Source organism: Carassius gibelio, chromosome A20, assembly GCF_023724105.1.
Source record: "Carassius gibelio isolate Cgi1373 ecotype wild population from Czech Republic chromosome A20, carGib1.2-hapl.c, whole genome shotgun sequence".
NCBI classification, from domain to species: Eukaryota; Metazoa; Chordata; class Actinopteri; order Cypriniformes; family Cyprinidae; genus Carassius; species Carassius gibelio.
Window position 1 is genome coordinate 20940624 of NC_068390.1, and position 52184 is coordinate 20992807.

At 34.6% G+C, this 52184-nt stretch overlaps 2 protein-coding genes and 1 long non-coding RNA gene across 3 annotated transcripts; 1 reads left to right on the forward strand and 2 right to left on the reverse strand.

The window, feature by feature from the left end:
- Positions 1–233: 233 nt before the first annotated feature.
- LOC127938169 (uncharacterized) lies at positions 234–2080 on the forward strand. Its single transcript, XR_008148643.1, has 4 exons — positions 234–588; positions 677–742; positions 1418–1554; positions 1670–2080. It is a non-coding gene; the product is annotated as an uncharacterized LOC127938169 (long non-coding RNA).
- Positions 2081–13685: 11605 nt separating this feature from the next.
- Positions 13686–33549, reverse strand: LOC127938240 (adhesion G protein-coupled receptor F4-like). The gene is made up of 12 exons (XM_052534699.1): positions 33537–33549; positions 30189–30347; positions 25331–25477; positions 25030–25176; positions 23805–23951; positions 18914–19089; positions 18653–18823; positions 15110–16444; positions 14885–14926; positions 14422–14481; positions 13938–14001; positions 13686–13774 (listed from the first exon to the last, which is right to left on the reverse strand). Exons 1-12 carry the CDS (start codon positions 33547–33549, stop codon positions 13686–13688), a joined length of 2550 nt encoding a protein of 849 aa, XP_052390659.1.
- A 3238-nt stretch (positions 33550–36787) lies between these two features.
- On the reverse strand, positions 36788–45152 carry LOC127938101 (adhesion G-protein coupled receptor F1-like). Its single transcript, XM_052534511.1, has 13 exons — positions 44779–45152; positions 44365–44432; positions 44091–44227; positions 41619–41813; positions 40708–40908; positions 40444–40593; positions 39976–40151; positions 39719–39889; positions 38019–39362; positions 37800–37841; positions 37541–37600; positions 37369–37429; positions 36788–37246 (listed from the first exon to the last, which is right to left on the reverse strand). The coding sequence occupies exons 1-13, from the start codon at positions 44896–44898 to the stop codon at positions 37167–37169; spliced, it is 2805 nt and encodes a 934-aa protein (XP_052390471.1). The 5' UTR covers positions 44899–45152; the 3' UTR covers positions 36788–37166.
- Between the last annotated feature and the right edge of the window lie 7032 nt (positions 45153–52184).

A 52184-nucleotide genomic window follows, 5' to 3' on the forward strand; every position in this document is an offset into this window, starting at 1 on the left:
CAAAGAACTCCCCGCTCAAGCTCGCCGTCTCTGCAAGATTAACGATGGCAGTTTGCAAGCACAGCTACTAGAAGATTTACATCTGGCAGACAGGTTGCTCACGTCGTCAAGCTTCGTTTGAGTCTGCGCGTCAGAAACGGAAGTGCTAAAAAACGCTAAAACTGGGCTTCATTTGTCTCAATTGAGTTCCAATGGGGTCGCTGTGTCCATTTCTTTTACTGTCTATGGTAATAACGCTATTCCGTTGATTGCTTGAGGTGAGTAAAAGTGGTTGTGTAAATATCTTATAATATGAAATGCGATGTTCGATCATTTATTTATCCATGGTACGTTCAATTTGAATAATTATTTTTAATAATTGTTATAAATTGCTCATTTTATTGTTCTTTGTGGATTGTAACAGTACACTCTGTACATGGCTTTAGTTCATAGGTTCGATTTTGCAGAGGTATGGCATCACATTTGTCAAGTTATTTGAACAGACATGCATGATTTTTGTGTGTATATTATTATTATTATTATTTTTCAGGATGACATGATCAGGTGGTGGTGGTGTTCTGTTCTTCTGGACAGCTTTACTCCGCAAATGTATGTAGCTGTTTGAATGTTGCTACATGAAACATTACTGTGTACTATATCTAGCAATATACCTACCTCTTGACATTTGTTCTTTTAGAGCTCAACCACTGAGGGGAGGAACTTCACCATTCACCATGTCTTCAGGCAGAGTCCAGCAAAGCAGGTTATTACATTCATTAAGAACTAATAATTACATATGTGTGTACATGCAGAGGTATTTTAGTTATTACAGCTACATAGTTGTTCAGATATGAAATTGGTATTATGTACAAGTACTATATTGGTCAGCACTGTGGATTATTTCATATATAGCTATCAGTTAACATCAGCATCAAAGACATTTAAAAACATTTCAGCTTAATTCATTTTCAGCAAGTTTTTTAAATAACTTCTGTTTGCGATCTAATGTGGATTTTGTTCACCATATAAGACAGAAATATTTATATTCAATGTAAAAGATCTTCATGTGGATCATGCATACAAATATATACAAATATCTCACTGGATTATTACAATTAATGGCAAAATGAATGTGTGGAAATGTAAACTAATATATCCTACTGACACACAACAGCAAAAGATATAAATAATTGTCTTAAAACAGTTTTTTTTCAATGTGAAAATACTAACTTGCCTAATACTTCTGCACAGTACTGTATATATTAACATTTGATTAGTGTTATTATAAAAGAATGAGTATGCAGTTGTGACAACAATCTATAGAGTTTTTAATGAGAGTTTGTTTAAAGCAAGGTTGTCTGTATTCAGTGTTTATATAATGTTTAATAACTTTTATATACATGTATAAATAAACCTATGTATGTTTTTGATTCAACAGCTTCCACTGGAAATCCTCAGGGAAGTTATTTTGTCAGCGGGTGACTCTGCATATTTGACACTTTCTCTGGTTTGCAGATGGTTTAGGGATGTGCTCCAAAGTTTTTCGGAAAGCGGCACAGTTTGCCTGGCTAGACAGTAAGATTTCCCAGTTTAATGCTCATTCTCCAATTGAATTTTGTAGTAGAAGGCTGTTAAACTTTTTTTGTATTATTATTATTATCTTTCATGTATTTTGTCTTTACACTATAAGTTGTGGCCAACTGGAAGAATTGTCCTCCTGTCTCCTGACCGGAACGAGTTCAGACGGATGTACAGCATCAGGGAACGCTTGCAGTGCAGAGCCCTTTTCAAGTTTAACCCACCAGGGTACAGGGAAAAGGCCGGAGTGGTGATCTTCTGGGCTTTTGTTTACACAGGATTTTTTTTTTTTTTTTTTTTTTTGCGGCATGAAACACATTTGTGTGTTTAATTCATTGAAGGGAAATAGAGAATGGACTGAGATCAACTGGTTTTGATGTATTAATTGATGTCATTTAAAGTTAAACTTTGCAGTGTATAATGTTTTAATAAAAAAGCTATGGAAAACACGTGCATGACAACAGGTTTCAGTCATTTACATCAGTCTATCATACTTTAAGGTTTCTCATATTTGATGATAACATCATTTGCTATGCATTGCTCATAATGGATTCTTAATTTAGTTGTGACAGGATTGTGAGGATTAATGAGGTTTTCAGTAGTGCAGTTCAGAAAACAAATAACAGAAAGTAACAAGTGTTTTTGGGCAAGTTCTTTAGAACCTGTATAGTTCCTTCCTTGCAAAAAGTAACCATGGATTTATTGTAGTAAAAATATTTGTTGGCATATTAATTACTATGAGCTGCAATTATAAAAACACCATAGTTTTACTATAGTTACTGTAGCAGAACCATGGTAAATTTTCGTAGGGGCCAAGGGAATGTTCAGAATATTATTGGTGACGTTCAGAGACTGGTGACAATTTGTTACACACACACAGATATATATATATATATATATATATATATATATATATATATATACACACACACACACACACACACACACACACATATATATATATATATATATATATATATATATGTATGTATATATAATTTGAATATATAAATCAAGGTACTCCATGACTATCTACATAACCATACTTCGCATAATATTGCCGTGTCATTTTCAAACCAGCGAGTAATGCCGAGGTAGCGTCTACACTACAGCCATTGAGGGAGTAGACCATTTATTTCTATTCTGTTCGTCGTAATCCAAAACTATTTGTATTTATACGGGAAGTTGTGGAAATGCAACAATAAATGCAAAAACACAACATTTATATTCACTTTTTAGTTTGTATTAAAAGTTTATTCATCTGAGTGTCTACTTCCGCATTCCAATCCTGCTAATAGCGTCATAATTCTTTATACCAATAAGCTGTAAAATCATCACTCATCTGTACACCAATAAGCTCATCTTAATCATAAACCAATAACCGCTGAGGTGGGCGGGGCGACACGTGTCGCTCCGCCCCAACGTGTCGCCCCGCCCCATCGTCCAGACTGCACTCTGGGATACTTGCAGAGACCTGGACCATTTTCCTCCATGCACACATATGGACATTGGGAATTATATATTTTTTTGGTTTAAGTTACTACACAATGCAGGAGTTTAAAAGTCACAAGTCTTTGGAAAGTTACGAGGCTTTCTGCTGTGGCTGGGTCCATCTACAGCAGGTGATGAAAACAGTGTTGTACTGGCCAAAGTAAGTTTATTCACATGCGTTTTAGCGTATTGTAATTACATTGCATTTAGAATGCACTTCTTGACCAAAATGACAAAGTAATTAACTGCGAATGAACACTAGATTGTAAGGAGATGTTCAATGTATACGAACGTTTCCAACATATTTTGATGTAGGCTAAAGCTGTATATGTTTAGTTATAATTTGATTTTAACCCAATGACACATACTGTACCAGGTTTTTTTTGTTGGGGGCTGCAAAGTGGACAAACCAGTTCTGGGTTAGCTAGGGTAGTTAAATCTGTGATTGCTAGATGTAAATGTCCGGGTTAGATTAAGCCATTAACAGCGTGAATGCAATGTGACTTACATTGTAAACAATATAATTCCCAATGTCCATATGTGTGCACTGAGGTATATGGTTCAGGTCTCTGTGCCGCTGCAGGGAGCTGCCCGAGAGCTTCTCCAAACATCGCTGTTTTGCGCTTGGTGTGAGCTTGTTCCTGTAAGGTCCCCTTTCTTTCGCCTTATGTTTTTGCATTGCTTTACTTTCTTCCTTTTCTTTCGCGTATTCGTAGATCCGTCTCGATCTGTTCCGCCGACAAAATAAATGCGCAAAAATGAAAGCGCTCTGAAATGTTTAGTCGCGCCTCTGTGAAGTTCTGAAGGCATTGCCCCTGGCAACAGATAGCGTATCCTTCCATCAGGGCCGACCGGCTCAGACCCCTCCCATATCAACCCAAATCGGCACGTGACTTCTCATTCTCAATAGCAACAACGAGCACCACGAAACCATTTAAAGAGGCGCATTCAGCGGTCTCCTTGACAGAAAACATTCAGCAAAGTAAAATGATCTCAAACGTATGGCGCGCTCTCTTCATTTTATCAAACGATCATAATCACATTTATTCATTTTACAGTCCAGCTACTAGAATTTTATTAATACTAAAACCCCTTTAATTCAGGTGAGAAAGCTTTTTTTCCAAGTGGCTTTTGCACATAATAATAATACCGCTGCAGACGCATTTTGCAGCATTAAGGTTATTACTTGATCGTTAATTTAAACGACGATCGATCATGGAAATTATCAAATATTGACATCCCTAAATACAAATCAGTTGGATGGAAAACTGGTTATTGGCTGCATCAAACCATGCTTCCGAACACATGTGAGTCACTGCTCTGGGCAGCTCCAGGACGTCTGTCTCTCAGAGCGCGGTGCTGTCTGTGAGCGGGGCGGAGTAACGGAGCCCTCAATCACGCTGCAGTGTTTGTAAGAGCTGACAACTTCTCCACCCCATTTACAGAGTGAAATTCTCTGACTACCTTTATCTCGCATGTCTGTTGTTGAATCTTCCAAAAGTTTTGGCTTGGAGTGCTTCACATGCAGTGGCTGCAGCAGCACTTTCCACCGCACCAATAACACGGGGCTGCCCACCGACGTGCCTGACTTTAAATAGGCGCTACTAAACACAGATATCGGCCGATGCCGATATATAAAAAAAGACAAATATCGGCCTGATATATCGGCCGAGCGATATATCGGTCGACCTCTAGCCTGAAAGCACTGTAAGTCGTGTCTGCTAAATGCATAAATAAATGCAGGTCTTTTGAACTTTGTATTCATCTGTGAATCCTGAAAAATAAAATGCATCACGGTTTCCACAAAAAAATTGAAGCAGCACAACTGTTTCAACGCTGATAATAAGTTTCTTGAGCAGCAAATCAGCATTTCTGAGGGATCCATGTGACACTGAAGACTGGAGGAATGAATGAATCTAGGAACAAAACAAGCTATTTGACACAGAGCCAACAATATTTAGTCCGATATATGTTGTGAAAAAAATGCATATTAGGTTACTTAACCTTTTCAGCGCTTCCTAGATCTCCGTCAGCAGCTCCCTTCAGAAATATTGAAATCTTGGACCAGGGCCGTCGCCAGAACAAACCAAATGGGGGGGCATTTAATTTTCATAGGGGGGCACACTTTTTTTAATGATCTGAGACAGACCATAACATAAACCCATATTAGGCTATAACTAAAATAGACCACAATAGTCTTGTTTTGTTCAATTATTCAAATAAAATACTTCACCGTTTGATCTCAACGTCTCTGTTTATTGTCTCTTAACATTTCCAAAACCGCCAAAAATTTATTCTGAGATCGCATGCAATGCAACGCGCAGCTCATCTGCGCAAAGGAATTGCGTATAAACCATACAATACTGTATGCTTAACTAAATGAATTGCATGATTTATATATACATATACATATACTTACACACAAACTGCATATTGTAATTTGAATTAATAAAACTACTAACACAAAAATAACATATTGAAAGGTCTGCTGCTGGAGACTTGCCATTGGCTGTTGTATTTGAATAATTAATGAGGTAGGTCTTTGCAAGGTTTGGGTGCTGTTTTGGGATGTTTTAACAGTCATTTATGAATATAATTATATTTAAAATTATGTTTTGTGTAATAATGCGTTGAATAATGAATCGTCTGAATAATTTCTGAAGGTAATGTGTTATGCATTTCTAGTGTTACCGTTGTAGTGATTACTGTTCCTGTGAGCCAAGTTCTGCTGAAACAATGTTATTAATGCAATGATTCAAATCATTAACGATCAATGTCGAATGTCTTATTGCGCGTTCATACCGGCGGCGTCGAGAGCATCAAACATCTCTCTTGTCGATCTGCTCATGACGCTGCAGAAAAATTCGTGAGCGCTCAGATGCTCTTAATACGTAGACCGAATGCTTGTTTTGTATTTAAAGTGGAAGCAAAGCAAACAGACTTGTTGATCTTATGCAGACTAACCACAAGGAGGTTAACGTTATAAGTTGATCTCATTAAATGTTGTTGTGGACGAAATATTAAGATCCTTTACTTAAAATGAACGATCTCAGACACCTTGGTCCACGAATCACTTTTAATTATTTTTTTATGTCCCTGTACGCAAACAGGGACACATCATAGATTACTGCAAACGCGAAACAGCAATAATCAACCTGTCCTCTATTTTGCTTGGGAACTAATGTGATCGGAGCTGCGTCCTCTGGAATCCTCTCAAGCGGTTGACTTCTACGTTCCGATTGGTTGCTGCCCAACCGCGTCATAGCTCATTACCATAAAGTTGCCTTGATTAAATTCTGCTCGACGCTCTCAAAGGCCAAGTCGCGCCGCGCCGCTCCTCGCAGCTGGTTTACATTGAAAATGAATGACTTCCGGCCACTTTGACGCTGGCGGTGTGAATGCACAGTAATGCAAGTTTGGTTAATTGTTCTGTGCGTTACGTTTAGGGGGGCACAAAAAGTCATTTGGGGGGGCACTGCCCCCCGATGCCCCCCCTTGACGACGGGCCTGTCTTGGACACTCCCTTCTGTTGCAGAAGGTTTATTGTGTCACTCTTGAAATCGCAGAACAGTTTTATGTTTACAATAAAAGATCAAAACAATTTTAGTTTTCTGCCAATTTTCGCGCTCCTTGATAACTTGACGTCATCGATAAACAGAAAATGTTAAGGTTAAATAAATTAAGCAATTTCCAATCATCCATTGAAAGATTGCCAACAAAACAGTCAAAAGCTATCTACAGATGAAGATTTGATTAAAAGCCCAAACTTTCATAAATAAGAGCACAATAAAGTTATCATACCTGACGGTAAGTCGCCTTAAAACGGTAGAAATAACGGACTTTTTCGAAGACATTAAACCATTCCTATAAAGTAAATAAACAACAGAAGCGAATCAAATACAAGTAAGAGAAGTGTCAACAACCGTTATAAGTAATATTTGTGTAATTTTATGGACTTAACTCACCTGAAAACAGTGAAATCCGCGAGAAACGGGGTGTTTCCTCGTGACATGTGCAGTGTTGCGCTCCGTTTCCATGGCAACTCCATCCGGTCCGCGCGCACGCCCATGAAAGCACGTCACGAATTTAAAGTCACACGCTTACGTTACATAAATAAACATATGAATAAACATATGCCCCTTATTTTTTTCTGTAAGAGGGGGCGCGGCCATTTGTAAATTTAATGTGTCTGGCTTTCGGTGTCATTCCAGCTATATTAGCTGTACAAACAGCTTGTTTTGCTGTTTACTGTTGCAAACTGCTGTATCTTATGTTATTTTTAATGTATTGTCTTAATTATGAACGTACTGGTTTGTAGTGCAAACAGTTTTACCGTTTACTGCACTTTGTTCTTCTTGTTATGTCTCTATAACAATGACCATAAGTCTCACACATTCACATACAATTGTTTGGTGGATAGAATTAGAACACTACATAATTCAAAATGTCTTTCAATTATGATATTGCTAATTTAAAATTCATTTTGTAGTTCTATAGCCCAGTGCAAAATGCCAGGCCTGCACATAATATAGGGACAAAGTGGCACTTTTATATTTTAAGATTTTGTATTGTTGCTATTACGAACACTCATATATGTATGTGTGTGTGTGTGTGTGTGTATAAGGTGCATCTTGAAGAAATGTGAATATCATGAAAAAAGTTCATTTTTTGTAACTTTTTTTATTAAAAAGTGAAATTTTCATATATTCTAAAGATTCATATTTTTTTATGATTAGAGCTTAATTTAATGAATGTAATTATTGCATTTAAAAGTATAAAAAAGGAGTTAAACAAATATTATTTAATTATTTAAAATTATTTTTAAAGAAACTTTGTCCTGTGGTGTGACAGTACAGGTGTCACAATGGAGGACTTTTCAGCCTTTTCTGTCAATTAATGACCTTGCTATTCCAAGCTAATCTGTCATTAGTGGCAAGCAGGACACATTTGCAAAATTATAATTTAGGGGTGTCATATTAATGCACAACAAAGCATAAAAAATTTGTAGTGGTTCCGAAAAAATTCAAAGCACATGGTGTCACACCAGAGGACATAGTACAAAAATGTAAAAAATTCAAATAACATTGCAGCTTCATAACAGGTCCGTGTAGGTCAAATAAATGTGTGTATGTATTTATATTAAGTGTCCTGAAATATTATGGGCGTCCAGTACTCAAAATAGTTTTAGAACCACTGACTGGTAAAGTAAGGTGATCTGCCAGGACGTGTCTTCAGAAAATGGCACATCTGGTCACCTGGTATAGGCCATAAATGGCCCACATACAACAAGCCAGAACTCACCCTAAAACCGGTTTGTCACACACGAGCTGGATCTGGCCCACAAACAGCAAGCCACGACTCAAATTAAAGCCAGTTTGTCACACACGGGCCAGATCTGGCCCACACACAGCAAGCCACGACTCAAATTAAAGCCGGTTTGTCACACACGGGCCAGATCTGGCCCACACACAGCAAGCCACGACTCAAACTAAAGCCGGTTTGTTGCACACGGGCCAGATCTGGCCCATAAACAGCATGCCACAACTCAAACTAAAACCGGCTTGATGTGTGTGGGCCAGAGATGGCCCATATAACCTCTGCCGCTGCCAGAACTGAGCCAGATGTGCCATAGTTGGCCCAGATGAGGCCCGGATATGTATGCTATCTGGGTATGGTTACACTAATCTTTTTCAACAGAGCGACGAATCGACTTGACGTATATATATATATACAGTGCTTTAAGTGGGCCGGTACGCACCAGTACTCAGTACTGCCACTTCCAAATATAGCTCTTGAGCGTACGGCCACCTCTCCGTGCGCCCAGAACGTGCTTTTAGCGTACCGGTACGCTCATTTGGACATCTGTTTTAATAGAGGTTTTAATCTTTTACCTGCACTGCCAATTTTCAGAGCACCCTTTACAATGCAAGCTTCCTAATTCATCCCACCGAGAGCAGAAACTACAGTACCCATTCACCCTTAAGTTATACAAGTGAATAGCGCATCTGTAGCTTTTCCCACTGCAACTGTCAACAACTCAACGTGGCCGGAGAAGGTGAGTGAAAGTCGTTATGAGTGTACACTCGGTTCGGTTCAAAATCAAATAGGGGAGCGCGGGGCACAAAGTAACGCGGGTTAAAAAGTAACACAGACATTTTAGATAGTTGCAAAGGGTTAACTATGACCTTCTTCCGGGCTTTTCACCACACTGTTGGCAGACGTCTTCCTGCCAAATTTCGAGAAAGTTTGTCACATATTGGATGAGAACTGAGGTGAAACTCTTTCGTCAGCATGTAAGTATTGTTTTTTTATAATAGTTGTTTTTTCGATTTTTAAATTATGTATGAAAGTATGTTACCTACAGTTAACAGCATTTGATATGTTCTCTTGGCTTCAGACTCTGAATACTGAAAGAACAAGATCAGAATCAGATGATTCGCTGACTGACACCTCACCAAGTCTGAATGATATCACTGCAGGTCAGACTCAAGCTAATGAAGTAATGCAGCTCTTTCAGGTAGGATGACCAAACGTCCAGAAAAATTCGGGACAGTCTCGAAAATCTAAACTGTTGTCCCGACTCCCGAATCTAATTGTCCCGAAAAAAAAAGCGCGAAAAACGGGACCTTTAACATTTTGCTAACATGTCACTAGCATGATTAGCATGCTGCTAGCATGTTGCTAGCATGATTAGCATGAGACTAGCATGTTGCTAGCATGTTTCTTGCATGTTTCTAGCATATTAGTCAGATGCTGAACTAACAAATACAAATCGCAATTTGAACAAACACAAAGATGTGAAGGAGCCCAATTCAGTACCCGCGGTGTTCTGGTGTTCAGGGCTCACGCAGAGAGAGGCGTCTCAAAATGCTTTAACACCGAATTTGCTTCTTTTTGCTCTTGTGCCGACAAATACATAAAAAATATATTAAAATATCCGCCTTGGAAAGTATGCACGAAAAAAAATGTCAGTTATTTCTTAAGTGAAAGTAAACAGTTGAGGAAAAAAATGGGATGTGTATTATATTGGATGTGTTCATCGTCTCTTAAAGTGACCGCGGCAAAAAACTAACTGACTGTAAAAACTAACTGTAAAAGTCTATCTATCTATCTATCTATCTATCTATTGAAAAATTGAGATAAAAAAAATATTCAGCACCTTATAAAGCACCATGTATTGCTTAAGGTTTTTTTTTTTCTTGGTAATTGGTCAACAAAGTATTGATAATTGTGCAAATATTGTCATAATAACAGTTGTCTGTAGTTTTGGTTGATTGTAATCCAATAAATCTCAAAGTTATTACATTACCAAGACAAATTTGTTCTGACACAGTTTTAACTCTAAGTTCTTTGCATATTTTCTAACCATTTTTACAAGCGATAGCATATAAATTGTAATAATGTGAGAAATGTTGAAGGTGTCTGGATAAATGTAGGTTTGATTGTACATTTCATTTGTACATTGAAGACTATCCAGTTTCTGTACCTTGACATACAAACTTGAAAAAAAATGCATAAATACAAATGAACGAACATACAAATGAAACAATTTCACAGGGCCCACTGGTACAAACTTCACCGGGGCCCTGCTGACCCCAGCTACAGCCTTCCACCCACTATAAACTAGTGAGAAAAATGTAATGCAAAAATTGCATTTATATATTTACTCATAATTGCTTTTTATTATAATTAATAAAAATGTATAGCTATAACGTTATTATAAAAATGGTCAAATATATACTTTATACAAGGGTTCCCTGTATAGTTCAGTTTAGAAAAAATTAGAAAAAATAGTGTAGTTACCAGTCAAAAACTTTTTAAAGGTCCCGTTTTACGCACTTTTTTGTAGCTTTGATTGTGTTTACAATGTGCAATATAACGTGTTCATGTTTCACGTGTAAAAAAACACAGTATTTTTCACACAGTTCACCTATCTGTATACTGCTGTTTTCACTGTCACAAAAACGGGCTGATGACTTCCTTGGTCTATGAAGCCTCTCCTTCAGAAATACGTAACGAGTTCTGATTGGGCCAGTGGTACCTGTGTTGTGATTCGACAGCAGCTGAGAGCAGGCTGCCCTCCTGGTAAAGTGATTGGGCTAGAACACACGTGCTGGAGATGTATTTATAGTCACAGGAGCGTTTTTACTGACGAGATGCGCATGAAAACCGCATTTGCTTTTTTGCACAGCCCTAACATCTAGTTAACAAAGCTAAACAGCGTTGCCCTTTGTGTAATAAGTTACAGAAACTGTTAAACGCACCAACTTAAATAATAAAATACACTTACCAGTTGTGGTCCATAAACAACGCCTTCTCTGGGGGAACTGCTCCATCTTTCAAGAATAATCTTTGTGCAAATCCAGCATTAAACTGATTGAGATTGAGAAAGTTGTCCTCAGCAAGCTGTCCTCAGCAAAATGAGCTGCACAAAGTTTTACATGTGCATTATAATTTTCGGGAACCGAGTTAAACATAAATTGTAACCATTAATCTCAAAGTACAGCGTTCCTGGGAAGCCCAAACAAAAGTGATTGGAAACAGCGTTTCAACGACATGGCGACAAAAGGGATGCTTCCGTAATGTATAATGTATGTATACGTAATGTATTCCATAATAATTACTTTTTTTAAGCAGCAAATCTGAATATTAGCATGATTTCTGAAGGATCATGTGATTGGAGTAATGAAGCTAAAAATTCAGTTTTGAAATCACAGGAATAAATATATTTTTTAATATATTTAAATCGAAAGCAGTTTTTTAAAATAGTTAAAATATTTTCACAATATTACTGCTTTTGCTGTATTTTGGATCAAATAAATACAGGCTTGGTGAGCAGAAGAGAATTCTTAAAAAATAAAAATAAAATAAAAACATTAAAGGTCCCCTTCTTCGTGATTCCATGTTTTAAACTTTAGTTAGTGTGTAATGTTGTTGTTAGAGTATAAATAATATCTGTAAAATTCTAAAGCTCAAAGTTCAATGCCAAGTGAGATATTTTTTATTTAAAACCGTTTTTTGACTAACCTCCGCCCACATGAATACACAAAAAAGGGGACGTGGTCTTGTTGCGCTCGCACGGAGGAAGAGTTGCGTTTGAAGAGTGCTTTTGTCGCCATGTTGTTACAAACTAAGGTAGTGCTAAACGTAAAACAAAGTGCGAGATGAGGATTTGAAACAAATAAGGAGTTTACTGATGAAGAAGGGGAATACAGACAATATACAAGATTACGTTCAGCATATACACATTTAGGTTGGGTTACAAACATCTACATTCGAAGATACAAACAATCACAGGTTCCCGAAAATTATAATCCACATGTAAAACTATGTGCAGCACATTTTGCTGAGGACAGCGAGTTTCCTCAATCTCAATCAGTTTAATACCGGATTCGCACAAATATTATTCTTGAAAGATGGAGTAGGCCCCCTCTTTGTCTGGAGAATGTGTTGTTTATTGACCACAACCTATTTTTCCTGTCTCGTGTCAGTAATAGTACAACCGAAAGAGCAAATAAAATGCTTATTGTTACAATTAATAAAATAAATAAAATTTTATTGTTACCATTGTTGTGTTTGGTGTGACTGTGTATATACCATGTGAAAATGGTTGCCTTCAAGATATTGACACAAATACTAAAAGATGATATACAACCCAAATAAAAACTTCACAAGGTGTTTATGAAAAACAATGAAATTGTAGAAAGATTGTTAATCAACATGAAACATACAGCTAATGTTTTAAATATAAGTTTGGTTATCTTATAAAAGTAATCAATTTATTACTTCCCTTCCTTTGAAACCAAATAACTATGAATTCATAATGTATTGTTGCATCAGCAGAAAGAGAATTATAATGATATAACTAAGTAAAGATAACTAATTATATCCAAATAATGTAAACTATTGGATTTTACAGTATATTTATTATATATTTCTGAAAAAAAAGAAACATTTGCAATCATGCAGATACAAAACTGCTGCTTTACATATTGCTGAAGTACCATATCATGTAATATAAAACAAGAACACCTAAATGAGCACTTTGTTTTCCACAGCTTGACATTTCTACCTCTGACTGATGGCCAGTATGTATATATTAACATATACTTCATTTATAATGTTAAAATCACATTATATGAATGATAAGAACCCAGTGCAAATGCTTCTATGTTGATGAATGAAAATGCATTTGTCATTGCAAAAATAGTTCTAGAAATTAACCAACCAGGCCTATTCTAAAAAAGGTCAAATGATCGAGCAATGGCTGCAGAAAGACCCTTTTGTAATGTTTTTGCATATGTGTTCATATAGTTCATAGTTTACCTGCCGCACATATAGAACATTAAGGCAGTACTATTACGGTTTAAAAAAAACAATATATATATATATATATATATATATATATATATATATATATATATATATATATATATATATATATATATACACAACGATACTAATGTAACTCTAGACCATATTAATACAAAAAATAAAGAATCTTTTTAAACAACCTGTGTAAAAGCCGTGCACATACAATTATTCTAATTCTTACAATATTTAACATTTTGTGGGAGGCTGTACAGTAAAAGAACTAACATGTAGCTTGTTGTAGTAAAAGAAACACTTTTGGTGCTCTAAGTGTCCATAACAGCGTATGAGCCATTGGAGCTGTCTGAAGATGTAACTGCCGAGGAAGGGTTGGTTTCAGATACGTTGAGCACATCTGAAAAAATTAGTTACATGTTACTCACTGAACTGTCTACAGTATTTGCATAAACTCATTTAGGAGTCACATTTATTCAAATGAGAAATACTGTGTAACAACATTAGAGATTAACTAAAAATATATTGTCAAATATTAGCTTTCAGATATGTCATCTACTCACGTCTCCGTCCGTTCCTTTGCAAGAAAGGCAGTCTAGATGCAGATGATGATCCAGCACTGGTGCTCTGTAGGGAGATGTCATTCAAAATTAATTACAGTCTCAATGTAAAAAAATATTTAAGCATGGGGTAAAAGCTGAACATTTACGGAGCCCTGCACATGACATGCAAGAAAAAATAAATAAATTGTGCGCACAATTAACTTATTTGTTCCCTCAATGTACTAAAACGTGCACACGATTTAGCAAATCAAGGGGAACAACTTAGTAAATCGTGCACACAATTTATAAATCGAGTGAGCGCAATAGTAAATCGAGGGAACGCAACATTAATGGTGTGCACGTTATAGTACATTGTGGGAACGAATTAGTAAATCGTGCACATGATTTAGCCTACTATTTTTTCCCTGCATATCATGTGCGGGGCTCCGTAGAACATTAGTAAAAGAGTTCATATAACTATGTGTTTTTATAGAATGGCATTTACCTTGGTACGACTGGAACTGAGTTTCTGTAGCAACTGTTTTCCTGGTAGAGACTCACGAACCTGCAATCATAGATCTCTAGTTAACTTCTAGAAATTTCTTAAAAGGATCTTAAATGTCTACGTATTACACAGCTCAGTTTGTCACTTGTACTTTCATTGGTCAGATATTTTCTAATTTTCATTGTTGTTCATGTAATTTGTAGTGGCCTACTGTTTTTTTTTTTCTTAAAGATAAAATTATTAAATACTTTCAACTTATATGAGGTCGGTATTCACATCATAAGCAGGATAATAATTCAAGTAAAAGCCTAAACGAACCCCACCCGGCTAATATATTTGTCAAATTTAGAATGCATGGTTTATATATAACATCATGGCAGATTATCAGATCTCTAGTTTAAATTCAATATTACAAAGTTAAATGGCTTTTCGTAAGCTCTGTGCAATAGAAGTAAACTCATACCTTACTGTCTAGAAGCGTTCCAAACACCAAAATAAAGAATCCCTAATAGAAGGAAGTGTTAAAAATACATGAAGGTATCAGTTGCAATATGGTTTCACTTAAAAACAACAACAACAATAAAAAATCTTAAATAATAATTTAATGTGCAGCATTAGTGGATATCATATATTTGAATAGGTGCACAAAATGTAATCTTGCTATAAAATTGACATTATAAAGTGATACCTGCAGTGAATTGAGGAGTGCAAACACCACATGAATGCCTAAATCCTGTGACACCATGGTTCCAATTCCAAATCCCCATGTTAGACCAAAGATAGGAGTCAAAATGGCCACACATCTGGCAATGACCACCAGGGCATGTTTCTCATCTGGTTGAGTTGTGCCACCAACTCCTCTCCTCAACATCTTGTACAGAACCACAATCAAAACCACAAGGTTTATGGCTACAATAGTGAGAGCTGGAATCACAAATGCCAGCAGTGCCTTTGATTCATACCAGTTCAGCCAGCATGCATTTTGTTTGGAAATATAATTTTGAGGTCCAGCTGTTGATGCTACAGTAATAACCGCTATGAGCAAAGGTGCACCATAACCGGCTATGAAGGCAATGACCATCATTTTGGCCCTTGACATTTGAGACAAGACCATAACTGTACGATAAAAGAGCAACAGTGCTGACATTAACATCCAGAAGAAAAGAGCCAAGTAAAAAAAGTGCATGAAGAAAACCACTGGACTGCAGCGACCCACTGAGGTTGGCTTTTCTTGTTCTGCGATCGCAGCTCCAATGATAAAACAGATGTTTGCGATCAGCAGGGACACGGCAATGTTGACTATGGAGACGTGCCGCATGTAGGACGTGTCATTTCTTCTTACTGACTTCCATACAATAGCCTCAATAATCAGACAAATAATCAAGCTGGCCATCGAAATAGCTACGCCAATGTAAGTTATATAGGCTAAGGCTATGTTATCAATGGAAAACGGTGACATTAGGATTGAAAAGGAGGTTGTGTGGTTACATTCACATGTAATGTTACCAGTGCTGTTCCGCTTTACTTCACATCCAGTGGAATCCCATGTGTTGAGTTTAAAGTTCCAAAAGACACACTGAGGATTTCCCAAAGACTGATTAGTAATGTCAAATGTCAAAGAAATATTGTTGAGAGTCTCATTAACCTTAACAACAACCACATCTCCATTGATGCGCACATCTGATTTCCTGCTGTCATTAGTACCTTGAGAAGGTAGGACTTTGTCAAGAGTTGTGAAGATTATGATGGTAATGGTAGTCTCATGAGGAACCAGTGGTAATACAATCTCTGTTGTTGAGTTTGGCAGTGCTGAGGTTAAAGTGAATGAGTTGTTAAATGTAGTTCTATTCAGCTGAATGGATGTTTCATAGATATTAAACTCATCTCTGAGACGGTCACTTATATTCTCAATAGCACTCAGAAGTTTAATGCTGGTGTCTCCTGTGTTGTTGCCTTTGTTCAGTTTGTTCCATGTATTACTGACATTGCCTGATACAATAATGTCCACTGTGTTTAGGAAACTCTGGAAATGTAATATAAAGTTCTGTATTAAATTATGAAATTTAGCCCATAAAATGTGGAATATATATATATATATTCTTATATATTCTTCTAATATAATATAATAACACATGGCTTCGCAATGGGTGTTTTTTTTAACTACCACATCATGCATTAAAATAGTTTAAACTACCAATCTCCTAGTACAATCTCTCCCTTTCTCTCTGCCAGGCAAATTTACCTGCCAGCAAATCAGAATTGAGTATTCAGACATACCAGGCTATAATATAATATATTAAAACTATAATATAATATATTAAAACTATAATATAATATAATATAATATAATATAATATAATATAATATAATATAATATAATATAATATAATATAATATAATATAATATAATATAATACAGGTCCTTCTCAAAAAATTAGCATATTGTGATAAAGTTCATTATTTTCCATAATGTAATGATAAAAATTAAACTTCCATATATTTTAGATTCATTGCCCACCAACTGAAATATTTCAGGTCTTTTATTGTTTTAATACTGATGATTTTGGCATTCAGCTCATGAAAACCCAAAATTCCTATCTCAAAAAATGTGCATATCATGAAAAGGTTCTCTAAATGAGCTATTAACCTAATCATCTGAATCAACTAATTAACTCTAAACACCTGCAAAAGATTCCTGAGGCTTTTAAAAACTCCCAGCCTGGTTCATTACTCAAAACCGCAATCATGGGTAAGACTGCCGACCTGACTGCCTTCCAGAAGGCCATCATTGACACCCTCAAGCGAGAGGGTAAGACACAGAAATAAATTTCTGAACGAATAGGCTGTTCCCAGAGTGCTGTATCAAGGCACCTCAGTGGGAAGTCTGTGGGAAGGAGAAAGTGTGGCAAAAAAACGCTGCACAACGAGAAGAGGTGACCGGACCCTGAGGAAGATTGTGGACTGAGTCTGGAGTAGAAACATCCAGAGCCACCGTGCACAGGCGTGTGCAGGAAATGGGCTACATGTGCTGCATTCCCCAGGTCAAGCCACTTTTGAACCAGAAACAGCGGCAGAAGCGCCTGACCTGGGCTACAGAGAAGCAGCACTAGACTGTTGCTCAGTGGTCCAAAGTACTTTTTTCGGATGAAAGAAAATTTTGCATGTCATTCGGAAATCATGGTGACAGAGTCTGGAGGAAGACTGGGGAGAAGGAAATGCCAAAATGCCTGAAGTCCAGTGTCAAGTACCCACAGTCAGTGATGGTCTGGGATGCCATGTCAGTTGCTGGTGTTGGTCCACTGTGTTTTATCAAGGCCAGGGTCAATGCAGCTAGCTATCAGGAGATTTTGGAGCACTTCATGCTTCCATCTGCTGAAAAGCTTTATGGAGATGAAGATTTCATTTTTCAGCACGACCTGGCACCTGCTCACAGTGCCAAAACCACTGGTAAATGGTTTACTGACCATGGTATTACTGTGTTCAATTGGCCTGCCAACTCTCCTGACCTGAACCCCATAGAGAATCTGTGGGATATTGTGAAAAGAAAGTTGAGAGACACAAGACCCAACACTCTGCATGATCTTAAGGCTGCTATCAAAGCATCCTGGGCCTCCATAACACCTCAGCAGTGCCACAGGCTGATTGCCTCCATGCCACGCCGCATTGAAGCAGTCATTTCTGCAAAAGGATTCCCGACCAAGTATTGAGTGCATAACTGAACATAATTATTTGAAGGTTGACTTTTTTGTATTAAAAACACTTTTCTTTTATTGGTCGGATGAAATATGCTAATTTTTTGAGTTAGGAATTTTGGGTTTTCATGAGCTGAATGCCAAAATCATCAGTATTTAAACAATAAAAGACCTGAAATATTTCAGTTGGTGTGCAATGAATCTAAAATATATGAAAGTTTAATTTTTATCATTACATTATGGAAAATAATGAACTTTATCACAATATGCAAATTTTTTGAGAAGGACCTGTATAATATAATATAATATAATATAATATAATATAATATAATATAATATAATATAATATAATATAATATAATATAATATACCAGTTAAATTCATGATAATAGAGAGAGTGGCTATAGCAATACAAAATAACAGTTAGTAAAATGAATAGTCATTTAATTTATCTTAACTCAACATTACTTTAATTCAATCCAACAAGCATAACATGTGTGCAAATAAAATTTTACAAGCTTGAATGTGAATATACATACCTCCATCACTGGTTTTTTGATGACAATAGTTTGTGACAAATTAGCAATTTTAAAGAGTATGTCAACAATTGCTCTGACAGTAGCAGCAGACTGTGTTATATTAAAATTATTCTCTGATGTGGCAATGCTGAGGTTAGCCATAAACCCTGGAATCTCCTCCACACGCAAGGACTAAATTGCAAAGTACAAAAATACAAATATCAGAAATCATTGTAGATCATTGTAGATAGATATGATCAATAGATATGATCAATAGTTTACCTCAAGTTTGTTTTTAAGGTTGTCGATAACTTCAAGTACACAGTTGTCCTCAAATGGTGTCCAAGCATTTGATTCACATCTGAAAGTTTTGGTGCCTTTGGTGCCAGTTCCACAGACTCCTGTCTTCACGTCATTTGTTTTTCCAGCTCCAAGTTCTTCATTTTTACAGTCAAAACCTGAAGAATTATTTGATAAAAAATCAGAAGTAAGCAGATGGGATTTAATGGTTTCTCTCAGAACAAAACATCACATTACGATTTATAAATTGTGGGACTTGATAGTACCCCTGCAAGCTACTTGCACAGTATGCAGAAGGATCAGAATTAACTAGGGTCAAATGCCAAACAATTTATCAGCACAGTCAACACCAGATAATCAGGTGTGATACGATCCAAAGAAAAGTCTGCTAGAACGTAAAAACTAGTAAGAGTAAAAAGCACTTTATTGCTGAAAACAATGAGAAACTGAAGGCTCACCTTCTGGGCTTGTCCTTACTGTGACGCTGCTATAGCTATAACTGTAATTCTGTAGTTGTGGCAGATCCTTGAGACGACAAGTAAATGTTTGATCTGTACAATTTCCACTCCGAGTAGCATTGTTTAATGTGATACTGTCAGTTCCTGATTGTGTAAAAAGAGAAATGCATTTACTATTAAACATATTAATAACATGAATGTTTTATTTGAAGGAGAACTACTCAATTACTTTTAGAAAAATGTTTGATGAAAAACAATGATTTGTATGTACAACCTGAAATCTTTACTGTTCCATCCAGAACCCACTCAAGATTGTAGCCAACATCAACAGAACATTTCAGTTGAAAACTGCTGCCATCACATGGAAAAACACGTTGATTTTCCCCAACAATGATACGGGGACGTTGATTAATAATTATGTTTTGCCACAGAATGTATGGTATTGTATTCCTTTGTTTAATGCATGAATATCGACCTGCATATGAAAAATCAATACAGAATCATAAGAGCAAATCTGTTAAACAAAGTAGGTTTTGTTTACTGAACACTGTTACTAAACATTGAAGAACTTCATACCTTTTCAAATGTATTTATTTGCTAACAAAACAAAACTTTGTTAATGAGGCGATGTTCATGAGATTTACACACTATGAGAGTAGCTTTATTTCAATTAGTTGCATAGTCTATGCAACATGCAGAATAATCTTATCTAATTTTATGCTATAGTATATGAATATGCTAATGTACTTATATCAAACTATGGCAAAGTTTTACAGCATTCTGTTTTTTAAAACAGGACTCAAATATCAAACAGTTATTTTGCCATGTGATATCATAGACAAGACAAAGATAAATCTCATGTCACTCACCACTGTAACTTTCAGTAGCGTTTAGCATAGTGAGAGTTTTATTGTCACTGGAAATTAAATATTTTGCGTTTTTCACAAGATCTTCGTTATCCATTGTCCATTTTATCTGACCCTCTGCAGAGTCTGGCTGATTACATTTCAGGTCTACCCTTTGCAGAGGATATAACTGATCGTTTGTGAAAACTGTCTGTTCTGTAAATAGAAACCACACAACTCATAACACCCAATAATAAACAAAACCGAAATAATAAAGTGATAAATATAGTAAAATTAAGAAATGTGAAGGGTTTTTGATAAGGCACTGACTACTCTTACCACTTTGAGCAAAAGCATTTTCAACTAATTGAATTTTTATTTCCTTAAGAGAGTCAGAAATCTGTGTGTTTGCTGCTCCAAAATCAAGGCTATTGGATGTTGCACTTATTGTGTAGTCTGCTATAACACTACCAGCCCTATGGAGTGAAACACAAACCACACCAATGTGAAGACATTATTAACATTATGTTTGTTTGAAAAACCAGTAAAGAAATGGGAACGTTGGGTGAACAAAATGTGAGAATTTAAATGGTAGATCATACCTGAAGCCAGAGACTTTTACTGAACCAAAAATGTAGCCTTTTAGCTTATTAGAATAACTTTCATTAATCTGTAAAAAGCAACATACACAATTTATCTTCCAATAATGAAAATAAAATAAAGTCATTGTGTGTATTAATACAAGTTACATCATCATGTGCATATGAGGATATTATATTTTGGATATTATATTTGGACTGTTTCTGACTGTCAACTGGATATAAGGGGAAAATAAATACAAAAATGTAATGATGTAAAAAGCAATATTAAACTATTAGGCAATTTTCAGTCCTTGATTCTGATTTGTCAGTAATACACAGAACTGGTGAGTGAAGCAGTCATAGACATGCTTTACTGAGAATAAAACACATCTGTTGACCAGTCAATAATCAAGATATAAACAAATAAAACATTTTGTAATACATTTGTTCATAAACAAATTACATTTCACTAAAAATCAAGAACAAAATACTCACTTTGAACTCAATATCTCCAGATAAATTTTTGTAAGTCTCGCTTTCAGGGTCCGTAAGAAGTATGTCAAAAGTCCGATTTATTGTCATTGACATTCCAATTACTGTAAAATAAATAAATAAATAAATAAATAAGTACATATTTATGTATCAAAAAGTTTAAGCAACAATACTCAATCTCTAATCATAAAATAATACAAATACTACCTAGCCAGAGGGGATACACGAGGAGAACACAGGTGTCCCCCAATGAACATTAATTCATGATAACATAGTAAATTAATAAAACAAAATATTTCCTGTAATTAGTTATTAACATGCATTTCATACCATTGTTGTACTCTTGCTAACACAAAAATCATCTTAATTCCTTATACTTTTGTGCAACATTTAGATTTACAGTGCCTGTCTATGCTGTTGCTAAATTAGAAATATTAGCACCAATATGAAAATAATTATATCCTGCATGAAACCAAACAGATTTTGTTTTAATGTGAATACCTGTTGGCTTTGCTGATGGTGTTGTCTGTGTTGTTGATGGTGTTGTCTGTGTTGTTGATGGTGTTGTATGTGGTGGTGTTGCACGTAGTATGCACTGGTTATTGTTATTTATAGTCTCATTCATCTTTGTAGCGTTATATCCTTCCCAACAAGAGCATGAATAGTTTCCTTCGTAATTGGAACAGTTAGCATTCGGCCCACACGCCAACGATGAGTTGAGACATTCATTAATATCTGAAATAAAACAAAAGATAAAATATGGCTGCTGATGAAAAACAGTATAAAACAGTATACAGTATAAAACTCTGATTGTCAAAGTCATAGAAAATGTATTTATCCTTATGCACTGTGTGTCTTAATTTACAATAAAAGGCATGAGAAAAACTCTCAAGGCTTTACATGTATCTGAATAAAGAATTTACCTGTACAAATATTATTGACGCTGATGGGGAGACTTGAGTTTGTTGCAGTGAATCCATCCAGACATGAGCAATTGTAACTTCCCAACTGATTTGTGCAAGTGGAATTTGGACCACATACAGATGGAATGAACTGACATTCATTTATATCTAGAATGGGAATAACACATTTCAGAAGGATATCTTAATATTTCTAATCCTTTACAGAATTTTTTTTATTATTATTGTTTTACATATGAAAAACATCAAAATGCAAATAAATAAATCACACCTATGCACTGGTTATTGTTATTTATAGTCTCATTCATCTGTGTAGCGTTATATCCTTTCCAACAAGAGCATGAATAGCTTCCTTTGTAATTGGAACAGTTAGCATTCGGTCCACACGCCAGCGATGAGTTAAGACATTCATTAATATCTGAAATAAAACAAATGATAAAATACGGCTGCTGATAAGATTTGAATGTCCATTCTGACAGCATCAATCAATATACCAGTTTTTAATCATGTATAACAAACAGAAACAGAAGAAGAAGAAATAAGGTTATTAATGAAGTTCAGAGTATACACATGTGAAGCTAGAACCCACGTCTACATGTGTTATGTATTTTCTACATGCTCACCATTGCATGGGTTACTGGCGCTGACTGGTTCACTGCTATTTGTTACAGTAAATCCACTCAAGCAGGAACAGTTGTAACTCCCAACTGAGTTGGTGCAATTAGAGTTTGGACCACAGAACTCTGATGTCTTGAGACATTCATTTACATCTTTATTTCAGGAAGAGATGAAAAACAGTATAAAACTCTGAATGACAAATTCATATGAAATATATTTCTCCTTATGCACTGTGTGTCTTAATTTACAATAAAAGGCATGAGAAAAACTCTCAAGGCTTTACATGTATCTGAATAAAGAATTTACCTGTACAAATATTATTGACGCTGATGGGGAGACTTGAGTTTGTTGCAGTGAATCCATCCAGACATGAGCAATTGTAACTTCCCAACTGATTTGTGCAAGTGGAATTTGGACCACATACAGATGGAATGAACTGACATTCATTAATATCTGGAAAGGGAATAACACATTTCAGAAGATTATCTTAATATTTCTAATCCTTTACAGAATTTTTATTATTATTATTGTTTTACATCTGAAAAACATCAAAATGCAAATAAATAAATCACACCTATGCATGGGTTGCTGTTATTTATAGTCTCATTCATCTGTGTAGCGTTATATCCTTGCCAACAAGAGCATGAATAGTTTCCTTCGTAATTGGAACAGTTAGCATTCGGCCCACACGCCAGCGATGAGTTGAGACATTCATTAATATCTGAAATAAAACAAATTATAAAATATGGCTGCTGATAAGATTTGAATGTCCATTCTGACAGCATCAATAAATATACCAGTTTTTAATCATGTACGACAAACAGAAACAAACTGTTCAGAAATTCAGCTGATGATTATATCATAAGAAAAAGAAATAAGGTTATTAATGAAGTTCAGAGTATACACATGTGAAGCTAGAACCCACGTCTACATGTGTTATGTATTTTCTACATGCTCACCATTGCATGGGTTACTGGCGCTGACTGGTTCACTGCTATTTGTTACAGTAAATCCACTCAAGCAGGAACAGTTGTAACTTCCCAACTGATTTGTGCATTCAGAATTTGGACCACATACAGATGGAATGAACTGACATTCATTTATATCTGGAAAGGGAATAACACATTTCAGAAGAATATCTCAATATTTTTTAATCCTTTTCTGCTTACTTAAAAAATTTAATTAGAAAAATTGTTTTACATCTGAAAAACATAAAAATGCAAATAAATAAATCACACCTATGCATGGGTTGCTGTTATTTATAGTCTCATTCATCTGTGCAGCGTTATATCCTTTCCAACAAGAGCATGAATAGTTTCCTTCGTAATTGGAACAGTTAGCATTCGGCCCACACGCAAGCGATGAGTTGAGACATTCATTAATATCTGAAATAAAACAAATGATAAAATATGGCTGCTGATAAGATTTGAATGTCCAGTCTGACAGCATCAATAAATATACCAGTTTTTAATCATGTACGACAAACAGAAACAAACTGTTCAGAAATTCAGCTGATGATTATATCATGTATTTATTCTCATTCACTGTGTGCCTTAATTTACAATAACAGACATGAGGAAAATGTACCTCTACATGTGTTATTGATGCTGATGGGGAGACTTGAGTTTGTTGCAGTGAATCCATCCAGACATGAGCAATTGTAACTTCCCAACTGATTTGTGCAAGTGGAATTTGGACCACATACAGATGGAATGAACTGACATTCATTAATATCTGGAAAGGGAATAACATATTTCAGAAGAATATCTTAATATTTCTAATCCTTTACAGAATTTTTATTATTATTATTGTTTTACGTATGAAAAACATCAAAATGCAAATAAATAAATCACACCTATGCACTGGTTATTGTTATTTATAGTCTCATTCATCTGTGTAGCATTATATCCTTCCCAACAAGAGCATGAATAGCTTCCTTGGTAATTGGAACAGTTAGCATTCGGCCCACACGCCAGCGATGAGTTAAGACATTCATTAATATCTAAAATGAATTATGTACAACAAACAGAATCATGTACAACAAAAACAAACAAACTTTTTACAAATTCAGCTGTTGATTATATCAAAAATAAAAAGAAATAAGGTTATTATTGAAGTTCAGAGTATACACATGTGAAGCTAGAACCCACGTCTACATGTGTTATGTATCTTCTACATGCTCACCATTGCATGGGTTACTGGCGCTGACTGGTTCACTGCTATTTGTTACAGTAAATCCACTCAAGCAGGAACAGTTGTAACTCCCAACTGAGTTGGTGCAATTAGAGTTTGGACCACAGAACTCTGATGTCTTGAGACATTCATTTACATCTTTATTTCAGGAAGAGATGAAAAACAGTATAAAACTCTGAATGACAAATTCATATGAAATATATTTCTCCTTATGCACTGTGTGTTTTAATTTACAATAAAAGGCATGAGAAAAACTCTCAAGGCTTCACATGTATCTGAATAAAGAATTTACCTGTACAAATATTATTGATGCTGATGGGGAGACTTGAGTTTGTTGCAGTGAATCCATCCAGACATGAGCAATTGTAACTTCCCAACTGATTTGTGCAAGTGGAATTTGGACCACATACAGATGGACAGAACAGACATTCATTTATATCTGGAAAGGGAATAACACATTTCAGAAGAATATCTTAATATTTCTAATCCTTTACAGAATTTTCTTTTTTTTAAATTGTTTTACATATGAAAAACATCAAAATGCAAATAAATAAATCACACCTATGCACGGGTTATTGTTATTTATAGTCTCATTCATCTGTGTAGCATTATATCCTTGCCAACAAGAGCATGAATAGTTTCCTTCGTAATTGGAACAGTTAGCATTCGGTCCACACGCCAACGATGAGTTGAGACATTCATTAATATCTAAAATGAATTATGTACAACAAACAGAAACAAACTGTTTAGAAATTCAGCTGTTGATTATATCAAAAAAAAAAAAAAAAAAAGGTTATTATTGAAGTTCAGAGTTTACACATGTGAAGCTAGAACCCACTTCTACATGTGTTATGTATTTTCTACATGCTCACCATTGCATGGGTTACTGGCGCTGACTGGTTCACTGCTATTTGTCACAGTAAATCCACTCAAGCAGGAACAGTTGTAACTTCCCAACTGATTTGTGCATTCAGAATTTGGACCACATACAGATGGAATGAACTGACATTCATTTATATCTGGAAAGGGAATAACACATTTTAGAAGCATATTTGGTAACACTTTATAATAACTGCACACTATTAATCATTAATTAAGCATTAGTAAGCAGATAATTCATAATTTATAAAGCATTAATAGACAGTAATAAGCAGTTTATAAATACAGATATAAAGGCTTTATTCTTGATTTAAAAGCATATCTATAATGTGTTTAATAATTGTATTTTCATACTTTATTCATGATCAATTTATCATTTCTCAATGAAGTATAGCATTATTTACAAACCAGTTATTTAGGAGTTGCCAGTGATTCATAAGATCACAAGAAATGTAGTAAATGCAGGTAGTTATAAAGCATTTAGTAGTGGTCAGTTAAATATTTATGTGAGCTCATCTAAAGTGAGTCTAGTTATGCCTTGTAAAGCATTTATAAAGGATATTTAAAGGCTCAGTTATCTTCTAAACAAAAAACAGAAACAAACACCACACAGTGAAACAGAACATAGAAATATTAACAGCCTTTAAATCTCATTTGTAAAAGCTTTACAAGGCTTAAATAGTCCTCACTTTAGATGAGCTCACAAAAAGTTAACTAACAACTACATATGTTTAATAACTACCTGAATTAACCCTGAATTACAGTAGAAATACATGTTAATAAACCATTTATTAACACTATACGTAACTATTACTATATGTCTGAATAAAAAGATGTATGAATGCACATTGAAATAGTTTATTAATCATTTACTTACAATTTCTAAGTGATCTTATGAGCCATTGACAACTCCTTAATAACTGGTGTGTAAATAAAGCTATACTTAATTTAGAAATGATATATTGATCATTAATAAAGTATGAAAAAACAATTATTAAATACATTATAGATATGCTTTTAAATCAGGTAAAAAGCATTTATATCTGTATTTATAAACTGCTTATAAATGTCTATTAATGCTTTATAAATGATGAATTAACTGTTTCCTAATGCTTAACTAATGATTATAGCATGCAGTTATTATAAAGTGTTACCGAATATGTCAATATTTTTAATCCTTTTCTGCTTACTTAAAAAATGTAATTAGAAAAATTGTTTTACATCTGAAAAACATCAAAATGCAAATAAATAAATCACACCTATGCATGGGTTGCTGTTATTTATAGTCTCATTCATCTGTGTAGCGTTATATCCTTTCCAACAAGAGCATGAATAGTTTCCTTCGTAATTGGAACAGTTAGCATTCGGCCCACACGCCAACGATGAGTTGAGACATTCATTAATATCTGAAATAAAACAAGTGATAAAATATGGCTGCTGATAAGATTTGAATGTCCATTCTGGCAGCATCAATAAATATACCAGTTTTGAATCATGTACTACAAACAGAAACAAACTGTTGACATAAATTCAGATATAAATGTAATTTAAAAAATAAATGAATAATTATCGATTTTCAAATATTGCACAGTCAAACATAATCTATTTCGCCGTCAATACTTTTGACGGTGTCCTTTATCAGTAGGCGTAGGTGTAGGTGTGTAAAAAAAGTTGATATTGTTGTCATGAAGACAAGAGCCTGGTCTGTCAACGGTCTCCCTCTACAGCAGCAGTGCGCTAGACACGGTTCTGGTGTGTAAAGACACAGAAAACCCGAGGCAGCCACCACGCTTCTGGGACGCTTCAGACACGCGACGCTCACGCCATGTACGAACACCTGTCTGTTCTACTCATTTTAACTGACTTGTGAAAACTGCTCCAAAAAAAATAAAAATAAAAATTGACATATAGCAGCTTTTTTTTTACAGTAACGCAAATAGTTACTTTCCCTGGTAACGAGTTACTTTTATTATAGAGTAATTCAGTTACTAACTCAGTTACTTTTTGGAACAAGTAGTGAGTAACTATAACTAATTACTTTTTTAAAGTAACGTTCCCAACAGTGGTTATATCCTTGCCAAAAAGAGCATGAATAGTTTCCTTCGTAATTGGAACAGTTAGCATTCGGCCCACACGCAAGCGATGAGTTGAGACATTCATTAATATCTGAAATAAAACAAATTATAAAATATGGCTGCTGATAAGATTTAAATGTCCAGTCTGACAGCATCAATCAATATATCAGTTTTGAATCATGTACGACATGATTTTCTGCTTAGAAAAATTGTTTTACATCTGAAAAACATCAAAATGCAAATAAATAAATCACACCTATGCATGGGTTGCTGTTATTTATAGTCTCATTCATCTGTGCAGCGTTATATCCTTTCCAACAAGAGCATGAATAGTTTCCTTCGTAATTGGAACAGTTAGCATTCGGTCCACACGCCAACGATGAGTTGAGACATTCATTAATATCTGAAATAAAACAAATGATAAAATATGGCTGCTGATAAGATTTGAAATGTCCAGTCTGACAGCATCAATAAATATACCAGTTTTTAATCATGTATGACAAACAGAAACAAACTGTTCAGAAATTCAGCTGTTGATTATATCATGTATTTATTCTCATGCACTGTGTGCCTTAATTTACAATAACAGACATGAGGAAAATATACCTCTACATGTGTTATTGATGCTGATGGGGAGACTTGAGTTTGTTGCAGTGAATCCATCCAGACATGAGCAATTGTAACTTCCCAACTGATTTGTGCAAGTGGAATTTGGACCACATACAGATGGAATGAACTGACATTCATTAATATCTGGAAAGGGAATAACACATTTCAGAAGAATATCTTAATATTTCTTATCCTTTACAGAATTTTTATTATTATTATTGTTTTACGTATGAAAAACATCAAAATGCAAATAAATAAATCACACCTATGCACTGGTTATTGTTATTTATAGTCTCATTCATCTTTGTAGCATTATATCCTTGCCAACAAGAGCATGAATAGTTTCCTTCGTAATTGGAACAGTTAGCATTCGGCCCACACGCCAACGATGAGTTGAGACATTCATTAATATCTGAAATAAAACAAATGATAAAATACGGCTGCTGATAAGATTTGAATGTCCAGTCTGACATCATGTACGACAAACAGAAACAAACTGTTCAGAAATTCAGCTGTTGATTATATCATGTATTTATTCTCATGCACTGTGTGCCTTAATTTACAATAACAGACATGAGGAAAATGTACCTCTACATATATTATTGACGCTGATGGGGAGACTTGAGTTTGTTGCAGTGAATCCATCCAGACATGAGCAATTGTAACTTCCCAACTGATTTGTGCAAGTGGAATTTGGTCCACATACAGATGGACAGAACAGACATTCATTTATATCTGGAAAGGGATCACATTTCACAAAAATAGTTCAATATTTCAAACATTCAAACAGTGTTTAGAAAAGACTTGACTATATAGGACTATTCTATCAACTGCAACATCATCAACACAACAAAACATGATAATGCAATTTCAATGAATCACCTCTCTGACAAAGTGAACCCTCTGAAGGAAGACCTCGAATACATCCACAAGTGCCTCCCACAGTGGCATCACACACCTGATAGACCCTGCAGGTGTCATTGGGCCAAAAATGCTGCTCCTCGCACTTGCACTCATATTCTGTTCCATTTAACACACACACTGTAATAGAATGGTGAGGCAAGACATATCAGTTCATATTATTGGTTAAACTTAATATTTGACATATTCCAAAAAAAAACAAAAAACCCAGACAGGTTTATAAAATATTGAATGACTCTGAAGGAAGCCTTTTTTATAATAATGCTTACTAACAGGCATCTGTTAGTAAGTTAGTAAGATTTTTATTACAAATCTTCAGCTGAAAAACTTATCAACACTGTCTTTCTTTACATGTCTTTTTGTCTATTTTAAGTTATTTCTTATCCAGCTTATCTTGCCAGCTTGTTGTTCTCACAAGCGATATGCGTTTTCTTTCTGTAATTCCAGCAATTTATCTAAATCTTTGTGCTTCCCCTGTAAATTGAACACTGAAGTCATGAGTTTAAAAAAATAATAATAATAAAAGTCAGAAGTCATTTTAAATCGTAAAATGTCGCAGATTATGAAAAAAGAGCGCAGACTAGCGGTCATGTAATTAAGTTTAACATTTCTTCAGCGAATGTTTTATTTTCACCTGACATGAATGAAACATTAGATTCTTAGTACCAGTAGTCATGTCGATGTCTGTGATGTGTGTGTTGTTGTTCAGAGTCAAAGGCAGGCTGGTGTTTGTGACGAGATTGCGCAGGAACTCCGCCGGGAACAAGTCCAAAAAACTAACATCAATTTCAGCCTCATACTCGTACGTAAACTCAGAAATTGGCTCTGTGAGAACAAACAGTAAAGGTTTGAGCAGAACAATTGTATTCTTATAGTGTTAAAACGTTTCCTATGGTTAAGTTCTAGACTATTATAAATAGGAAATATTGTGATTGGAAAACTTTGCATTTGTTTCACCTTGGCAGAACTGTCCGTCGATTGGAAGGGCATTGATACATGTACACGAACCATCAGTGATGACATCACAGGCCTCGTATGAGTGACACGTGTCATTCGGCCAAACAAACAGACCCTCACATTTACACTGATACTGTGTTTCATTCAAAGAACACACTGAAAAACAGCAAGAGTGGAATCATTCGATAGAATAATAGATATCAGTAGTAATGTTCTGTTTTTTTTTTTTTTTTTTTTTTTTTTATAGTAGTGTAGTAGTGTCACTACTTGTAGATTAATTGTAAATTTACAGACATCAGAAGGATCTTTAACCAATGATGATGCTTTGACAGTCTCACCCGTTGAAATGTTAAAAGCTGTAATTTCAACACTATCGTCCACTTGAAATGGAAGTATGACAGAGTTCACAGAAGATGTTATATCGCTGATCACTGCAGCTTCAGATGCATTCACTTCAACGACCATAATGTATTCCACTGGATCTATATATAAGAAAACATAATACAATTTTAGTACTGTAACCATGAGTTACAAGCCACTCAATGAACAAATAAGTGAAAATAGTTTTATTATATATATATATATATATATATATATATATATATATATATATATATATATATATATATATATATATATATAATTATAACATAAAACTATTATGTGTATTTGAGTGGAGGACAAGATTGTGAAGCAGACCTGCACATCGTCCTCCTGTGTGATGCACTGACCCATCTGTGTAGGTAAACTGGAATGGTATATATAAAAAAATCTCACACTGAGTGAATGTTGCTAATTCCAGAAGTATTTATTTAATAATTATTTACATGAAAAAGTTTATCACATGACTCAATAGTTTTTTGGGTTCAGTGTTGCATACTGTATATCTTACATGTAATAAACATTATACATATTCTTAGATTAGATAGCATCTAAAAAAAAAAAAAAAAAAAAAAAAAAAAAAAAACTTTGCTTACCTGTAAATTCACGCTTGTTCCTGAAAAATCAAGAGTTTCCACAACACACACATGGGTCAGCAGGAAAGCCAAGACGATTCCTATGGACCAAAATTGTATAATTCTCAAAAATGTCCATAATTATATAAAATGTGCATCACATCAATGTGAAATATCCTTGTTGTAAACTGGTATCAAAAGAAGAAAGTGAAAGCACCTTAAAACTGGTTGCCTACTGTACAGCCTGTAGGTGGAAGACTTGAGCAGCCTTAACAACATGAGAAGGAGACAGAGTCTGTGCCCCCCAATCCCCCAATTTCATTTGTAATGAAAACATTATATAAATCATCATATTTATTGTTTTTACTGCTAAGTCATATTAAATGATTATATGAACTTCTTAAGCAGCATAAGAAGTTTTCAGAATATTTATTTTTTAAATGAATATTTTTTAATGACAGTGCATTTATTGAACCGTAAAATAAAATTATTGTATTCATCAAAATAAGCAGGATATGATACAAACTTTGCAGGATTGTTTTGAAGTACTTGCTTTGATATTATGCAAAACACATTATTTTAGCTAAAGTATTTATGTGCCCTGCTATTGAGCCCTTTACCCCTCATATAATGATGATATTTTTTATTTTATATATATATATATATATATATATATATATATATATATATATATATATATATATATATATATATATATATATATATATATATATATACAGTACAGACCAAAAGTTTGGAAACATTACTATTTTTAATGTTTTTGAACAAGCCTGCATTTATTTGATCAAAAATACAGAAAAAACTGTAATATTGTGAAATATTATTACAACTTAAAATAATAGTTTTCTATTTTAATTTACCTAAAAAAAAAAATATATATATTCCTGTTATGCAAAGCTGAATTTTCAGTATCATTACTCCAGCCTTCAGTGTCACATGTAACATCCAGTCTATCACATGATCATTTAGAAATCATTCTAATATTCTGATTTATTATGAGTGTTGGAAACAGTTCTGCTGTCTAATATATTTGATGAATAAAAGGTTCAAAAGAACTGCATTTATTCAAAAAAAAAAAAAAAAATCTAATAATATATATTCTAATAATATATTTTCTTTACTATCACTTTTTATCAATTTAACACATCCTTGCTGAATAAAAGTATTGATTTTATATTAAAAAAAAAAACTACTGACCCCAAATTACTGACCAGTAGTGTATATTGTTATTACAAAATATTTATATTTTAAAAACATAGCTTCTTTTTTTTTTACTTTTTATTCATCTAAGTATCCTATAAAAGTATCACATGTTCTGAAAAAATATTAAGCAGCAGAACTGTTTCCAACTTTGATAATGAATCATCATATTAGAATAATTTCTAAAGGATCATGTGATAATGATCCTTAAAAATTCAGCTTTGCATCACTGAAATAAATGATAATTTAAAGTATAATCAATTTAAAAATAATTATTTTAAATTGTAATAATATATCACAATATTACATTTTTTTCTGTATTTTTGATCAAATAAATGCAGGCTTGATGAGCAGAAGAAACTTATTTCAAAAACATTAAAAATAGTAATGTTTCCAAACTTTTGGTCTGTACTGTATATATATATATATATATATATATATATATATATATATATATATATATATATATATAAATGTGTTGCTCCATCAGTGTTCAATTAAAAGGCTACATTGTTCCTGGAATCTTACAAAAGAGAAAAAAGCTTTTTTTATAATTTTTTTAAGCTGTGCTTTTTCACACTGTTGTACCGTTAGTTATTAATGCTGATCATGTTAATCAGTAATAGTGCTCATATAAACCCACAAATCTGGTTTAAACTTATTCATTTCAACGGGGCCCATTAACATTTTACATATCATTATCGCTGAGATTATCGCTGTTTTCTTCATTTCATTTTGACAAAATGAACTAGTGCTGAATTTAAAAGGGAAAGCAATCAGAGCAAATTATTGCTTCATCTGATAGTGATTAACTACCGATGAAAAACATATACAACCATACAATAAGATTTCTAACAAAAGTATTGAATTGTTTTTGTACCTTCTCTGGCCATGTTTAACCTCCAAGGTAAATTCCAATATTTCTTCAAAACATGGATTTTCTTTTATTCATAAGGACATACAGGATTTTTCTGTAAATAATAAAATTCTATCACATGTGACATGACTCTAATAAACACAAGTGTGATATGCACAAAGTACAGCCACGATGATACTGAAAAAGCACTATGAAGATAAAGGTCACAGTCATTTAAACTTTAAAATGTATACATAGTCTATAAAAACATTTTATGATCCAAGAGCAAATAAACAAACAGACGTATTCTGCATTTGAAAGTGGAAACAGAATATTAGCACTCTTACCTTAAGCTGGCATGACAGCCTAAACTATGAAGTAATCAGTTTGAAGATCTAAATTTTTGTTTTTTGTTTCCGTGTGAAATGATCCACCTACCAAAAAAAAAAAAAAAAAATTCCCTTACAGTTTTTATTTCCTCTAATAGTTTCAATGCATTTCTCAATGATTAAAACCCTTTTTCAAAATATATTGTAACGTAATAAGAATATCTTAAGTAAGAGTGAGTTTAAATTTAGAGTTTAAAACTTAATCTTAACATTGTTTTTTGAATACTAAACATGCACACTGGAATAATACTTTTAAATTGTGCAATTATGCATTTAGCAGACGTTTTTTTATCCAAACTGACTTAGAAAAGAGGAACAAAAGCAGTTTGTCAATTAGTATTTGTAATTAATTAACATATTTTTGTAATATACAATGGCAGCTATATTTGACAACTAGGTTAAGAAGCAAACTAAATCAGAGCAGAAACGCAGATATTTTAACACACTTGCTAGTGTTTGTTTGTTTGTTTGTTTGTTTGTTTTTCAGCTGATGCGCTCAAGAATAACCTGTTTTGAAAAAAGCAAGTGGCAAATATGCAAAATGCTTCTTCAGACAAAGGTTCAGTAAGAATGAGGAAAAACATCTGTAACAAATACCAAAGGGCTGCATGATAGTCAACGTCATAATGGCTTATTCTTTCCGTGTGACACCCTACAAAATTCCTGAAAATTTTGTAATAGAATAAAGGAATATATATATCACTCAAAAATGAGTGCAGCTCATGGACCAAGCAAAAATAAATAATACATTACTGATAAGAGCACCAACAAGTTCTACCTTAAAGGTACCGTTCACCCAAAAACAAATGGTGAAAAATGTATTCAACTTTACTTGATCCACAAGTAAACCACACTGGACTAGAATCGTATAAATAAGGCTAAGCCCTCAAACACTTAATCAGAGACTTTGTGTCTCACTGGTTTCGTCCTATTGTGGTTTGCCTTCATTCTGATTGACTGTGTTTTTCTTTGCCATTGTTCATTGCGTCGTCATTGGATTGTGGAAAAAGCGTTGTGCCAGAGAGATTTATATCAGTGAGTGATGTAACATGTAGTCAAGTAAAGTACACTTTTTGTGCTCTGCATTATTTGTACTCTGCATTTAACCCTTCCAAGTTCACACAGCAGCGAGTAGTGAACACACACTCACCGTTAACACACACCTGGATCAGTGGGAAGCCGTGTTCTGTGGGGAGCAGTTGTGGGTTCGGTGCCTTGCTCAAGGGTCCTCCTCAGTTGTGGTATTGAGGGTGGAAGAGAGTGCTGGATATTCACTCCCCCCACGCAAAATTCCCGTCGGTACCTTTGGGTTATAACTCTCTAACCATTAGGCCACGGATGCCTATTAAGTTTAGTGAAACTATGCCTGTTTGACTATGACTTAGATTCCAATTTTAATTTGTGTTCACTACAAAGACTTTGTAAATACCTTTGTAAGGGCGTAGGTGGTTGGATTCCAATTTATTTGTGTATCTGTTTCACTTTTTTTGTTTATGGTTGAGTAAGCTAAGGAAGCTAACTTTTATTTTGTTTTCTTAATTTTTCGTTTGAGGTAATGTGTAGCTGCTAAAAGATTTTTTTTGGCCTTGTCTGCCCCTCCAGATATTTCCATTTAAAGAAATGTATTTATTTATTTTATTAAAGATTTAATTTATTCGGCATCTCTCTGGTGTTGAGACACCGTTCTCTCTATGTCTTACACCTAGAGATTTTAACAAAATAAATAAAAATGCAATTTATTGTTGTAAACTGTTATCTCTTCATTTGATTACATTTTAAAAGATTGATTTAATTGATAATCTTTAAATAGTTGATTTCATTAAACTAATGTTTTCCCTTGTTTTACACTGTTGTCTGTCTCGGTGTATTTTTGAATTCCACTTCTGTACCCGAATCTGAATTTCATCAGCTGAACACCCTATGGCTGATCCTTCTACAGTAACACACTAAAAACAACTCTGAACACATTTCAAAAAGGCATATCAGGAAAATGAAGCTGCCCCTGCTGTCAGCCTACAGCTACCTGCCTAGAGCGGTAACACTGACTGTTAGAAGATATTTTCTGGCCTGACCCAGAACAGAAACAAGACACTTATTCACAACACCTGTAATTTACATTCATTATAATGTCTTTACAATATATATATATATATATATATATATATATATATATATATATATATATATATATATATATATATATATATATATATATATAATATGAAGTGCTATACAGATTTAGAAAATTTTAAGATGTAAAATTTCAAGGTAAATGTTGAACAACAGTCTTTGTTTTTAAAAAGCCTCTGATCCTACAGCTTTTTAGATGGAGGGTGAGGGTTTTTTTTGGCCAGTTAGTTTGCTTGCTACCATATTCTGTAAATATCTGCAAATGTATGATTTTTTATAGTCAACAAATTAACATGCAGCTTCTTTTAAGTTTTTACAGTGATTTGTAACTTGCAGTTTCCCATTGAAGTTAAAAAGTCAATGCTATACGTGTCTATGTCTGGTGTCTGTTTTTGATAAGTTAAGAGATGTTTTTGGAACACATAATCCTTGGATGTTCCGGCCCTTTAATCAGAATACACACTTGATGTGTCCCAATGATTTAATTCCCCTAGTCACTTGTTGCTCTCTCATGGTGCTCAGGAGCTTTGTTATGTTATACTATTATTGGTCCAAATGGTGTCTCTTATTGTTTATCCATAACCAATGCCTGTACCATTGGCCATGAATCTTCTACACCCCAGCTCAACTGTACCTACCTTGAGGTTCCAGCCTCGGATCTCTGCTGAATAACACATTACTACCCTTACTTAAACTGTTCTGTTCAATTAAGGCAAGGAGAAACATTTGAACTAGCCTTTATTATTATAAAATAAATGGCTCAAGACTATTTAAATACAATATGAAGAAACATTTCATTATTAGTGATTATCGGTTATAATAGTAGTAATTGTTTGGTAAGAAACACTGGAATTTATCGTGACTGAGCAAAAAAAAAAAAAAAAAAAAAATACCAGGATGTAATTAAACCAACAGGAAACCAACGCCTTACACATTTAAAATATCTGATCTAAAACAAGTCAACTTGACATACAAAGAAAAAGTAATTTTTCAAGTATAGATAAAAGACATTACTGCATTAACAGTCTATTACAAAATCGTGTAAAAAGTTATTTAGATACCTTATTTTTAGACTAATCATCTCAGAACAAAGAAACATTTCCTCCCCTAAAACAGTAAAAGAAAACTACTGTATTTACATGTTATTAACAGTATTTGAGCCATTGGTGCCGTCAGTAACTGCTGTATTGTTGGCTTCAGACATATTGTACACATCTGCAAATAGTTATAGACGTATGTTACTCATGTTTTTACATTCATTAATTTAGCAAATTTACCAATTTTATTGAAAATGTGTTAATAAACACTACAATTTAGATTGTATCCCATCTACTTACTCCTTCTTCCCTTCCTTGGAATGTCAGTGGCAAATGTGGATGATGTTCCTGCATTGGTGGTCTGTAAGGAGATATCAGCCAAAATAAATCAATGAGTCAATATAAAAATATTTAGCAATGGTTAGAAGCTGAACACATATATAAGTGTGCACTTTTTTAGAATGGCATTTACATTGGTACTGTTGGAAGTAAATTTCTGTAGCAACTGTTTTCCTGGTAGTGACTCACGAACCTGTAATCAAAGATATCTTCTTAATATCAAGAAATGCATAAATCTCTCAAATGTCTGCTTATAGCACATATATGAGATACTTGATTCTGATTTGTAACTCACGTAATACAGCGTTAAACAAATTTCCTAATTTTGAAAGACTACAACATTAAGTAACTTTACTTAAGCTTTTTGTAAAGCAACAGAAGGAAACTCATACCTTGCTGTCTAAAAGCGTTCCGAACACCAAGATAAAGAATCCCTATTAAAGGAAGTTTTACAAGGTATGATTCAAAGTGATTCAAGTTTATTTAGAAACATGGACATTTATAATAAATCAATGTGCAGCATGAAAGAAATGCAAAAAAAAAACAAAAAAAAAAAAACATTTAACCTTACTATGAATTTGATATTAGTGAGAAAGAAAGTGATACTGTACCTGCAGTGAATTGAGGAGTGCAAACACCACATGAATGCCTAAATCTTGTGACACCATGGTTCCAATGCCAAATCCCCATGTTAGACCAAAAATAGGAGTCAAAATGGCCACACACCTGGCAATGACCACCAGGGCATGTTTCTCATCTGGTTGAGTTTCGGCACCAACTCCTCTGCTCAACATCTTGTACAGAACCACAATCAAAACCACAAGGTTTATGGCTACAATAGTGAGAGCTGGAATCACAAATGCCAGCAGTGCCTTTGATTCGTTCCAGTTCAGCCAGCATGCATTTTGTTTGGAAATATAATTTTGAGGTCCAGCTGTTGATGCTACAGTAATAACCGCTATGAGCAAAGGTGCACCATAACCGGACATGAAGGCAATGACCATCATTTTGGCCCTTGACATTTGAGACAAGACCATAACTGTACGATAAAAGAGCAACAGTGCTGACATTAACATCCAGAAGAAAAGAGCCAAGTAAAAAAAGTGCATGAAGAAAACCACTGGACTGCAGCGACCCACTGAGGTTGGCTGTTCTTGTTCTGCGATCGCAGCTCCAATGATAAAACAGATGTTTGCAATCAGAAGGGACACAGCAATGTTGACTATGGAGACATGCCGCATGTAGGATGTGTCATTTCTTCTTACTGACTTCCATACAATAGCCTCAATAATCAGACAAATAATCAAGCTGGCCATCGAAATAGCTATGCCAATGTAAGTTATATAGGCTAAGGCTGTGCGATAATTGGGATCAATGTTAAATGGTGACATTAGGATTGAAAAGGAGGTTGTGTGGTTACATTCACATGTAATGTTACCAGTGCTGTTCCGCTTTACTTCACATCCAGTGGAATCCCATGTGTTGAGATTGAAGTTCCAAAAGACACAGTGAGGATTTCCCAAAGACTGATCAGTAATGTCAAATGTCAAAGAAATATTGTTGAGAGTCTCATTAACCTTAACAACAACCACATCTCCATTGATGCGCACATCTGATTTCCTGCTGTCATTAGTACCTTGAGAAGGTAGGACTTTGTCAAGAGTTGTGAAGATTATGATGGTAATGGTAGTCTCATGAGGAACCAGTGGTAATACAATCTCTGTTGTTGAGTTTGGCAGTGTTGAGGTTAAAGCGAATGAGTTTTTAATTGTAGTTCTGTTCAGCTGAATGGATGTTTTATTAAACGCAAATTCATCTGTGAGACGGTCACTTATATTCTCAATAGCGCTCAGAAGTTTAATGCTGGTGCCTCCTGTGTTGTTGCCTTTGTTCAGTTTGTTCCATGTATTACTGGCATTAACTGATACAATAACGTCCACTGTGTTTAGGAAACTCTGGAAATTAAATATAAAATGATGCTTTATATTATAAAGTTTAGCCTATCAAATGTAGAAATCATTAATATATAAAGATATTTGGATAATCTAATTAAGACACAAGATATAAGATATTATATCCTAATAATATGATATAAATATGATCTGCCACATATATAAATCCTGATAGTAATATAAGATATTATAATATTGATTAGAATGGCTATTGCACAACACAATTATGTACACTGAATCAACACTGGTTCTTATCTGAATTAGAATTATGTTCATTATCTAAATTCACTTCAGTACAAGCAACATAAAATGTCTACACATTAAATATCACATAAAAGCTTAAATGTGACTATACATACCCCCATAACTGGACTATTGAAGGAAGTAGCTTGTGAGAAGTTGGCTATTTTAAAAAGAATGTCGACAATTGCTTTGACGGTAGCAGCAGACTGTATTATATCAATGCCATTCTGTTCTGTGACAGAACTGAGGTTAGCCATAAACTCTGGGATCTCCTCCACACGCAAAGACTAAATTGCAAAGTACAAATATATAAATGATAGAAACCTTTAAAATGGCCAGATAATTGTAGATAAATACATGGTCAATAGATTACCTCAAGTTGGTTTTTCAGGTTGTCGATATAATCATATATACAGTTGTCCATTACTGATTTCCATACCCGTGATTCACATTTGTAAGTTATGGTGCCTTTGAAGCCTTTTCCACAGACTCCTGTCTTCTCATTAGTTGCTTTTCCAGCACCAAGCTCTTCATTTTGACAGTCAAATTCTGGAGAAGTATTTGATTGCAAGTCAGGTGGATATTCAACAATTTCTCCACATTTTCTCTCAGAACAGAACATACAATCACATTACACTTTATAAACTGTGGGACTTGATAGTACCCCTGCAAGCTACTTGCACAGTATGCAGAAGGATCAGAAATAATTAGGTGCAGTCAACACCAGATAATCAGGTGTGATATGGTCCAAAGAAAAGTCTGCTAGACTCATGAAATCGTACAGTAAAAAGTAAACAGTAAAAAACTTTTCTGATGCTGAAAACAATGAGAAATTGCTCACGTTCTGTGCTTGTCCTTACTGTGACGCTGCTATAGCTATAACTGTAATTCTGTAGTTGTGGCAGATCCTTGAGACGACAAGTAAAGGTAAAGGTTTGATCTGTACAATTTCCACTCCGAGTAGTATAGTTTAATGTGATACTGTCAGATCCTGATTGTGTAAAAAGAGAAATGCGTTTAGTCAAAAACGTATAATAATGTGGAAATTTTAACTGAAAGTTAAATAGTAACTCATTAAATTGCACCAGTGATTTATATGTACAACCTGAAATCTTTACTGTTCCATCCAGAACCCACTCAAGATTGAAGCCAACATCAACAGAACATTTCAGTTGAAAACTGCTGCCATCACATGGGAAAACACGGTAATTATCACCCACGATAATACTGGGGCGTTGGTTAATAATGATATTTTGCCACTGAATGTATGGTATTGTATTCCTTTGTGTGATGCACGAATATTGACCTGCATGTTGGGGGAAAAACAATAAACAAATGTATTATTATTAATATGGTGGAAGTTCATGATATTAGCACTTTAATTTTGACTGGTTAATTGATTTCATAATTAAAAATTAATATTGATATGGCAGCAACATCTATGCCACATATTGTCTCCTAGTACACAATATTTAGCATAATCCTATCCTAGGGCAGTGCTAATATACCTAAATTAAACTGTCGCACAGTTTTATATCAGTAAGGGGTCATCGGATGGCCATTTTTCACCAGTAGTTATGATTCTTAGGGTTTTCACGAAATGTCTGTGACATAATTTGGTTAAAATTCCTCAATGGTCGTGGAAAACAACATCCCTTTTACCCTGTCAAAAACAGCTCTGTTCACACGACCCATTTCCGTGCATGACACTTTAAATGATAATAAGCTACTGTTCACTCCACCCCTCGCCCCTTTTTTGTTTATTTGGTGGTGCATTACCATGAAAAACGTCATACCACTCAAAAATCAAAACGGTTTGATGATTATGTTTAGTTTTTGGGGGGTTGAACAGACTTTTATCATTGTGGGGTGGTTGTATCCACACACTGCTGAGACACACTTGCAAGCGAATACCATGTAAAAGTGAATTTGCCATCCAATGTACCCTTTAAAACCAGACTCCAAACAGCAATCTGGCACTTTGTCACAGGCAAAAAATAAATCCATGTCACTCACCACTGTCAACCTCACTAGCGTTTATCACAGTGAGAGTACTGTTGTTGTTTGAGAGTAGGTATCTTGTGTTGTCTAGAGCAGGATCTTTGTTATCCACTGTCCATTTTATTGGTCCTTTTGCAAAGTCTGGCTGTATGCAGTTCAGGTCTACCTTTTGCAGAGGATATAACTGATCTTGTGTGAAAACTGTTTGATCTGGAATTAGAAACCATGCAACTCATATCACCCAACAAGAAACAAAACCGAAACAATAAAAAAATATATATATGATATAATGGGACTAGACAACACGTCTCAGGACCTACTCATTGTTGAAATCATACTCTATATTGTCACATGGAATTGATGTTGATAGTGTTGAAATTATGCAGCCAAGTGATGATATCTCAGATCATTATTTAGTTTTGTGAAAACTTCATATAGCTAAAACTGTAAATTCTACTTATTGTTAACAAGTGTGGTAGAACCATCACTTCTATCACAAAAGACTGCTTTGAAAGTATCTGTCACGGCGCATTAGAGATGGCGCCGAGGAAAGAACAAGGTCAGGGTCCAGATGCAGGGAAGAATTTACTTTAATCAGAATGAAACAAAAAGGCCAACAAGGCAAGGCAAAACAAAACGGGCTCAAACACGATCACTGGCAAACCACACACATGCATATCTCGAGGCACACTATAGAAATAACAATCAAGTACAACTAATCCAGGCAGGCAGAGTGGAGGGAGTGAGGAGAATAAATGTTCGTGAACAAATGGGGAACAGCTGTGTGTGTCTAAGTGAGTGAGTGGATGCAACAGTTGTACCGAATGAACCAGGTGTATAGTGTAACGGTGAATGAGTCTGGGAGATGGGGAAGTGGCGCCCTCTGGTGGTGAGAGGGAGGAACACCGGGTCCGGACTCATGACATAATCTACCTGATGTATCCGGATTCATTGGCATATCCAAAACCTCAGAACAACTTGATGATGTAACAGAAACTATGGACTCTCTTTTTTCTAGCATTTTAAATACAGTTGCTCCTTTAGGCTTAAGGAAGGTTAAGGAAAACAGCCTGGCACCATGGTATAGTGAGCAGACTCTGCTCTGTCAATTCGTTATCGGTTAGGAACCTAGGTGTGCTATTTGATAGTAATCTTTCCTTAGAAAGCCATGTTTCTAGCATTTGTATTTTTCCATCTCAAAAATATATCTAAATTACGGCCTATGCTCTCAGTGTCAAATGCAGAAATGTTAATCCATGCATTTATGACCTCAAGGTTAGATTATTGTAATGCTTTATTGGGTGGTTGTTCTGCATGCTTGGTAAACAAATTCCAATTAGTCCAAAATGCAGCAGCAAGAGTTCTTACTAGAACCAGGAAGTATGACCATATTAGCCCTGTCCTATCAACACTGCACTGGCTCCCTATCAAACATCGCATCGATTTTAAAACATTGCTTATTACTTATAAAGCCCTAAATGGTTTAGCACCTCAGTATTTGAATGAGCTCTTGTTACATTATAATCCTCCACGTCCGCTGCATTCTCAAAACTTAGGCAGATCCTTTTCCTATTTGGCGCCTAAATCTGGAATAACCTACCTAATATTATTCGGGTGGCAAACATACTCTTGCAGTTTAAATCTAGATTAAAGACCCATCTCTTTAACCTGGTTTACACATAACACACTAATATGCTTCTAACATCCAAATCCGTTAAAGTATTTTTAAGCTGCATTGATTAGGTAAACCGGAACCGGGAACACTTCCCATAACACCCGATGTACTTGCTACATCATTAGAATAATGGCATCTACGCTAATATTTGTCTGTTTCTCTCTTGTTCTGAGGTCACCGTAGCCACCAGATACAGTATGTATCCAGATCAGAGGGTCACTGCAGTCACCCGGATCCAGTACGTATCCAGACCAGATGGTGGATCAGCACCTAGAAAGGACCCCTAGATCCCTGAAAGACAGCGGAGACCAGGACAACTAAAGCCCCAGATACAGATCCCCTGTAAAGACCTTGTCTCAGAGGAGCACCAGGACAAGACCACAGGAAACAGATGATTCTTCTGCACAATCTGACTTTGCTGCAGCTTGGAACTGAACTACTGGTTTCGTCTGGTCAGAGGAGAACTGGTCCCCCGACTGAGCCTGGTTTCTCCCAAGGTCTGTCACAGATGGAGTTTTGGTTCCTTGCCGCTGTCGCCTCTCGCTTACTTAATTGCGGTCAATTTAATTACAGCGATATCATTGACTTGATTGCAAATGATTGCACAGATACTATTTAAACTAAACTGAGATGATGGCATCACTGAATTCAATGATGACCTGCCTTTAACAGTCATTTTCCATTATTGACACACTGTTTTCCTAATTAATGTTGTTCAGTTGCTTTGACGCAATCTTTTTTGTTTAAAGCGCTATATAAATAAAGGTGACTTGACTTGTAAAGAAATCTGAAGCATTAGATTATGCACTTACCACTTTGAGCAAAAGCATCTTCAGCTAAAATTATGCCTTGTGCCCTTAGAGAGTCAGAAACCTGTGTGTTTGCTGCTCTAAAATCAAGGCTATAGGATGTTGCATTTATTCTGTAGTCTGCTATAACACTACCAGGCCTATGGAGACGAAACACAAACCACACCAATGTGAAGACATTATTTAAATTTGTATTTTTAAAAAGCAGTAAATAATGAGAACTCTGTGTAAAAAAAAAAAAAAAAAAAAAAGTAAAAATTTAAATGGTATATCATACCTGAAGCGAGAGACTTTTGTAGAACCAATATTGTAGCCAGTTAAATTATTAGAATAACTTGCATTAATCTGTAACAAGCAAAAGTACTTAATGTATGCTTGACATTTTTACAGTAATAAAAATTTAATTAAGTTGTTATAATATGACATCACGCTTCTTCTACAAGGCTTTGCAAAGAGGTTATTATTAAATTATACTATTTTTGAACAGCTTCTGACTGTTAAATGGATGTTACAGAAAAATAAAAACATTTATTTATGAAAAAAATCGTTAAAAACAAAAACAAGTATGTTTTCCAAGTTATGTGCAAGCAATATTCGAAGTTTTATTTATAGTATTCACAAATCAACTATATTTATCAACTAAATAAAAAATAAACTTTTTTTCACTAACTTTGAAAGACAAAATACTCACTGTTGACCCAATTCGTCCATGTAAATAAATGTAACTGTTGCTACCAGGATCAGCAAGACTTAAGTCAAAAGTCTGAGCTATTTTCATTTGCATTCCAATAACTGTAAAACAAGTGTACATTTATGCACATTGTATCAACAGGTTTGAACAACAATCAGTCCTTAAAATTATACTAATGCAAATTCAAATATATGGATAAGATCCAGTTATGAGGATGCATTAGACGAACACTGGTGCCCCTCAAGTTATCTCATCATAATACAATGAATAAAAAAATAAATATTATATTTTGACATGCATTGCGTATAATTTTTGTACCCCTACTAACACAAAATATCTTAATTCAGTCAAATATTTTTGTGAAAAGATTTAGATTCACGGGATCTGTCCGTCCTGTTCTTGACACTGTTGAATTAAAAGATATCAGTACAACAAAAATATGAAAATGAAATAAAAATATTAAATCAAACAGTTAATAGCAAAGGGATTATAGAACTATAAATTTGTTTTATCAAACAAGCAAAACAATACATTATTTTAAGTATTTTATGTCTTGAATCTATTAACTAAAAACTGATATGATTTATAACAAATTGGGAAATGTTTTGTCACTGACAAAATATTGTTATGGTTTAGTTGCACACAGACTTATATTGACACTGCACCTCATTTTTTGTGTGTACATTTCTGGTTTAGTTTCTGTTTTTGTTGCTACGGTTTCTATAATGTACCATTCAGTTCACCTGTGTCTTGTTAAGTTAGATTGTTTGCTTGTATGTTGGGGGGATAGGAGTGGGGTCTACTCAGTTAGAAGGACTTTATTGTTGGTGATTTTACTTGATCCAGGCTTGCTCTTTGAAGCTCATTCCAGAGTTGCTGTCATAGCAACAGGTCCTTAAACTCAAATCTGCTTGGGAGCAGGCTTATATAATCTCAGGCTTAAATAATGGTTAGAATGCATCATTTTAAGTAAAGGTGATGGTGAAAATCTGTCCACTGACACGTTCTTACAAGTGTATCTTATTAAACCAGGACAATTTATTTTAAAAGATACATATTTAGTAAATAAATGATGTTTTATTAAAGGTTTAGTTCGGTTGCACTTTATTTTACAGTACGTGTACTAACATGTATTTATAGTGTACTTACAGTGTATTTATCTAAGAAAGTTCTGGTAACACAAGGTAACTAAATGGGGTAGGGTTAGGTTTAGGGGTAGGTTCAGGGTTAGTACCTAGTTATTACATAGTTATTGTAATTACTATAATAAGTACATAGTATGTACATGAGGAACAGGACTGTAAAATAAAGTGCTACCGTTAGTTCAGCCAAAAATCTCCGGAAAACAGTTTAAGATATTTTAGATTTAGTCAGAGTCTGATCCTCCATTGAAAATCTATGTACGGTATACTGTCCATGTCCAGAAAGGTAATAAAAACATCATCAAAGTAGTCCATGTGACAAATACATTTTGGCCCAAAAATAAAAAAAATTACGACTATTCAGCATTGTCTTCTCTTCCGGGTCTGTTGTGAGAGAGTTCACGACTCCGCTGATGTATGACGCTGCTGATGTGTTTCCTGGCGCGCCCAGTAACAAAGATAACACGTCAGCAGCGTCGTACGTCAACAGTCACAGTCTCGCTCACAACAGACCTAGAAGAGAAGACAATGCTGAATGAAGTCGTAATTTTTGTTATTTTTGGACCAAAATGTATTTTCAATGTCGAATTCTGATGTCACATGGACTACTTTGATGATGTTTTTCTTACCTTTCTGAACATTGACAGTATACCGTACACACACTTTCAATGGAGGGAAAGAAAGCTCTCAAACTAAATCTAAAATATCTTAAACTTTGTTCCGAAGAACATGACATTATTCAACAATTCGTCTCCTCCATGTCACCCCATACACACAAACAGTGTATGTTGTTCTGTGCTAGCTGCACCTCATAAATTGTTGAATAAACAAACACTAGAAATTATAATTTGATCATTTAATAAAAAAAAAAAAAAGATAATTTCTAGTGAAAAAAATAATTGGGAATAAAAAAATAATCTCAGATGTATTAAGCAATGTACGATAAACAGACCCATGCTTGGGTTTTCTTCTTGTGTTATATACATGAAACAAACACTGGAATATTTAATAAAAGAACAGCTGCATTTAGCTCCTAACCTCAGCTCTCTCTTTGTGGCAATAAACTAAAGTTTGCAATGAATGACTATGTTTTAGGAAAAGTTCTCAATACTAATCTTCAGCATCTTCACACAAAGTTGTTGTGCTGTATCTCAGATTTTGTTTTACTGGGCATACCTGTAGCTGTTGTTGGTGGTGATACTGTTGGTGCTGGAATTGAAGAAAACAGACATGACTTTGAAATTAACTTTAAATTTGATATGAAATTTGACTAGCGTTATATCCTTCCTAATAAGAGCATGCATAGGTTCTATTGTAATTAAAACAGTTAGATTTCGGACTACACACCCAAAAGTTGTACATTTAAAGAGAAGAAACAAAAAATTCTTTCTGAAGCGAATTTTTGTAATATCTATTCATCTATACTTATGCTTCGTGTGTGAATTTACAATAACAGGCATGTGAGCAAAACTTATACAAAACGTTATACAAATATCTGAATATAGAATATACCTGTGCATCGCTCGACGCTTACGTTGAGATTTGAGTTTGTTCCAGTGAGTCTATCCAGACATGAGCATTTGTAATTTACCAACTGATTTGTGCAGCTGACATTTGGACTACATAGATTGATGTGACATTCATATACAGAATCTGGAAAGTAAATAACCCATTTCAGAATAATATTTCAACATTAAAAAACATATGCTCCCGGTTTCACAGACAAGGCTTAAACCTAATCCCAGAATAAAATCTAAGTCTGAGCTGTATCAATTGAAAGAAACTTACTCTGACTGATCTGTGGGTAAGTTGTGGCCTAGTGGTTAGAGAGTTTAACTCCTAACCCTAGGGGTGTGGGTTCGGGACTCGGGCTGGCAATAACACAACTAAGGTTCCCTTGAAAAAGGCACTAAACCCCCAACGGCTCCCCGGGCACCGCAGCATAAATGGCTGCCCACTGTTCTGGGTGTGTGTTCACGGTTTGTGTGTGTGCATTTTGGATGGGTTAAATTCAGAGTACGAATTCTGAGTATGGGTCACCATACTTGGCTGAATGTAACATCACTGTCACTTTCACTTAAAATACAGGTGCTTCTCAATAAATTAGAATGTCGAGGAAAAGTTCATTTATTTCAGTAATTCAACTCAAAATGTGAAACTCATGTTAAATAAATTCAATGCACACAGACTGAAGTAGTGTAAGTCTTTGGTTATTTTAATTGTGATGATTTTGGCTCACATTCAACAAAAATCCACCAATTCAAGAACTCAACAAATTAGAATATGGTGACATGCCAATCAGCTAATCAACTCAAAACACCTGCAAAGGATTTCTGTGCCTTCAAAATGGTCACTGACAATCATTGACACCCTTGTTTGAAGTCCAGAGAATCTATGGGCTATTGTCAAGAGGAAAATGGGACCAAACAATGCAGAAGAGCTATAGGCCACTGTCAAAGAAACCTGGACTTTCATACCACCTCAATAGTGCGACAATCTGATCACCTCCATGCCGCGCTGAATTGAGGCAGTAATTAAAGCAAATGGAACCCCTACCAAGTATTGAGTACCTGTACAGTAAATTAACATACTTTCTAGAAGGCCAACAATTCACTTAATGTTAATTTTTTTATTGGTTTTATGAAGTATTCTAATTTGTTAAGATTTTAGTTTTTGTTAAATGTGAGAAAAAATCATCACAATTAAAAGAACCAAAGACTTCAGTCTGTATGCATGAATTTATTTAATACATAAGTTTCACAATTTGAGGAGAATTACTGAAATTAACTTTTCCTCGACATTCTAATTTATTTACTTTGTCTCAAAATGCACACCAGTTATGTTTTTTCTAAGGCATAAAAAATACTTAAATGTCCTAATTGAACTATGGCCTAATCCTGGTTTAGTCTAAACCCTGTCTGTGAAACCAGGCAATAATGTTCTAGTTACAAAAAAAATCTAATTGAAAAAGAAAAAAAATTGATATCTGAAAAACATGATAATACAAATAAATGAATCACACCTATGCACAGGTTACTGTTATTTATATTTGTAGCGTTATTTCCTTCCCAACAAGAGCACGAATAGTTTCCAGTGTTACTGGAACAGATCCTCGGCCCACACACAGACAATGAGATGAGACATCCATTAATATCTGAAATAAAACAAATAATAAAAACATGGCTGCTGACAAGATTAAAATGTCCAGTTTTATACCATCTATAAAGAATACTTTATATCATGTACGTCAAATAGAGACTAACAGTTCAGATCATCAAAAATGCCAACAACAAAAAAATTTTTTTTTAAAGGTACAATAGGAGATCTTGGAAAATGCTAACATTAGCCTGATAGCACTGAAAGCGAACGTCCCACCCTCCCTGCAATCGCCATCAAAAACCACGGCCGCTGAATCCATTTATACTCACAGACCAGAAAACCAGAGACAACATTACTACGATAGGTTACATCTGCAGTTCCCAATTCCAGTCCATATTCCGAAGTGAAGTAAACCCCTGCTCAGGGAGTAGGGAGCAATGAACAAGGTGAAGGGATAATATCAACGGGAACACAGTTCATTCTAGGGATGTAAAATATCGTTTAATTCCATGATCAATAGTCATTTAAATTAACGATCAATTAATCATTAACCATAATTAACCACAAATCCTCCGTGAACTCTATGGGTGCCACCATCTTGCCTGCCGCCATTACTGCGTGTCTGCGAAGTGTGACGGTGTGACACTTGCCGGTGCACTCTGATGACATTTGAATGAAAGCTCATTTAAAGAAAATGTCTGGTGAAAGGGAACATTGGGTAGATAATGTAAGGCAGTGGCCAAAACTTACTGATAAAGGTAATTTACTGACAAATAATGAAATGACAAAATAATGACAAATAATTACATAAAAATATGTAATGTAATTAAGAAGTGTATAAATTGATGACAACAATAAAACCGAACGCTGTCATTACCAGCTGTGTTGCTAATATGTTCACAAGCTTCAAATAACTATTAGGCCTTCCTTAAAAATATTCTTGTTTGCCATAACCCGACCCAATTAATTATTTTTTTCCCCTTTTACTCCGACCGACTTGCCGATTGTAATTGCGTTAAGACCCACTGATTTTTTTTAACTCTTCAAACAACTAATACAAATGCAATAAAATGTGAGACACACGCAATTGACGCTTTTCACAAGCTCTCACGCCACACATCCATTTTCTCATGCACAGAAAAATCGCGAAGCAAAGAGGACACGAAGACCAACAGACTAGACAGGGCAGGTTACTTATGACAGAAAAAAAGCTCTTTTTCGCAAAAGTGGTTACTTTCATTTGTGCAAACTCACAATAAAAACAGAACATTTGTGCTCTTATAGGGTTAGGAAAATGTTAGATCGTGACCATGTCTCTGGATGCCATTCGAGATATAGCCTTCATTTATGTGGCTTCGTTCTGAATTGCTGGTTTCTTTTCCTAAACCTTCACCGTCTAACCCTCTAATTTTGCAGGTTTATTTAATCATAATTCACTTTTAATCGCATCTCTTACTGTGTGTGGTAAACATGGGAAGGCAAATGAAAGATTTCATGAATTAAGAATTTTTTCGATTTATTAATTTGTTCCATTATTTCTGTTAAATCATGGGTTATTTAGGGAACAAAATTAATGAAACATATTAATAAGGAAATTAATAAGGAATGATTAAATTGTAGGAGTGAATAGTCTATCCGTCATGTGTCCCACAGCCCTGCAAAGCGCAGTTATCTGATGAAATGACTTAGTTACTACATTTCTATTGCTTTTCATGTTGAATAACTTTTGTATTGTTTCTATTTTAATGTACTTTTAAAGTTTAAATCACATTAAAAGCTTAATTAGTACATTGTGAATTAATGATGATGCATTTATATAGTCACCATCACTCACAGCCCCTCGCACGTGTTTTGCGCATGAGCCGTATGCAGCCCAACATTAAATCTGTTAACCGACCATCGACAGAAATTTAAACCACTTAACTATTGCTATCGGGATGTGAGGAGACTTTCAACCAGTATATCAAAAAATAATTCTGAAAACAATCACCTATTGCACCTTTAATCTTGAAAGTTAGAGTATGCATATGTAATAGGAGCATTGTTTTTTTTTTTTTTACAAGATCTGATTTTCCTGATCAGTTTTGAATACATTCACTTCAACAACAAAATGTTTGCCTCTGGATCTGTAGGCTACATATGAAAACATAATGTGATTTTAATAATCATGTATGCAAGAGTAGGCCTTTACTCTTTAATTAAACAATATCAACACCAAACAAATGGGCTATTATGTAAAATAATTTAACTTTATTTTTGTACAGATAACATTAAACTATAACTAGGACATTGTATTTAGAGGACAAAACTGTGAATCAGACCTGCAATTTGTGTTACATGATGCACTGACCCATCTGTGGAGGTCAACTGGATTAACATAAAAAGAAAAATGTTTTCATTTTAAACTTTCATTTTTCTTATTAGCCATCAATCTTCTCACACTATAAGTATTTCAATTCCAAAAGTATTTATTTACATAAAAACAATTATGACATGACCCAACAGTGTCTTGTCTGTCTATGTATTAAAAGTCTATAAACAAATTGTAGATTAGATATCATTTTAAAAACACAAGGTATGTTCATCATCCAATTATTTTATGATTTTCAGTGCTGTATGATAAAATATATAAAGAATTCTTTACCTACCTGTAAATCTATGCTTATTCCTGAAAAATCGATACTTTTCACAACATACAAATGGGTCAGCAGGATAGCAGTGATGATTCCTAATCGGTATTTTAATGTTTTCCCTGAAACTGAGAAATTATATATTTTCCTAATTTTTAAAACTGTTAGACAAACTGAATTTAGATTTTCTGACATTACATTCACTGGGCCACTGTGCCTCAACAAGTTATAACAATTACATTTTTGAAAATCATTAGCTAGTGATTCAGTAAACAGGCAAAGCAATCAGAGCAAAACACTGGATTACAGTATTTCGATGGTTACGAACTGCCAAAAAAAAAAAAAAATGCAATAAAATATAATATCAGATATATAATTATATCGATATGCTTAAAATATACTGCAGGATTTCTAACAAAAGTAGTTTTTGTACCTTCACTGGCCATGTTTCTAATTCAAGGTAAATTACTTCAAATTCACTTCAGTTTATTTCTCCAGAATGTGGATTTCTCTGTAAAACATTTGTCATATAATA

Excerpts from the sequence above, each read along its gene's own strand:
- LOC127938240 (XM_052534699.1), bottom strand. Across the intron at positions 19,090-23,804 it reads CGCCAGTAACCCATGCAATG|GTTTTGACTGTAAAAATGAA; the intron begins GTGAGCATGTAG and ends ATAATTCTTCAG. Across the intron at positions 14,002-14,421 it reads TCAGTTCCAGTCGTACCAAG|AGCACCAGTGCTGGATCATC; the intron begins GTAAATGCCATT and ends ATCTCCCTACAG.
- LOC127938101 (XM_052534511.1), bottom strand. The coding sequence starts at position 44,898 with ATGTACACTTGTTTTACAGTTATTGGAATGCAAATGAAAATAGCTCAG. Across the intron at positions 39,890-39,975 it reads ACCTGAAAAACCAACTTGAG|TCTTTGCGTGTGGAGGAGAT; the intron begins GTAATCTATTGA and ends TTTGCAATTTAG. Across the intron at positions 37,601-37,799 it reads GAACGCTTTTAGACAGCAAG|GTTCGTGAGTCACTACCAGG; the intron begins GTATGAGTTTCC and ends CTTTGATTACAG.